The following is a 55,884-nucleotide window of genomic DNA, read 5'->3' on the forward strand; positions in this document are numbered from 1 at the left end:
TTTAATTTTGTTTCTACTTCCTCTACGGCAATCACATCTTTAGTCTCCAGGAATAAACACCTGGATAGAGGATCTGTAATTGAGCTCCTGGAGAAGAAAGCTGTTCAGGCTGCATTCGGCCCAGGCAACAAGGATGAGATGGAATACTCCTACCCAATCCTCATCTCATTCCTGCGCAATCTTACTGATGAGTATGTTAAACGTTTTTCTGTAATGTTCAACATTTATGAAATATTGTGCAGTGGGAACTAAACACTAACTAAAACACTTATTTTACATTTTCTAGGCAGTGGCAAGTGATCTACAAAGGACTAAAAAACCCTGTAAGTTTCCCTACCTGCCTTTGACCTTTGATGTGTCAATGATCTGTTGAATTCAGAGATTAGCCATCAAGTCATATTCTGTTATTCATGTTCTCTGTCAGACTTCATCAAACTTTGAATTCAGTCACAGACAAGAATAACAATGTTGATCAAATGCATTCTGTTCGATCTAGAATACTTTACATCACAGTTCCATTGAAAAGACTGTTTTTGTTCTGTTTGTTCAAAACAGATGACGAAGGAACAGCTTGCCAAATTGTGCAAGACAATTGTAACCTTCATCGCACAGACCACCCTGCAGATCCTGCTGCCAGCCCTGGCCCGCGTACTTGGGGTAAAGGACTTTGCTGACGACGACACTGACTCACCCAAGAGGGGTGGCAGTGCAAGATCCTTTGCTGCCTTTGATCAGGAAAGACTGGAGCTCATCCAGGAAGTTAGATATCTGGCGAAGAAAATGTATAAGGGCGGCACAGGGGCTCAACATCTCAGGTCCCTAACACCCTCTTCTAAGAGGTATGTTCCCCTCAAGGTTTTCATGTATGGATTTCACCGAGATCATCTATCCCAGTGTTAGCCAATGCAATTTACTCTATCTGATGTAGTACAAAATGTAATGTATCAGCCTTTGAGCATATTCAAATGAATGAGCATGTAAAGCGATCAAAAGGACATGTAGATATTTAGAATACTAAAATTACAACGCTTGACCGATTTGCCAAGTTAAGACAGGAATTATCATGCTTTGCTTGTTCGTTTTAAAGTTCCCAGACCTCAGTGAAAGTCCTCCTGGGAATGACAGAGGACAGAATCATCAAAAGTGTCCAGGAGCAACTGTCTGATCATAATATCCTGTCCTCTTGCCCACCTGAGCTGACTGTTGGTCTTATCAAGGTGGTGGTCGAACAGCTTAACTCTGCCCTCTCTGCGACCATCAGCAGAGCCATTTCAGGGCGGTCCTCCCCTATTTCTTCTGGTACCCAGGCCGCTGAACAAATGGTCAACATGGTCCAGAAATGTTTTGATGATCACACCACCCCAGAGGACCAGAGCTCTACCTCTGTATTAGAGTCATGCATTCCACCTGCAACAGAAGAAGTGATGACTGTTATCGCAGAGATGGTGGGTGAATTGGAAAAAGAAGATCCGGAATTGGCTAAGGTTTTTCGAGAAGTGGCTGTGAAAGTTAAAATGTTGGCATCTGGCAGTGACCTTGTAGTGGAGCACCTGGATGTTGAAGACTCTCCTGTTCCAGAGGAGCTGAACATAATATGTACATCTTGCAAAGCAATGATGCAAAATCTTGGCACTCTGTTTAGTGTGAAGTTCAAGACCAAAGCCTCAAAGGCTGTGAGTGAAATTCTTGTGAGAAGGTTAATGAGCGATATCTCTGGTATGGTTCAACCTTCTCATTCGTTTAGTACCACTCCAAGCTTGATGAATGCATCTAGCCCATCTGACAGGATCCTTGATTCTGCGGCCACTGAGCTCATACAGACCAAAGTAGAATCTGAGGCATCACAAATAATTGATAACTTTGTTGAAGATGTCAAGGACATTGTGCAGTATGCTGAATTAGATCAGCCAACAAGCACCCAGAGAGATACCCAAGTGGGACACTGTACGACAAAGCGGAAACCCTTCCATGCAGCTCGTAGACTCTGCGAGAGACTTCAGGCAAAGCTGGAGACATTGTTCCTCAGAATGGGTGGAGCTCCAGTCCAAGGGGAAGAACTTATGGAAAAAGCTGACTCCAGTGCTGTGCTTCTGGAGCATACTGACTCCAGTGATCTGCCTGTTTCAATCCTGAGCTTGCCTTCCCCATGTAGGAGTGAATCCCCTATATCAGAACGTAGTTCATCTTCTTTATCTGATGGATGTGATTCAACTGACTCTGTAGGAGAGAAAACACCAGAGCAACCTGAAACCAGTAAGAGTGAGGCAATACTGCAAGTGGTCAACTCAACAGGACTTGGTTCTCTCCGTAAATGCCAAAGTGAGAACTCTCAACCATTACTGTCTCTCTGTGATTCCAACATGGTGCCCTGCACCAAAGAGGTCTTGTCCCAGATTGTGACCATGTATAGGTCAGAGGTGGCAGATTTGGAATGCACATCATCTGTTGCAGAGGGTTCCTCTTACAACTCCCTTGAAGTCTGTGGCTTTTTGGACAGTGTCATGTCTTATCTAGAAGACATGCCTGTGTCTGGTTCTTCATGGTTGGAAGGATTAAGAGATACTCCAGCCTCAGTCATTGAGAAACTCTCCAGTGAGGAGTTCCAGATGAACGCTACCAACGAAGTGCGAAAAATACTGATCAAATCAGTCAGTAGCTTTCCCAGCAAAGTCAGTTCCAGCCAGACAGATTCTCAGATGTTGCCAGCAAAATCAACAATTTCCTTAAGGCATACAGATATAACTGCTTTTGAAATCGTTGGATCAATTACAAATGACATGAAGAGCCTTTTCCCACCCACAGAGTCTTCTACTACTCTATGGCAGGCAGACTCTATGCTTCAACAGAGTGATGAGAAAACCTCAGAGTACACTGAGGCCACACCCAAAGGCTCACAGTCTGGTTTGGAAGTATCTGAGAAGAAGATCTGGACAACTGCAAAGACTATTTACCACAATGTGAAGACAAAGATGAGGAATTATTTTACATGGCAAAATCAAGTCAAAGCAACAACGGCTCAAGCCAAAAAGACCCTCAGCCATATTCTGGTTTCAATTCAGAAAGAGCTGTCAAAATCTGACCAAACGGTGACTGAGCTTTCACAAATAGAGAATGTGGTTGGAATGATGCTGAAGGATGTTGAAAGGGTAAGCAGTGAATGTGGTGAGGAACTGATCTATGAAGCGCCACAGCGTTCTTCCTCCTCGTTGTCATCCTCATCTGCCAGATCAAAGAAGTCAGAGTGGGAATTTTCACTCCCTGGCACTCCCATCTCTTCTGATTTACCAGAGAGTATTACTCAGCCCATTGTGAGATGCTCAGTCATCGACATGGGCAAATCTACTAAGCCAAAAACATTGGTGTGTGATGCCAGGGAAAGCATGTCTGCAATAGTGGATACCATCATAAAGGAGGTACATCCAGAGGAAGAAGGGGAGGTTGCATTCCACCCTGATCTAACAGCTGCAATAGCAAGACTGGAGGAGCTCATATCTCAGGGTAGGATTGGTGCTCTCTCACGTGATCTTACTCACCAAGTCAACCGCATCATTTCTGAGAGCAACTTGACCCCTCTGGTTCTGACAGTGGCGGCTGGAAAGAGTGCATCCGATACAGTCCTTACTGAGCTGAAGAGGAATGACAAGACGGTGGGGAAGCACACAGCTTACAAGCTGGTTCAGCTTTTTGCAGAGGAGTCTGTGAAGCGCCTCTTGCTTCCTAGCCTTGTGCCCTCTACAGCTTCAATGAGTTTGGCTCAGGGAGTTAGTGTGCCGGCTAGCGTATCTGAAGATAGGATTTCATGTTCTTTTTCTACATCAGCATTTAGTGACACAGTCAGCCTGTTTACCAAAGTAATGGTAAGCCAGGTCATGGACTCTGTGGTTTCTGATGCACAAAGCAGAGGGTCATCTCCAACCGGAACTGTAACTGATATAGGCAGTCTACTGAGTGGTAAGTCCTACCCTCTGCCATCTTTCTCCGCCATCAGCATGACAACAAGTGGGACCTCCAATGCTGCACGAGGCTTTGAGGCCAACATAGATGCTGAGGAAAGGGATACCATCAGTTGTTTCGATGTACCTCAGAGCATTGTTTGTGATCAGAATTCAACCAGCCCGGATGTTGCCTCGCTTTCAACCCCATCCACTGGCAACTTAGTCGGTGATGATGACTTCACCGGCCTCATCAGCATGTTAGTGGTGAGACTTCTGTCAAAAATACAAACCCAAACTGATCTGTACCCAACTGACGTCACACGCACGTCACAAGACCTGATTCCAAAAGTTATAGCTTCCTTCTGTGCATGGTCAGGCTGCTCTGAGACCCAAGCTTATCCCAAGAACCTGAAGAGTCACAAAGTATACAGCACCGTCTACAAACATCTGTTGAAGGAGTTTGGCTCAGAGAAAATACTCCAACTGGCCGTGTCGACTCAGGACTCCACTTTCAATAGGATTCTTGTGAAGTCATTGAGCAAGGAGCTTCTCCACAGTTGTAACGAGGCATCAAGAGCAGCCTCAAGAACATCTTTTGAAGCCACCAGGCCAGAAGCTCTTCTCATGGCTGAAGATGTGAAGGCTACCAGAGGGAAGCTGTCTTTCCTACAAAGGCTTGCCAGACTGAAATTCAACTTAAAGGTACATCACACTTATTTAAGTTAACAATTGTGTCAATGTGAGTAAACAATGTTATTTAGAGAAAATGTAAAACCATCCATTAATTCCAAAACCATTTATAAATCTTGTTGTGCTGGTGTGTAAGATGTGATCGTTATTACCGTGAGATTGTTCTGCTGTGACAGTTGTTTTGACATGTTTTTGTTTTAGCCATTCATGATGGGAAACAAGAAGGATTCCAATAAGAAATCCTGCCATTCTGAATCCAAAGACCAGACTGAAGATATCATGTGTAAGTCCATACAGCAGGACATTTACTGTTTGAGATATTGGTGTACAAAGCTGCTATTGCAAAAATATTAAACCCTATATACAGTACATTATATATTATCGATAGTAATCTCTTATGTAAAATTATTTATAGTTTCCAAATCTCAAGATTCTGGTTCTCATTTATTTGTGAAAGTAATAATGAGTTGAAACTAAGAATACAATATACCATCATTTCTAAATGAAAGTGCATGTCAACTCTCTCTCTTCTGTCGCCCAACATAGTGGCACATCCTGCCACATTTGGACTCCCAGAGGGTCTTCCCTCCACCTCTCAACAGGAGAAGCCTCGCAAACGTCCCCTTCTAATCAGGATGTTTTCCACCATCTCCATAGGCCTATCCAAGCCATTCAAACGGTTTTCAAAGCAAGCTTAATACAACAATTTCCTTTAATACAGTAATATTTGCATTGAATTGATGGCCTTTGTCTTCTTTATTGTTGCCCTGTTAACACATTTGATTAGAAAATACATAGTATATTTAGTTTAGTTTATTATGCAGTCATAGTCACGGTGTAGGCTAAACAAAGTAATGTTGTCCTGAATAATGTATAGAACATGCACCCCACCCACACACACACAGTGTGATTCATTGAGCACACACACATAGTACTTCAGATATGTCCCACTGTCACACCCTGACCATAGTTTGCTTTGTATGTTTCTATGTTTTGGTTGGTCAGGGTGTGATCTGAGTGGGCATTCTATGTTGGATGTCTTGTTTGTCTATTTCTATGTCTGGCCTGATATGGTTCTCAATCAGAGGCAGGTGTTAGTCATTGTCTCTGATTGGGAACCATATTTAGGTAGCCTGGGTTTCACTGTGTGTTTGTGGGTGATTGTTCCTGTCTCTGTGTTTGCACCAGATAGGACTGTTTAGGTTTTCACATTTCATTGTTTTGTAGTTTATTCATGTATAGTTTTCCTTTATTAAACAAACATGAATCATCACCATGCTGCGTTTTGGTCCGCCTCTCCTTCACCGCAAGAGAACCGTTACAGAATCACCCACCACAACAGGACCAAGCGGCGTGGTAACGGGCAACAGCTACAGCAGCGAAAAGAGGAATGGACATGGGAGGAAGAATTGGAAGGTAAAGGACCCTGGGCACAGCCTGGAGAATATCGCCGCCCCAAAGAAGAGCTGGAGGCGGCGAAGTCGGAGAGGCGCTGGTATGAGGAGGCAGCACGGCGGCGTGGATGGAAGCCCGAGAGTCAGCCCCAAACATTTCTTAGGGGGGGGCACACAGGAAGTGTGGCAAAGCCAGGTAGGAGACCTGCGCCAACTTCCTGTGCTTACCGGGGGGCTGGAGAGACCGGGCAGGCACCGTGTTATGCTGTGAAGCGCACGGTGTCCCCAGTGCGGGTGCATAGCCCGGTGCGGTACATTCCAGCTCCGCGTATCGGCCAGGCTAGAGTGGGCATCGAGCCAAGTGCCATGAAGCCGGCTCTACACGTCTGGTCTCCAGTGCGTCTCCTTGGGCCGGCTTACATGGCACCAGCCTTGCGCACGGTGTCCCCGGTTCGCCTGCATAGCCCAGTGCGGGCTATTCCACCTCGCCGCACTGGCAGGGCGACCGGGACCATTCAACCGGGTAAGGTTGGGCAGGCTCGGTGCTCAAGAGCTCCAGTGCGCCTGCACGGTCTGGTCTATCTGTCACCACCTCCACGCACCAGCCCTCCGGTGGCAGCCCCCTGCACCAGGCTGTCTCTCCGGCTCATCCTTACAGGGGCTCCCGCCTGTCCAGCGCTGCCGGAGCCTTCCTCCTCTCCAGCGCTGTCGGAGTCTCCCGCCTCTCCAGCGCTGCCAGAGCCTTCCTCCTCTCCAGCGTTGCCGGAGCCACCCGTCTGCCCAGCACCGCCTGAGCCACCCGTCTGCCCAGCGCCGCCAGTGCCGCCAGTCTGCAAGGGGCCGCCAGTCTGCCAGGGGCCGCCAGTGCCGCCAGTCTGCCCGCCAGTGCCGCCAGTCTGCAAGGGGCCGCCAGTCTGCCAGGGGCCGCCAGTGCCGCCAGTCTGCCAGGGGCCGCCAGTGCCGCCAGTCTGCCAGGGGCCGCCAGTGCCGCCAGTCTGCCAGGGGCCGCCAGTGCCGCCAGTCTGCCAGGGGCCGCCAGTGCCGCCAGTCTGCCAGGGGCCGCCAGTGCCGCCAGTCTGCCAGGGGCCGCCAGTGCCGCCAGTCTGCCAGGGGCCGCCAGTGCCGCCAGTCTGCCAGGGGCCGCCAGTGCCGCCAGTCTGCCAGGGGCCGCCAGTGCCGCCAGTCTGCCAGGGGCCGCCAGTGCCGCCAGTCAGCCAGGGGCCGCCAGTCAGCCAGGGGCCGCCAGAGCCCCTCAGCCCAGAGGCGCCAGAGCCCCTCAGCCCAGAGGCGCCAGAGCCCCTCAGCCCAGAGGCGCCAGTTACACCGTTACACCCACAACCAACATTCAACCAGATATCAATGATTCAGTGTAAAATACATGTACTGTAAAATAAACCGTATTTAATTTACAACCAATAAAATAATACATGATGCAGGACACTCAGTTATAAGGGAATTAACTGGTTTAACTTCTCAAACAGAAACACACACATTTCCATTTTCTGTGGATCGCCCATGTTTACATTTTACTGAATGCCAGTCTGACCTTTGACCTGTAGATGGCAATAAAGGTCTACTTTTGCTGCAGATCCACTTCTAAAGCTCAAACCTCTCTGGACAAGTAGCCAAAACATTTGTCCCTAGTGAGAGAGAGTATGTGTGTGTGGCAAGAAAAGGGAATATTGCACTACACTTTTATGATACAGATACATTTTGCATTCGGTAGCATAGCACAGCTGTAGTTTTTTCAAATGCCAAATGTACATGTAGCATGCTTCTGCCTACAGATGCTTTTCTGAGTGACTTGTGTTGTGAGAGAACCAGAATTCAAACATAAACTCCTGGATTACATTTTATAATATTGTCAGCTCTTTTTAGTAACATATGGTAGCATACATGTTTCACACGGTGGCAAGTCAAGCTAGTTAGTTACATGTAACAACATTACATTATATGGTCAATGTTTGTGTGTATCCTCTTAGCTTTTACCTTCGACATCAACAAGCGACGCACGGGCTGGTCCTGCAGACTCCCACGCCCATGGCCCAGGAGAAGGCTGGGGGCCACCTGCTCACTCACGTCCCAGCCATCTCCTTTGAGACCGACTCTACTGTGGAGTGCACCTCCAAGAGGACTCCGGAAGAGAGGGACCGGGTGAAGGTTAAACTGGCCAACATGGCCTTGATGGGAAGGATCAAAAGTCTTGGCTGTGAAATGCCCATTATGTGTGATTATCGAATTGATCATTTTCCACTTTTGAAACAACAATGGGAAAGACAGGGTTTATAGCAAAGGTTGCTCAGATTGGGCTTTTGGAAAAATTGGGAGAATGAAAGTGCACTCCTGATTCAGAGAGAAAGATCCAGCTTAATCATCCATACCATTGTTTAAATTACAATAAAAAAACATTCAAACTGTTCCTGAGTTTCGAAAGACAGAGAAAGGAAAACATCATTATCTTCAGTCTGTTCACACCTGTTCACACAAGTCCTACTGTCCACAATCTCAGGGTTCTTCAATACAAACACACCTGTTTCAGAAAACCTGATCACTTTCACATTCGAACAATGTTTGTAGGATACTTTTCAATAACTCAATAAATGTAAGTGTTGAAACCATACATAGCTGGTAACTTGAGCTCGGCAGAGTAGTTTTGACCTGTGTCCAGATGCAGTCATTTATGTTGTCTAAAGGCAATTTGTCTCTTATAACAATGTTATTTTTCTGAATAATCTAATTTAATTGACTGGTAGGTAGTCACTAACTATTTGTAGCATGTGTTCCTCTGTTTATTGATATTTACATGGTGTGTATGTGTTAAGATGTTAAGTAATTAATGTTGATATTATCCAAAGGGTTTTTAACTGAAATGTTAAATGTATTTCAAAAATGGCAGAATCAAACAGTATTGGAATAGTGACTTGTATTTTGCATCTAGAAGTGTAAGAATTGTAGAAGAATGCTATTTCATCAGTCAAATGTTGCACTGTTTGATAAGACAGGGTAAAGAAAACCTCCATTTTAATGAGTTTAGTTGTGAGTTTGACATTTTACCACAAGAAGTCACTATAATACTATACGTTATCAAACAGGGTTGTGCTGAAAATCAAATGAACCACAGTCAAATTAATTATTTGCAACTAAGAGTAAAATTAAAAAAGACATGTATAACTTACTTTCTTGATAAAATACATTCTAAAATGTCAATATATGTGATTTCTGAGTATGTAGTGCACATATCTTTTTAAGGCCCAAAGCAGACGTTTTTATATCAATATCAAATCATTTCTGGGTAACAATTAAGTACCTTACTGTAATAGATTACGATGAAAATGGTCAAAAATGTATTTTTTGCAAAAAAAACTAAGCAATAATTTTGCTAGGACTGTCTGGGAGTGGTCAGTGCAGTGTTATTGGCACTCTCTTTGATAAACCAATTTACACATGGTGATGTCGCCATGGAAAGTGTGCAAACCTGCTGATTAGAAGGTGCTGTATAGATGTGAGAAACTGGCACTTCAATATCGAAGTGAATTTTTCGTAGCAGGTTAGGAAACTGAGGTTAAGGTTAGGAAAAGGGTTAGGGTTAGTGAAAATGCTCTCCAAACCTTCTACGAAAATTACTTTGCATTGAAGTGCTGTGAAAAGAATGTGTCCCTGCTCAGGTGTTGCATGCATCAACCAATGGTTGTGTGCCAAGTCATCCATTGTGTCATTGACTGACAGATTGCTATAACATATGATGTGGTTAGCTGACACACAAAATACATATCCAGTCAGTGTAAGATCTGGCAAGTGTCAGCAAGGCCTTGCTCCGTTGAACTAAAACACATTTACAGTGTTAGTTTCATCAGCTGTTGTACAATATGAAATACAATTATTTTGACTTCACAGGGCCTTTAAATGTAGGCAAACCAGTTTTCAGCATTCAAACTAATCTACCCAGCCAGATTCAGCACCATGGACAGTGAAGATCAGAATACCTGCGATCTGACGATTAGAACAACAGTGCTATTTTTTTTTTTTTTCAATTTAAAGTTTTATTAAGTTTTCTTGTTTTTCAATCAACCAACAAAACACATTCCACATTCACAGGCTTTAAAAAAAGAAAAAGTCAAAAAATAATACATATGAAAAAATAAAAATACAATTAAAATGAATGATAAAGTCAAATAAAAGCATTTATTTTCCTTGGTGCACACGTACTCAAAAACGAAATTAAAATAAAAACACACAAAAAAAACATTTAACACTTGCAGCAGCACTATCAAGGTTCTTATCAGCTATTTCAAGCATTCGCTGAGACGACGGGCCAATAATTCGTTTTTAGGTTTTACAGTACCTTACACAACATGTATCTGCGCATTTCCCTAGTCACCCCGTTCACTCTGTCCAGTTTGAAATATAGTTGAATAGTGAAGACCAGAGTCTATCAAACTTGGGCTGTCTCTTGTGGAGGTCATAAGTGAGCTTTTCAAGAGGAAGAAAGTCAATAATCTGGTCAATCCACATTTTAAATGTGAGGCCCACAATAGAAGAATACATTTCTTAGCAAAGTATGTAATAGTCATAAGCAAATGTTCGCTGTCAGGATCAAGAACAAAGTCCTGCTGGGCATTAAGAAGATAGATACACGGGGTCATATCAAACTGTACCTCTAGTATTTTCTGTGCAGCAGTATGCCAGAATCTGGCAATCTCCCTACAGCTCCAAAATACATGCATATAGGTTCCACTTTCAGAGGTACATCTTTTACAGTTAGGAGACATATCTGTTTTCATTCTATGGAGTCTCAAAGGAGTATAATAAAATTTGTACAAAAATTTGTAATTAGATTCTTTCATTTTTACACTGGTAGAGGAGCAGTATACCCTGTCGCAAACCTCCGCCCATAACTCATCACTGATAGTCAGACCAAGGTCCTTTTCCCAGATTATTTTCAAAGGAGTAAAGGAGGAGCTTCCTTTCTCAGAAAGGAGTCTATAGATGTAAGATATTTTGCCTTTAATGGATTGTGCTGTGACAAGAAGGGTTTCAACTTCATTCAACTGAGTTCTAAACCTCCTCTTGGAGGTAAATGAGGAAATTACATGTCTAATTTGAAGATATTTGAAAAAATGGGATCTTGGCACATCAAATTCACTGCAGAGCTCTTGAAAGGATTTCAGTGTAGTGGTTTTCTGATGAAATAGGTCTGAAAAGGTCCTGATTCCTAGAGTATGCCAAAGATTAAAGTTGGCCTCCCTCAGGGCTTTTGGCAAGTCTGGGTTGCCCACTATAGGCGAGTGAGAACATATTTGGGAGGAAATGCCCAGGTATTTCTTACAGTCCCTCCACGCTAGTAGGGTGCTGTAAATCACAAAGGTTTTGGCTATGTTGCCCACTTCACTAAAGTTATTAATGAATATAATTGAGCTTAAGGGCAATGAACCACAGGATTGGGCTTCTATCTGAATCCACGTTGACTCTTGTCTGTTTGTGATCCATGTTAGCATGTTGCGGATTTGGGCAGACCAGTAGTACAATTGAAGGGAGGGAAGGGCAAGACCACCCTTAGATTCAGGTTTCGATAGAGTGGAAAACTTGATCCTAGGTTTTTTATTGCCCCATATAAATTTGGTGATGCTTTGGTTAGTTGTTTTGAAAAAGGAAACTGGGAGATAGCATGGGAGCATCTGAAATAAGTAGTTCAGTCTAGGGAGGACGTTCATACGGATTACATTAATTCTTCCTACTAAGCTAATTGGGAGGGAGATCAAGGTTTGGAGATCGTTCTTGATTCGGTCCAGGAGTGGAAGATAATTTTCCTTAAAAAGGCTATTCAGATCTGGTGTTATGAAGATCCCGAGGTATTGAAACCCCTGTGTTTTCCATTGGAAAGGACAAAGTGTCTTCATAGAGCTGGTGAGTGTAATATTGAGAGGGCAGGCAGTGGATTTGTTAAAATTGATTTTATAACCTGAAAACTTGCCATACTGAGCAATTGTGTCTAAAATGAGAGGGAGGGATTTCTCAGGGTTGGATATGTAGAGCAAGACATCATCCGCGTAAAGCGAAATCTTGTGCTGCAGAAACACCCATAATACTTGGATTGCTCCTTATCAGCTCTGCCAGAGGCTCCGCCCCCAACAAGTAGAGCAGCGGGGACAGCGAGCACCCTTGTCTTGTGCCCCGTTCCAGAGGGAATCTGTCAGAGTTCAGTCCATTAGTAGTCACCATGGCATTTGGATGAGAGTATAGTGATTTGATCCATTTAATAAAATTTGGGCCCATATTGAACTTTTCTAAGACTGAAAACAGAAAGCTCCACTCCATCCTGTCAAACGCCTTCTCAGCATCCAGTGAAGCCAGTAGGACAGGGGTCTTCTGTGCGTTTACTTGATCAATAATATCAAAAAGACGGCGAATGTTATCAGAAGAGTATCTGTCTCTAATAAATCCAGTTTGGTCCGCTTTTATTATTTTGGGAAGAAGAGTGTTAAGTCTTTTGGCGAGCAATTTGGTAATTATTTTATAGTCGAAATCCAACAAGCTTATGGGCCGGAAGGACGAGCAGGATAGGGGGTCCTTGTCTTTTTTTAGCAACACTGTAATGCGAGCTGTGTGCATTGAGTCTGAGAGAACTCCGTTTTTGCAAAAATCCTCCAGCATTGGCATGAAGATAGGGCTGAGCTGGGGCCAAAAAGCTTTGTAGAACTCTCTGGGGAATCCATCTGGGCCTGGGGACTTATTAGGTGGCATGGAGGTAATTGCCTCCAGGATCTCCTCAGGAGTGAAGGGGGAGTTGAGATCTTCTTGGTCGGTCTCTGATAGTTTAGGTAGCGAGATTCCCTCTAGGAAAGAGTGGAGTTCTGCCTCCGTGTGTTTTCTCTCAGAGGTATATAGTTTGCAGTAAAAACCATGAAAAGTTAAATGGATCTTTTTTGGGTCATATGTGACCTCGTCCTCTGCTGTTCGGATAGCCATGATTGTACGCTCTGACTGCTCCTTTTTTAATTGGTAAGCAAGCAATCTACTGGGCCTATTGCTATACTCATGGTATTTCTGTTTAGTAAAGAAAACGTTTTTTTTTATCTCCCGAGTGTAGTCCAAATTCAGTTTGGCTTTGGATGCTTTAAGATGACTCCAGGAGGTGCTGTCTAGGGATTGTTTATGTATTTTTTCACAGCATTCCAGCTCCCTCTCAAGATCTAGCCTGTGTGCTTCCATTGCTTTTTTCTTAGAGGAAGCATATGCAATTAGATGACCTCTTAGTGTGGCTTTAGCAGCGTCCCACATTGTGGCCGGAGAAACAGGAGAATCTTTATTGTCTTGTGTGTAGTTGTCTATCCATGTAGTTACCAATGTATGGAACGCTTCGTTTGATAGCATGGAGGTGTTGAATTTCCAGCTCTTTGACCTCGGGATGTTTTTGCAGAGGTCAAAGCGGAGGTGGACAAAGGCGTGATCTGAAAGTGCTATGGGTCCGATTGTACAAGTGGCTGAATTTATGAAACTCTTTGGGATAAAAATGTAATCTATACGGGAGTAGGTGTTATGGACATTAGAGTAGTATGTATAGTCCATAGATGAGCTATTAGTCTCTCTCCAGATATCTATCAGTCCCATCTCTTTAGTAAGAGAGTTCAACATCTTTGCAGATCTAGGATTTGTGGTGGGGACTTGAGATGATTTGTCTAGGGTTGGGTTAAGGGTACAATTAAAATCTCCGGCCACCACGCCTAGGAGACACAATGCTCATTGAACAGGGTTATAATTTTTGACAATGAAGGCAGGAGTATCTGTGTTAGGGGCGTATATGTTTAATATAGTAATTGGTTGACCATATAGTGACCCAGTTATCAAAATAAATCTCCCCTCCGGATCAGATATGTTTTTGTCAATTATGAATGGAACATTTTTATGGATAAGTATGGCTGTGCCTCTACTGTTTGATTTGAAAGATGAGAAATACACCTGTCCCACCCAAGCTCTGCGGAGTTTGGCATGTTCAGCATCACAGAAGTGTGTCTCTTGTAATAGCGATGTCTGCTTTTTCCTTTTTTAGAGCACATAGTATCTTTTTTCGTTTTATTGCATGCCCTAGACCATGGCAGTTCCATGTCAATAGATTCAAGGTACTAGTCATCGTCATCGAGCAGTAATCGAACTTTAGTGCAAGTCATCGCTGGGTAAAAATGGATAGTAATTACAGCTGCGTTCACATAAAAGGAAAATAAATGGTGTACATAAAATAATAATATCTGAACACCCCAGCCGAGTTCCCAAACAACTCGACACATCCCGTTGGATCTATTACCCCCCGCTCAGTCTCAATTCTGTGTTCCGAATAAAACAAAAACCGGGAACAGTTAGCAACGCACAACGTCTCCCTCTCCCCACCAAAGAAATGCCTCATCCTCTCCACCCCGCATTGAGTAAATAACATAGTTGCCCTCGTCCAGACCACAGTAAAAGAGGGGAGAAAAATAAAATCAATAGCCAAGCCTACATATACCTCCCCCGAGGGACATAGGGAACCCCAAGTAATAATAGCAACAACAACAAAAAAACAGGGAAATAAAAGTAGGCTGAAACATTAGTAGGCCTAGGTTAGGCTATACAGCCCATCCCTCTCAGTTAAAGGAAAATAAATATAAATTGGACGGCTATAATGACCTTTAGGGGGTGGGTCTCTGGATATCGGCTATATGTCGTCTTACCTCCTTTAGTAATGGCATTAATCGCATTTAGTCATTGGTCTGTTTCTCATTGGCCAGGATTGTCTTTCAAAAAACGTTTTGCCTCTTCGGGAGTTTTGAAGTGTCGCAAGGCTCCTTGGTGAAGAATCCTGAGCTCGTTTGGGTATTTGAATCCCCTGAAGATGCCTCGGTCAATGGAGTATTTCTTCACTTCGTCAAATTCTCGGCGCTTTCGGCGTATTCCAGCTGACAGGTCCTGGTGTAAAGCGAGTTTGGCGTTTCCCACTGTGATGGTGTTGTTTTTCGCCGCCTGTAGGACTCGTTCCTTGTCGGTGAATCTCAGGAAACGTATGGTGATTGGGCGCGGTGGTTGTTTCCCTCTTCTTTTTCGCCCAGATTGAATAGAACACAATTATTCCTTCGCCCCCTGTTTTCCAGGTCCTCTGTTTTCTCTTCCAGATGCTCGATTTTCTTTTTAGCATATGCTATTGTTTCCATGGCATCTGTCAATAAGTTTTCCATGGATAGGATTCGCCCCTCTGCCTCGTCCAGGCGCCCCGCGTTTATGGTTATCTTGTTGTTGATGTCAGGCAAAGCGTTTTCCAGGATTGTCACCTTGCCCCCTATCGCACTGAGCTGAGAGTTAATGGCATCTAATTTAGTGTTTAGTTCTGTACGTTGGGATCTCAACTCAGAAAGGATGTCTTCGACAGAGTGCGAGGTTGGCATTCGTTGTGCCTCGTGGGGGAGCGGGTTCTCTTGCTCCTGGCTAATGGCGCTAGTTTTTTCTGAAGCTAGCTTCTTCTTGGAGGCTTTTTCCGTCGCTAATACTCGAGTCCGGGTAAAAATGTCACCTGTAGTGTCGCCGCCATGACTTTTTCTTACTAAAGCTAAATGAGTTTGAACTTGGAGTGGAGGTAAGATTAGGAATTGGAAACTACTTGTGCGGAGCTCTTAGTTCATGCGGCCATCTCGTCCAAGGGTCACGTGATCCCCAACAGTGCTATTTTAAGTGATTTTCAAGACACCCAAAGTCAATTTAAATCCACAACAAAATCTGCAGGATAAAAAGAAATATAATCAAACATTCAAATAAGTAAACAGGCTATATTAAAGTGCACTAAACATAGAGACAGATTAACCATGGAGAACACGAAACATGATGACAGATTAACCAGGGAAGTGAATTTAACAGAGGTTAAAGCTAAAACAACAGAATATGGGTACGTCTGTGTGAAGAGGTGTGGCTTTAGTGTGGATTTGAATAGTACACAAGTAGGCCTACGCTATTTTTGCACTGTAAAACTTTTTTTTAAGTGTTATGTTTTCCCAGATTCATAGTGTTATGCAGCCCAGGCCTATCTAGGAAGGCTGGGCATAAATTGTTTGCTCACAGCATCACATGATGACGTGGGAAACATAAACACTTAAACTCTGTAGATTAAAGTTAATAGTAATCAAAACTAATTTCACCACGAAAGGAAGTGCAATCGAAATGAATGAAGAAGACAAGGTAATTCTAGTGAGTTAATAAAATGACAAGGTGTTGCCTGTGAGCGTTGTAGACTACTGCCTCACAAGCCCGGGCTTTAGTGGCACTGGCATACGCGCTTGCCTCTGCACTGAAGGAGCCACCGAACACGTCCGCGTTGCAGATCTCACTTTCTCCCGCTACAGTATGTCCTACAATGACATATTTGGTGGGGATTGGCAGCCAACAATAGGATTGGATTGGGACTAAATCAAAGAATAAAACGATATTGAAATGAATAGTATTAACAAATATTTCCCAGAAGATTTTGGGTTCAACCTAAGGCTGACTAGGACAGATCAATCAACTTGATCCGACACAGTAAGCCTACATGTCATACGTAAGTAAACCCACAAGAGAGACAATATTGGTAGTATGGGTAGGCAATCGAAAACGTTTGATGGGGAAATTTCTGTCAATATTAGCTAGTCCTACTGAGTGGGCAAGTAACCTTTCCCGCGCTCTTCCTAAAAAATACTATTTGTGATGTCATAAAGTCTAACGTTCCATGACGTAGCATGTAGCCCTAAATTACAGTCCCTGCCTGCAATATTGTCCTCACTCTCGACCTGAACTCAACTTGAATGTAACCAACACAGACAAGGACATGCTTTTTGAGATATAAAATAGCTTGAATGGATGAAGAAAAGGTAAGCTAAATTACTTCATACAATATTGGGGGAAAGTAAAAAAGGGTAAAGCAATATAAGCGGATATTTCTTGTAAAAAGCTATAACATATTGTAAAGCAAATGTACCATTCTTTATAAAGTCACCAGCTTAGCGCTGATATGGCTGTAGCTCTATTTATGATATCCTCTGCACAGATCTACTCTGACATTGACATATTATTACTTATTGGAATGTCTGTCCTTCAGGTAGCACAGAGGGAGGATGGTGATCCTCAGAGGGAAGGAAAGGAAGTTGTTGAGGAAGAACCTTTGGCCACGCCCAAAGAGGAGGCCAAGAAGGGAAGGAAGGTAAGATGGCTGGAGTGACAGAGCACATAATAGGCTACACTCTGGGTTACACTCTGTACCTGATAGCAGTCATACCATAGATATCTATATATCTCAGATAACAACATACGTAGTAGCTGTTTTCAAAACGTGTTTTAAGAGCTGCTTTGACCTGGCCCATAGCCTATTCAGAAATTGTCTCAGAGTAGGAGTGCTTATCTAGGATCAGTTTTGCATTTGAGATCATAATGAATACAATTATTTGGGCAAGGTTGAGCACACACCTTATCTGATGAACTTTATGTATACGGGCCCTGGTGTTACATGTCTGCCATCATTTGAGATCTAGAATCTGTTCTGTTCTATCCTAGGCAAAAAGTAAGAGGAGTGGCAAGAAGTCAAGGAAGCTGGGCACTGACAACGATGCAGGTCAGAGATTTACCTCTGTAGTACTACATTGTTTCTCTATTCTGTCTGTGATGTGCAGGTTGTATTATCCATTTTCAATGAAACTGTAGTCTACTGTAATCAGTAAGAAAGGTCACATAGATATCTTTATTCAAATAGGCCTATTCTAAAACCCTAAAACAATGAAATCAGAGTATTAAGAGATAAAACGTCTGATTTCTCTTTAATTTTGTTTCTACTTCCTCTACGGCAATCACATCTTTAGTCTCCAGGAATAAACACCTGGATAGAGGATCTGTAATTGAGCTCCTGGAGAAGAAAGCTGTTCAGGCTGCATTCGGCCCAGGCAACAAGGATGAGATGGAATACTCCTACCCAATCCTCATCTCATTCCTGCGCAATCTTACTGATGAGTATGTTAAAAGTTTTTCTGTAATGTTCAACATTTATGAAATATTGTGCAGTGGGAACTAAACACTAACTAAAACACTTATTTTAAATTTTCTAGGCAGTGGCAAGTGATCTACAAAGGACTAAAAAACCCTGTAAGTTTCCCTACCTGCCTTTGACCTTTGATGTGTCAATGATCTGTTGAATTCAGAGATTAGCCATCAAGTCATATTCTGTTATTCATGTTCTCTGTCAGACTTCATCAAACTTTGAATTCAGTCACAGACAAGAATAACAATGTTGATCAAATGCATTCTGTTCGATCTAGAATACTTTACATCACAGTTCCATTGAAAAGACTGTTTTTGTTCTGTTTGTTCAAAACAGATGACGAAGGAACAGCTTGCCAAATTGTGCAAGACAATTGTAACCTTCATCGCACAGACCACCCTGCAGATCCTGCTGCCAGCCCTGGCCCGCGTACTTGGGGTAAAGGACTTTGCTGACGACGACACTGACTCACCCAAGAGGGGTGGCAGTGCAAGATCCTTTGCTGCCTTTGATCAGGAAAGACTGGAGCTCATCCAGGAAGTTAGATATCTGGCGAAGAAAATGTATAAGGGCGGCACAGGGGCTCAACATCTCAGGTCCCTAACACCCTCTTCTAAGAGGTATGTTCCCCTCAAGGTTTTCATGTATGGATTTCACCGAGATCATCTATCCCAGTGTTAGCCAATGCAATTTACTCTATCTGATGTAGTACAAAATGTAATGTATCAGCCTTTGAGCATATTCAAATGAATGAGCATGTAAAGCGATCAAAAGGACATGTAGATATTTAGAATACTAAAATTACAACGCTTGACCGATTTGCCAAGTTAAGACAGGAATTATCATGCTTTGCTTGTTCGTTTTAAAGTTCCCAGACCTCAGTGAAAGTCCTCCTGGGAATGACAGAGGACAGAATCATCAAAAGTGTCCAGGAGCAACTGTCTGATCATAATATCCTGTCCTCTTGCCCACCTGAGCTGACTGTTGGTCTTATCAAGGTGGTGGTCGAACAGCTTAACTCTGCCCTCTCTGCGACCATCAGCAGAGCCATTTCAGGGCGGTCCTCCCCTATTTCTTCTGGTACCCAGGCCGCTGAACAAATGGTCAACATGGTCCAGAAATGTTTTGATGATCACACCACCCCAGAGGACCAGAGCTCTACCTCTGTATTAGAGTCATGCATTCCACCTGCAACAGAAGAAGTGATGACTGTTATCGCAGAGATGGTGGGTGAATTGGAAAAAGAAGATCCGGAATTGGCTAAGGTTTTTCGAGAAGTGGCTGTGAAAGTTAAAATGTTGGCATCTGGCAGTGACCTTGTAGTGGAGCACCTGGATGTTGAATACTCTCCTGTTCCAGAGGAGCTGAACATAATATGTACATCTTGCAAAGCAATGATGCAAAATCTTGGCACTCTGTTTAGTGTGAAGTTCAAGACCAAAGCCTCAAAGGCTGTGAGTGAAATTCTTGTGAGAAGGTTAATGAGCGATATCTCTGGTATGGTTCAACCTTCTCATTCGTTTAGTACCACTCCAAGCTTGATGAATGCATCTAGCCCATCTGACAGGATCCTTGATTCTGCGGCCACTGAGCTCATACAGACCAAAGTAGAATCTGAGGCATCACAAATAATTGATAACTTTGTTGAAGATGTCAAGGACATTGTGCAGTATGCTGAATTAGATCAGCCAACAAGCACCCAGAGAGATACCCAAGTGGGACACTGTACGACAAAGCGGAAACCCTTCCATGCAGCTCGTAGACTCTGCGAGAGACTTCAGGCAAAGCTGGAGACATTGTTCCTCAGAATGGGTGGAGCTCCAGTCCAAGGGGAAGAACTTATGGAAAAAGCTGACTCCAGTGCTGTGCTTCTGGAGCATACTGACTCCAGTGATCTGCCTGTTTCAATCCTGAGCTGGCCTTCCCCATGTAGGAGTGAATCCCCTATATCAGAACGTAGTTCATCTTCTTTATCTGATGGATGTGATTCAACTGACTCTGTAGGAGAGAAAACACCAGAGCAACCTGAAACCAGTAAGAGTGAGGCAATACTGCAAGTGGTCAACTCAACAGGACTTGGTTCTCTCCGTAAATGCCAAAGTGAGAACTCTCAACCATTACTGTCTCTCTGTGATTCCAACATGGTGCCCTGCACCAAAGAGGTCTTGTCCCAGATTGTGACCATGTATAGGTCAGAGGTGGCAGATTTGGAATGCACATCATCTGCTGCAGAGGGTTCCTCTTACAACTCCCTTGAAGTCTGTGGCTTTTTGGACAGTGTCATGTCTTATCTAGAAGACATGCCTGTGTCTGGTTCTTCATGGTTGGAAGGATTAAGAGATACTCCAGCCTCAGTCATTGAGAAACTCTCCAGTGAGGAGTTCCAGATGAACGCTACCAACGAAGTGCGAAAAATACTGATCAAATCAGTCAGTAGCTTTCCCAGCAAAGTCAGTTCCAGCCAGACAGATTCTCAAATGTTGCCAGCAAAATCAACAATTTCCTTAAGGCATACAGATATAACTGCTTTTGAAATCGTTGGATCAATTACAAATGACATGAAGAGCCTTTTCCCACCCACAGAGTCTTCTACTACTCTATGGCAGGCAGACTCTATGCTTCAACAGAGTGATGAGAAAACCTCAGAGTACACTGAGGCCACACCCAAAGGCTCACAGTCTGGTTTGGAAGTATCTGAGAAGAAGATCTGGACAACTGCAAAGACTATTTACCACAATGTGAAGACAAAGATGAGGAATTATTTTACATGGCAAAATCAAGTCAAAGCAACAACGGCTCAAGCCAAAAAGACCCTCAGCCATATTCTGGTTTCAATTCAGAAAGAGCTGTCAAAATCTGACCAAACGGTGACTGCGCTTTCACAAATAGAGAATGTGGTTGGAATGATGCTGAAGGATGTTGAAAGGGTAAGCAGTGAATGTGGTGAGGAACTGATCTATGAAGCGCCACAGCGTTCTTCCTCCTCGTTGTCATCCTCATCTGCCAGATCAAAGAAGTCAGAGTGGGAATTTTCACTCCCTGGCACTCCCATCTCTTCTGATTTACCAGAGAGTATTACTCAGCCCATTGTGAGATGCTCAGTCATCGACATGGGCAAATCTACTAAGCCAAAAACATTGGTGTGTGATGCCAGGGAAAGCATGTCTGCAATAGTGGATACCATCATAAAGGAGGTACATCCAGAGGAAGAAGGGGAGGTTGCATTCCACCCTGATCTAACAGCTGCAATAGCAAGACTGGAGGAGCTCATATCTCAGGGTAGGATTGGTGCTCTCTCACGTGATCTTACTCACCAAGTCAACCGCATCATTTCTGAGAGCAACTTGACCCCTCTGGTTCTGACAGTGGCGGCTGGAAAGAGTGCATCCAATACAGCCCTTACTGAGCTGAAGAGGAATGACAAGACGGTGGGGAAGCCCACAACTTACAAGCTGGTTCAGCTTTTTGCAGAGGAGTCTGTGAAGCGTCTCTTGCTTCCTAGCCTTGTGCCCTCTACAGCTTCAATGAGTTTGGCTCAGGGAGTTAGTGTGCCGGCTGGCGTATCTGAAGATAGGATTTCATGTTCTTTTTCTACATCAGCATTTAGTGACACAGTCAGCCTGTTTACCAAAGTAATGGTAAGCCAGGTCATGGACTCTGTGGTTTCTGATGCACAAAGCAGAGGGTCATCTCCAACCGGAACTGTAACTGATATAGGCAGTCTACTGAGTGGTAAGTCCTACCCTCTGCCATCTTTCTCCGCCATCAGCATGACAACAAGTGGGACCTCCAATGCTGCACGAGGCTTTGAGGCCAACATAGATGCTGAGGAAAGGGATACCATCAGTTGTTTCGATGTACCTCAGAGCATTGTTTGTGATCAGAATTCAACCAGCCCGGATGTTGCCTCGCTTTCAACCCCATCCACTGACAACTTAGTCGGTGATGATGACTTCACCGGCCTCATCAGCATGTTAGTGGTGAGACTTCTGTCAAAAATACAAACCCAAACTGATCTGTACCCAACTGACGTCACACGCACGTCACAAGACCTGATTCCAAAAGTTATAGCTTCCTTCTGTGCATGGTCAGGCTGCTCTGAGACCCAAGCTTATCCCAAGAACCTGAAGAGTCACAAAGTATACAGCACCGTCTACAAACATCTGTTGAAGGAGTTTGGCTCAGAGAAAATACTCCAACTGGCCGTGTCGACTCAGGACTCCACTTTCAATAGGATTCTTGTGAAGTCATTGAGCAAGGAGCTTCTCCACAGTTGTAACGAGGCATCAAGAGCAGCCTCAAGAACATCTTTTGAAGCCACCAGGCCAGAAGCTCTTCTCATGGCTGAAGATGTGAAGGCTACCAGAGGGAAGCTGTCTTTCCTACAAAGGCTTGCCAGACTGAAATTCAACTTAAAGGTACATCACACTTATTTAAGTTAACAATTGTGTCAATGTGAGTAAACAATGTTATTTAGAGAAAATGTAAAACCATCCATTAATTCCAAAACCATTTATAAATCTTGTTGTGCTGGTGTGTAAGATGTGATCGTTATTACCGTGAGATTGTTCTGCTGTGACAGTTGTTTTGACATGTTTTTGTTTTAGCCATTCATGATGGGAAACAAGAAGGATTCCAATAAGAAATCCCGCCATTCTGAATCCAAAGACCAGACTACTGCTGAAGATATCATGTGTAAGTCCATACAGCAGGACATTTACTGTTTGAGATATTGGTGTACAAAGCTGCTATTGCAAAAATATTAAACCCTATATACAGTACATTATATATTATCGATAGTAATCTCTTATGTAAAATTATTTATAGTTTCCAAATCTCAAGATTCTGGTTCTCATTTATTTGTGAAAGTAATAATGAGTTGAAACTAAGAATACAATATACCATCATTTCTAAATGAAAGTGCATGTCAACTCTCTCTCTTCTGTCGCCCAACATAGTGGCACATCCTGCCACATTTGGACTCCCAGAGGGTCTTCCCTCCACCTCTCAACAGGAGAAGCCTCGCAAACGTCCCCTTCTAATCAGGATGTTTTCCACCATCTCCATAGGCCTATCCAAGCCATTCAAACGGTTTTCAAAGCAAGCTTAATACAACAATTTCCTTTAATACAGTAATATTTGCATTGAATTGATGGCCTTTGTCTTCTTTATTGTTGCCCTGTTAACACATTTGATTAGAAAATACATAGTATATTTAGTTTAGTTTATTATGCAGTCATAGTCACGGTGTAGGCTTAACAAAGTAATGTTGTCCTGAATAATGTATAGAACATGCACCCTCCCACCCCCCCCACCCACACACACACACACACAGTGTGATTCATTGAACACACACACATAGTACTTCAGATATGTCCCACAACCAACATTCGACCAGATATCAATGATTCAGTGTAAAATACATGTACTGTAAAATAAACCGTATTTAATTTACAACCAATAAAATAATACATGATGCAGGACACTCAGTTATAAGGGAATTAACTGGTTTAACTTCTCAAACAGAAACACACACATTTCCATTTTCTGTGGATCGCCCATGTTTACATTTTACTGAATGCCAGTCTGACCTTTGACCTGTAGATGGCAATAAAGGTCTACTTTTGCTGCAGATCCACTTCTAAAGCTCAAACCTCTCTGGACAAGTAGCCAAAACATTTGTCCCTAGTGAGAGAGAGTATGTGTGTGTGGCAAGAAAAGGGAATATTGCACTACACTTTTATGATACAGATACATTTTGCATTCGGTAGCATAGCACAGCTGTAGTTTTTTCAAATGCCAAATGTACATGTAGCATGCTTACATGCCTACAGATGCTTTTCTGAGTGACTTGTGTTGTGAGAGAACCAGAATTCAAACATAAACTCCTGGATTACATTTTATAATATTGTCAGCTCTTTTTAGTAACATATGGTAGCATACATGTTTCACACGGTGGCAAGTCAAGCTAGTTAGTTACATGTAACAACATTACATTATATGGTCAATGTTTGTGTGTATCCTCTTAGCTTTTACCTTCGACATCAACAAGCGACGCACGGGCTGGTCCTGCAGACTCCCACGCCCATGGCCCAGGAGAAGGCTGGGGGCCACCTGCTCACTCACGTCCCAGCCATCTCCTTTGAGACCGACTCTACTGTGGAGTGCACCTCCAAGAGGACTCCGGAAGAGAGGGACCGGGTGAAGGTTAAACTGGCCAACATGGCCTTGATGGGAAGGATCAAAAGTCTTGGCTGTGAAATGCCCATTATGTGTGATTATCGAATTGATCATTTTCCACTTTTGAAACAACAATGGGAAAGACAGGGTTTATAGCAAAGGTTGCTCAGATTGGGCTTTTGGAAAAATTGGGAGAATGAAAGTGCACTCCTGATTCAGAGAGAAAGATCCAGCTTAATCATCCATACCATTGTTTAAATTACAATAAAAAAACATTCAAACTGTTCCTGAGTTTCGAAAGACAGAGAAAGGAAAACATTATCTTCAGTCTGTTCACACCTGTTCACACAAGTCCTACTGTCCACAATCTCAGGGTTCTTCAATACAAACACACCTGTTTCAGAAAACCTGATCACTTTCACATTCGAACAATGTTTGTAGGATACTTTTCAATAACTCAATAAATGTAAGTGTTGAAACCATACATAGCTGGTAACTTGAGCTCGGCAGAGTAGTTTTGACCTGTGTCCAGATGCAGTCATTTATGTTGTCTAAAGGCAATTTGTCTCTTATAACAATGTTATTTTTCTGAATAATCTAATTTAATTGACTGGTAGGTAGTCACTAACTATTTGTAGCATGTGTTCCTCTGTTTATTGATATTTACATGGTGTGTATGTGTTAAGATGTTAAGTAATTAATGTTGATATTATCCAAAGGGTTTTTAACTGAAATGTTAAATGTATTTCAAAAATGGCAGAATCAAACAGTATTGGAATAGTGACTTGTATTTTGCATCTAGAAGTGTAAGAATTGTAGAAGAATACTATTTCATCAGTCAAATGTTGCACTGTTTGATAAGACAGGGTAAAGAAAACCTCAATTTTAATGAGTTTAGTTGTGAGTTTGACATTTTACCACAAGAAGTCACTATAATACTATACGTTATCAAACAGGGTTGTGCTGAAAATCAAATGAACCACAGCCAAATTAATTATTTGCAACTAAGAGTAAGATTAAAAAAGACATGTATAACTTACTTTCTTGATAAAATACATTCTAAAATGTCAATATATGTGATTTCTGAGTATGTAGTGCACATATCTTTTTAAGGCCCAAAGCAGACGTTTTTATATCAATATCAAATCATTTCTGGGTAACAATTAAGTACCTTACTGTAATAGATTACGATGAAAATGGTCAAAAATGTATTTTTTGCAAAAAAAACTTTCTCAAGCAATAATTTTGCTAGGACTGTCTGGGAGTGGTCAGTGTGGAGGGGAAATTAAAACTAGCTGTTATTGGCACTCTCTTTGTCGTTGGTCTATAAACCAATTTACACATGGTGATGTCGCCATGGAAAGCCAAAACTCTCGCCCATGCAAACCTGCTGATTAGAAGGTGCTGTATAGATGTGAGAAACTCTCTTTTCATGGCACTTCAATATCGAAGTGAATTTTTCGTAGCAGGTTAGGAAACTGAGGTTAAGGTTAGGAAAAGGGTTAGGGTTAGTGAAAATGCTCTCCAAACCTTCTACGAAAATTACTTTGCATTGAAGTGCTGTGAAAAGAATGTGTCCCTGCTCAGGTGTTGCATGCATCAACCAATGGTTGTGTGCCAAGTCATCCATTGTGTCATCGACTGACAGATTGCTATAACATATGATGTGGTTAGCTGACACACAAAATACCTATCCAGGCAGTGTAAGATCTGGCAAGTGTCAGCAAGGCCTGGGCAGAGGAACATGCTCCGTATTTTCAACCAGAACTATCAGGAAGCAACCCCGATCACATTTTTGTAAAACACATTTACAGTGTTAGTTTCATCAGCTGTTGTACAATATGAAATACAATTATTTTGACTTCACAGGGCCTTTAAATGTAGGCAAACCAGTTTTCAGCATTCAAACTAATCTACCCAGCCAGATTCAGCACCATGGACAGTGAAGATCAGAATACCTGCGATCTGACGATTAGAACAACAGTGCTATTTTTTTTTTTTTCAATTTAAAGTTTTATTAAGTTTTCTTGTTTTTCAATCAACCAACAAAACACATTCCACATTCACAGGCTTTAAAAAAAGAAAAAGTCAAAAAATAATACATATGAAAAAATAAAAATACAATTAAAATGAATGATAAAGTCAAATAAAAGCATTTATTTTCCTTGGTGCACACGTACTCAAAAACGAAATTAAAATAAAAACACACAAAAAAAACATTTAACACTTGCAGCAGCACTATCAAGGTTCTTATCAGCTATTTCAAGCATTCGCTGAGACGACGGGCCAATAATTCGTTTTTAGGTTTTACAGTACCTTACACAACATGTATCTGCGCATTTCCCTAGTCACCCCGTTCACTCTGTCCAGTTTGAAATATAGTTGAATAGTGAAGACCAGAGTCTATCAAACTTGGGCTGTCTCTTGTGGAGGTCATAAGTGAGCTTTTCAAGAGGAAGAAAGTCAACAATCTGGTCAATCCACATTTTAAATGTGAGGCCCACAATAGAAGAATACATTTCTTAGCAAAGTATGTAATAGTCATAAGCAAATTTTCTCTGTCAGGATCAAGAACAAAGTCCTGCTGGGCATTAAGAAGATAGATACACGGGGTCATATCAAACTGTACCTCTAGTATTTTCTGTGAAGAATCAGAATCTGGCAATCTCCCTACAGCTCCAAAATACATGCATATAGGTTCCACTTTCAGAGGTACATCTTTTACAGTTAGGAGACATATCTGTTTTCATTCTATGGAGTCTCAAAGGAGTATAATAAAATTTGTACAAAAATTTGTAATTAGATTCTTTCATTTTTACACTGGTAGAGGAGCAGTATACCCTGTCGCAAACCTCCGCCCATAACTCATCACTGATAGTCAGACCAAGGTCCTTTTCCCAGATTATTTTCAAAGGAGTAAAGGAGGAGCTTCCTTTCTCAGAAAGGAGTCTATAGATGTAAGATATTTTGCCTTTATTAATGGATTGTGCTGTGACAAGAAGGGTTTCAACTTCATTCAACTGAGTTCTAAACCTCCTCTTGGAGGTAAATGAGGAAATTACATGTCTAATTTGAAGATATTTGAAAAAATGGGATCTTGGCACATCAAATTCACTGCAGAGCTCTTGAAAGGATTTCAGTGTAGTGGTTTTCTGATGAAATAGGTCTGAAAAGGTCCTGATTCCTAGAGTATGCCAAAGATTAAAGTTGGCCTCCCTCAGGGCTTTTGGCAAGTCTGGGTTGCCCACTATAGGCGAGTGAGAACATATTTGGGAGGAAATGCCCAGGTATTTCTTACAGTCCCTCCACGCTAGTAGGGTGCTGTAAATCACAAAGGTTTTGGCTATGTTGCCCACTTCACTAAAGTTATTAATGAATATAATTGAGCTTAAGGGCAATGAACCACAGGATTGGGCTTCTATCTGAATCCACGTTGACTCTTGTCTGTTTGTGATCCATGTTAGCATGTTGCGGATTTGGGCAGACCAGTAGTACAATTGAAGGGAGGGAAGGGCAAGACCACCCTTAGATTCAGGTTTCGATAGAGTGGAAAACTTGATCCTAGGTTTTTTATTGCCCCATATAAATTTGGTGATGCTTTGGTTAGTTGTTTTGAAAAAGGAAACTGGGAGATAGCATGGGAGCATCTGAAATAAGTAGTTCAGTCTAGGGAGGACGTTCATACGGATTACATTAATTCTTCCTACTAAGCTAATTGGGAGGGAGATCAAGGTTTGGAGATCGTTCTTGATTCGGTCCAGGAGTGGAAGATAATTTTCCTTAAAAAGGCTATTCAGATCTGGTGTTATGAAGATCCCGAGGTATTGAAACCCCTGTGTTTTCCATTGGAAAGGACAAAGTGTCTTCATAGAGCTGGTGAGTGTAATATTGAGAGGGCAGGCAGTGGATTTGTTAAAATTGATTTTATAACCTGAAAACTTTCCATACTGAGCAATTGTGTCTAAAATGAGAGGGAGGGATTTCTCAGGGTTGGATATGTAGAGCAAGACATCATCCGCGTAAAGCGAAATCTTGTGCTGCAGAAACACCCATAATACTTGGATTGCTCCTTATCAGCTCTGCCAGAGGCTCCGCCCCCAACAAGTAGAGCAGCGGGGACAGCGAGCACCCTTGTCTTGTGCCCCGTTCCAGAGGGAATCTGTCAGAGTTCAGTCCATTAGTAGTCACCATGGCATTTGGATGAGAGTATAGTGATTTGATCCATTTAATAAAATTTGGGCCCATATTGAACTTTTCTAAGACTGAAAACAGAAAGCTCCACTCCATCCTGTCAAACGCCTTCTCAGCATCCAGTGAAGCCAGTAGGACAGGGGTCTTCTGTGCGTTTACTTGATCAATAATATCAAAAAGACGGCGAATGTTATCAGAAGAGTATCTGTCTCTAATAAATCCAGTTTGGCCCGCTTTTATTATTTTGGGAAGAAGAGTATTAAGTCTTTTGGCGAGCAATTTGGTAATTATTTTATAGTCGAAATCCAACAAGCTTATGGGCCGGAAGGACGAGCAGGATAGGGGGTCCTTGTCTTTTTTTAGCAACACTGTAATGCGAGCTGTGTGCATTGAGTCTGAGAGAACTCCGTTTTTGCAAAAATCCTCCAGCATTGGCATGAAGATAGGGCTGAGCTGGGGCCAAAAAGCTTTGTAGAACTCTCTGGGGAATCCATCTGGGCCTGGGGACTTATTAGGTGGCATGGAGGTAATTGCCTCCAGGATCTCCTCAGGAGTGAAGGGGGAGTTGAGATCTTCTTGGTCGGTCTCTGATAGTTTAGGTAGCGAGATTCCCGCTAGGAAAGAGTGGAGTTCTGTCTCCGTGTGTTTTCTCTCAGAGGTATATAGTTTGCAGTAAAAATCATGAAAAGTTAAATGGATCTTTTTTGGGTCATATGTGACCTCGTCCTCTGCTGTTCGGATAGCCATGATTGTACGCTCTGACTGCTCCTTTTTTAATTGGTAAGCAAGCAATCTACTGGGCCTATTGCTATACTCATGGTATTTCTGTTTAGTAAAGAAAACGTTTTTTTTTTATCTCCCGAGTGTATTCCAAATTCAGTTTGGCTTTGGATGCTTTAAGATGACTCCAGGAGGTGCTGTCTAGGGATTGTTTATGTATTTTTTCACAGCATTCCAGCTCCCTCTCAAGATCTAGCCTGTGTGCTTCCATTGCTTTTTTCTTAGAGGAAGCATATGCAATTAGATGACCTCTTAGTGTGGCTTTAGCAGCGTCCCACATTGTGGCCGGAGAAACAGGAGAATCTTTATTGTCTTGTGTGTAGTTGTCTATCCATGTAGTTACCAATGTATGGAACGCTTCGTTTGATAGCATGGAGGTGTTGAATTTCCAGCTCTTTGACCTCGGGATGTTTTTGCAGAGGTCAAAGCGGAGGTGGACAAAGGCGTGATCTGAAAGTGCTATGGGTCCGATTGTACAAGTGGCTGAATTTATGAAACTCTTTGGGATAAAAATGTAATCTATACGGGAGTAGGTGTTATGGACATTAGAGTAGTATGTATAGTCCATAGATGAGCTATTAGTCTCTCTCCAGATATCTATCAGTCCCATCTCTTTAGTAAGAGAGTTCAACATCTTTGCAGATCTAGGATTTGTGGTGGGGACTTGAGATGATTTGTCTAGGGTTGGGTTAAGGGTACAATTAAAATCTCCGGCCACCACGCCTAAGGAGACACAATGCTCATTGAACAGGGTTATAATTTTTGACAATGAAGGCAGTGTTAGGGGCGTATATGTTTAATATAGTAATTGGTTGACCATATAGTGACCCAGTTATCAAAATAAATCTCCCCTCCGGATCAGATATGTTTTTGTCAATTATGAATGGAACATTTTTATGGATAAGTATGGCTGTGCCTCTACTGTTTGATTTGAAAGATGAGAAATACATCTGTCCCACCCAAGCTCTGCTGAGTTTGGCATGTTCAGCATCACAGAAGTGTGTCTCTTTTGCTTTTTCCTTTTTTACAGCACATAGTATCTTTTTTCGTTTTATTGCATGCCCTAGACCATGGCAGTTCCATGTCAATAGATTCAAGGTACTAGTCATCATCATCGAGCAGTAATCGAACTTTAGTGCAAGTCATCGCTGGGTAAAAATGGATAGTAATTACAGCTGCGTTCACATAAAAGGAAAATAAATGGTGTACATAAAATAATAATCTCTGAACACCCCAGCCGAGTTCCCAAACAACTCGACACATCCCGTTGGATCTATTACCCCCCCGCTCAGTCTCAATTCTGTGTTCCGAATAAAACAAAAACCGGGAACAGTTAGCAACGCACAACGTCTCCCTCTCCCCACCAAAGAAATGCCTCATCCTCTCCACCCCGCATTGAGTAAATAACATAGTTGCCCTCGTCCAGACCACAGTAAAAGAGGGGAGAAAAATAAAATCAATAGCCAAGCCTACATATACCTCCCCCGAGGGACATAGGGAACCCCAAGTAATAATAGCAACAACAACAAAAAAACAGGGAAATAAAAGTAGGCTGAAACATTAGTAGGCCTAGGTTAGGCTATACAGCCCATCCCTCTCAGTTAAAGGAAAATAAATATAAATTGGACGGCTATAATGACCTTTAGGGGGTGGGTCTCTGGATATCGGCTATATGTCGTCTTACCTCCTTTAGTAATGGCATTAATCGCATTTAGTCATTGGTCTGTTTCTCATTGGCCAGGATTGTCTTTCAAAAAACGTTTTGCCTCTTCGGGAGTTTTGAAGTGTCGCAAGGCTCCTTGGTGAAGAATCCTGAGCTCGTTTGGGTATTTGAATCCCCTGAAGATGCCTCGGTCAATGGAGTATTTCTTCACTTCGTCAAATTCTCGGCGCTTTCGGCGTATTCCAGCTGACAGGTCCTGGTGTAAAGCGAGTTTGGCGTTTCCCACTGTGATGGTGTTGTTTTTCGCCGCCTGTAGGACTCGTTCCTTGTCGGTGAATCTCAGGAAACGTATGGTGATTGGGCGCGGTGGTTGTTTCCCTCTTCTTTTTCGCCCAGATTGAATAGAACACAATTATTCCTTCGCCCCCTGTTTTCCAGGTCCTCTGTTTTCTCTTCCAGATGCTCGATTTTCTTTTTAGCATATGCTATTGTTTCCATGGCATCTGTCAATAAGTTTTCCATGGATAGGATTCGCCCCTCTGCCTCGTCCAGGCGCCCCGCGTTTATGGTTATCTTGTTGTTGATGTCAGGCAAAGCGTTTTCCAGGATTGTCACCTTGCCCCCTATCGCACTGAGCTGAGAGTTAATGGCATCTAATTTAGTGTTTAGTTCTGTACGTTGGGATCTCAACTCAGAAAGGATGTCTTCGACAGAGTGCGAGGTTGGCATTCGTTGTGCCTCGTGGGGGAGCGGGTTCTCTTGCTCCTGGCTAATGGCGCTAGTTTTTTCTGAAGCTAGCTTCTTCTTGGAGGCTTTTTCCGTCGCTAATACTCGAGTCCGGGTAAAAATGTCACCTGTAGTGTCGCCGCCATGACTTTTTCTTACTAAAGCTAAATGAGTTTGAACTTGGAGTGGAGGTAAGATTAGGAATTGGAAACTACTTGTGCGGAGCTCTTAGTTCATGCGGCCATCTCGTCCAAGGGTCAGGTGATCCCCAACAGTGCTATTTTAAGTGATTTTCAAGACACCCAAAGTCAATTTAAATCCACAACAAAATCTGCAGGATAAAAAGAAATATAATCAAACATTCAAATAAGTAAACAGGCTATATTAAAGTGCACTAAACATAGAGACAGATTAACCATGGAGAACACGAAACATGATGACAGATTAACCAGGGAAGTGAATTTAACAGAGGTTAAAGCTAAAACAACAGAATCTGGGTACGTCTGTGTGAAGAGGTGTGGCTTTAGTGTGGATTTGAATAGTACACAAGTAGGCCTACGCTATTTTTGCACTGTAAAACTTTTTTTTAAGTGCTATGTTTTCCCAGATTCATAGTGTTATGCAGCCCAGGCCTATCTAGGAAGGCTGGGCATAAATTGTTTGCTCACAGCATCACATGATGACGTGGGCAACATAAACACTTAAACTCTGTAGATTAAAGTTAATAGTAATCAAAACTAATTTCACCACGAAAGGAAGTGCAATCGAAATGAATGAAGAAGACAAGGTAATTCTAGTGAGTTAATAAAATGACAAGGTGTTGCCTGTCAGCGTTGTAGACTACTGCCTCACAAGCCCGGGCTTTAGTGGCACTGGCATACGCGCTTGCCTCTGCACTGAAGGAGCCACCGAACGCGTCCGCGTTGCAGATCTCACTTTCTCCCGCTACAGTATGTCCTACAATGACATATTTGGTGGGGATTGGCAGCCAACAATAAGATTGGATTGGGACTAAATCAAAGAATAAAACGATATTGAAATGAATAGTATTAACAAATATTTCCCAGAAGATTTTGGGTTCAACCTAAGGCTGACTAGGACAGATCAATCAACTTGATCCGACACAGTAAGCCTACATGTCATACGTAAGTAAACCCACAAGAGAGACAATATTGCAAAGGCAGGACCATGTTCGATGGAAGGCGTAGGGGTAGGCAATCGAAAACGTTTGACGGGGAAATCTCTGTCAATATTAGCTAGTCCTACTGAGTGGGCAAGTAACCTTTCCCGCGCTCTTCCTAAAAATACTATTTGTGATGTCATAAAGGTCTAACGTTCCATGACGTAGCATGTAGCCCTAAATTACAGTCCCTGCCTGCAATATTGTCCTCACTCTCGACCTGAACTCAACTTGAATGTAACCAACACAGACAAGGACATGCTTTTTGAGATATAAAATAGCTTGAATGGATGAAGAAAAGGTAAGCTAAATTACTTCATACAATATTGGGGGAAAGTAAAAAAGGGTAAAGCAATATAAGCGGATATTTCTTGTAAAAAGCTATAACATATTGTAAAGCAAATGTACCATTCTTTATAAAGTCACCAGCTTAGCGCTGATATGGCTGTAGCTCTATTTATGATGTCCTCTGCACAGATCTACTCTGACATTGACATATTATTACTTATTGGAATGTCTGTCCTTCAGGTAGCACAGAGGGAGGATGGTGATCCTCAGAGGGAAGGAAAGGAAGTTGTTGAGGAAGAACCTTTGGCCACGTCCAAAGAGGAGGCCAAGAAGGGAAGGAAGGTAAGATGGCTGGAGTGACAGAGCACATAATAGGCCTACTGGGTTACACTCTGTACCTGATAGCAGTCATACCATAGATATCTATATATCTCAGATAACAACATACGTAGTAGCTGTTTTCAAAACGTGTTTTAAGAGCTGCTTTGACCTGGCCCATAGCCTATTCATAAATTGTCTCAGAGTAGGAGTGCTTATCTAGGATCAGTTTTGCATTTGAGATCATAATGAATACAATTATTTGGGCAAGGTTGAGCACACACCTTATCTGATGAACTTTATGTATACGGGCCCTGGTGTTACATGTCTGCCATCATTTGAGCTCTAGAATCTGTTCTGTTCTATCCTAGGCAAAAAGTAAGAGGAGTGGCAAGAAGTCAAGGAAGCTGGGCACTGACAACGATGCAGGTCAGAGATTTACCTCTGTAGTACTACATTGTTTCTCTATTCTGTCTGTGATGTGCAGGTTGTGCTATCCATTTTCAATGAAACTGTAGTCTACTGTAATCAGTAAGAAAGGTCACATAGATATCTTTATTCAAATAGGCCTATTCTAAAACCCTAAAACAATGAAATCAGAGTATTAAGAGATAAAACGTCTGATTTCTCTTTAATTTTGTTTCTACTTCCTCTACGGCAATCACATCTTTAGTCTCCAGGAATAAACACCTGGATAGAGGATCTGTAATTGAGCTCCTGGAGAAGAAAGCTGTTAAGGCTGCATTCGGCCCAGGCAACAAGGATGAGATGGAATACTCCTACCCAATCCTCATCTCATTCCTGCGCAATCTTACTGATGAGTATGTTAAAAGTTTTTCTGTAATGTTCAACATTTATGAAATATTGTGCAGTGGGAACTAAACACTAACTAAAACACTTATTTTAAATTTTCTAGGCAGTGGCAAGTGATCTACAAAGGACTAAAAAACCCTGTAAGTTTCCCTACCTGCCTTTGACCTTTGATGTGTCAATGATCTGTTGAATTCAGAGATTAGCCATCAAGTCATATTCTGTTATTCATGTTCTCTGTCAGACTTCATCAAACTTTGAATTCAGTCACAGACAAGAATAACAATGTTGATCAAATGCATTCTGTTCGATCTAGAATACTTTACATCACAGTTCCATTGAAAAGACTGTTTTTGTTCTGTTTGTTCAAAACAGATGACGAAGGAACAGCTTGCCAAATTGTGCAAGACAATTTTAACCTTCATCGCACAGACCACCCTGCAGATCCTGCTGCCAGCCCTGGCCCGCGTACTTGGGGTAAAGGACTTTGCTGACGACGACACTGACTCACCCAAGAGGGGTGGCAGTACAAGATCCTTTGCTGCCTTTGATCAGGAAAGACTGGAGCTCATCCAGGAAGTTAGATATCTGGCGAAGAAAATGTATAAGGGCGGCACAGGGGCTCAACATCTCAGGTCCCTAACACCCTCTTCTAAGAGGTATGTTCCCCTCAAGGTTTTCATGTATGGATTTCACCGAGATCATCTATCCCAGTGTTAGCCAATGCAATTTACTCTATCTGATGTAGTACAAAATGTAATGTATCAGCCTTTGAGCATATTCAAATGAATGAGCATGTAAAGCGATCAAAAGGACATGTAGATATTTAGAATACTAAAATTACAACGCTTGACCGATTTGCCAAGTTAAGACAGGAATTATCATGCTTTGCTTGTTCGTTTTAAAGTTCCCAGACCTCAGTGAAAGTCCTCCTGGGAATGACAGAGGACAGAATCATCAAAAGTGTCCAGGAGCAACTGTCTGATCATAATATCCTGTCCTCTTGCCCACCTGAGCTGACTGTTGGTCTTATCAAGGTGGTGGTCGAACAGCTTAACTCTGCCCTCTCTGCGACCATCAGCAGAGCCATTTCAGGGCGGTCCTCCCCTATTTCTTCTGGTACCCAGGCCGCTGAACAAATGGTCAACATGGTCCAGAAATGTTTTGATGATCACACCACCCCAGAGGACCAGAGCTCTACCTCTGTATTAGAGTCATGCATTCCACCTGCAACAGAAGAAGTGATGACTGTTATCGCAGAGATGGTGGGTGAATTGGAAAAAGAAGATCCGGAATTGGCTAAGGTTTTTCGAGAAGTGGCTGTGAAAGTTAAAATGTTGGCATCTGGCAGTGACCTTGTAGTGGAGCACCTGGATGTTGAAGACTCTCCTGTTCCAGAGGAGCTGAACATAATATGTACATCTTGCAAAGCAATGATGCAAAATCTTGGCACTCTGTTTAGTGTGAAGTTCAAGACCAAAGCCTCAAAGGCTGTGAGTGAAATTCTTGTGAGAAGGTTAATGAGCGATATCTCTGGTATGGTTCAACCTTCTCATTCGTTTAGTACCACTCCAAGCTTGATGAATGCATCTAGCCCATCTGACAGGATCCTTGATTCTGCGGCCACTGAGCTCATACAGACCAAAGTAGAATCTGAGGCATCACAAATAATTGATAACTTTGTTGAAGATGTCAAGGACATTGTGCAGTATGCTGAATTAGATCAGCCAACAAGCACCCAGAGAGATACCCAAGTGGGACACTGTACGACAAAGCGGAAACCCTTCCATGCAGCTCGTAGACTCTGCGAGAGACTTCAGGCAAAGCTGGAGACATTGTTCCTCAGAATGGGTGGAGCTCCAGTCCAAGGGGAAGAACTTATGGAAAAAGCTGACTCCAGTGCTGTGCTTCTGGAGCATACTGACTCCAGTGATCTGCCTGTTTCAATCCTGAGCTTGCCTTCCCCATGTAGGAGTGAATCCCCTATATCAGAACGTAGTTCATCTTCTTTATCTGATGGATGTGATTCAACTGACTCTGTAGGAGAGAAAACACCAGAGCAACCTGAAACCAGTAAGAGTGAGGCAATACTGCAAGTGGTCAACTCAACAGGACTTGGTTCTCTCCGTAAATGCCAAAGTGAGAACTCTCAACCATTACTGTCTCTCTGTGATTCCAACATGGTGCCCTGCACCAAAGAGGTCTTGTCCCAGATTGTGACCATGTATAGGTCAGAGGTGGCAGATTTGGAATGCACATCATCTGTTGCAGAGGGTTCCTCTTACAACTCCCTTGAAGTCTGTGGCTTTTTGGACAGTGTCATGTCTTATCTAGAAGACATGCCTGTGTCTGGTTCTTCATGGTTGGAAGGATTAAGAGATACTCCAGCCTCAGTCATTGAGAAACTCTCCAGTGAGGAGTTCCAGATGAACGCTACCAACGAAGTGCGAAAAATACTGATCAAATCAGTCAGTAGCTTTCCCAGCAAAGTCAGTTCCAGCCAGACAGATTCTCAGATGTTGCCAGCAAAATCAACAATTTCCTTAAGGCATACAGATATAACTGCTTTTGAAATCGTTGGATCAATTACAAATGACATGAAGAGCCTTTTCCCACCCACAGAGTCTTCTACTACTCTATGGCAGGCAGACTCTATGCTTCAACAGAGTGATGAGAAAACCTCAGAGTACACTGAGGCCACACCCAAAGGCTCACAGTCTGGTTTGGAAGTATCTGAGAAGAAGATCTGGACAACTGCAAAGACTATTTACCACAATGTGAAGACAAAGATGAGGAATTATTTTACATGGCAAAATCAAGTCAAAGCAACAACGGCTCAAGCCAAAAAGACCCTCAGCCATATTCTGGTTTCAATTCAGAAAGAGCTGTCAAAATCTGACCAAACGGTGACTGAGCTTTCACAAATAGAGAATGTGGTTGGAATGATGCTGAAGGATGTTGAAAGGGTAAGCAGTGAATGTGGTGAGGAACTGATCTATGAAGCGCCACAGCGTTCTTCCTCCTCGTTGTCATCCTCATCTGCCAGATCAAAGAAGTCAGAGTGGGAATTTTCACTCCCTGGCACTCCCATCTCTTCTGATTTACCAGAGAGTATTACTCAGCCCATTGTGAGATGCTCAGTCATCGACATGGGCAAATCTACTAAGCCAAAAACATTGGTGTGTGATGCCAGGGAAAGCATGTCTGCAATAGTGGATACCATCATAAAGGAGGTACATCCAGAGGAAGCAGGGGAGGTTGCATTCCACCCTGATCTAACAGCTGCAATAGCAAGACTGGAGGAGCTCATATCTCAGGGTAGGATTGGTGCTCTCTCACGTGATCTTACTCACCAAGTCAACCGCATCATTTCTGAGAGCAACTTGACCCCTCTGGTTCTGACAGTGGCGGCTGGAAAGAGTGCATCCGATACAGTCCTTACTGAGCTGAAGAGGAATGACAAGACGGTGGGGAAGCACACAGCTTACAAGCTGGTTCAGCTTTTTGCAGAGGAGTCTGTGAAGCGCCTCTTGCTTCCTAGCCTTGTGCCCTCTACAGCTTCAATGAGTTTGGCTCAGGGAGTTAGTGTGCCGGCTAGCGTATCTGAAGATAGGATTTCATGTTCTTTTTCTACATCAGCATTTAGTGACACAGTCAGCCTGTTTACCAAAGTAATGGTAAGCCAGGTCATGGACTCTGTGGTTTCTGATGCACAAAGCAGAGGGTCATCTCCAACCGGAACTGTAACTGATATAGGCAGTCTACTGAGTGGTAAGTCCTACCCTCTGCCATCTTTCTCCGCCATCAGCATGACAACAAGTGGGACCTCCAATGCTGCACGAGGCTTTGAGGCCAACATAGATGCTGAGGAAAGGGATACCATCAGTTGTTTCGATGTACCTCAGAGCATTGTTTGTGATCAGAATTCAACCAGCCCGGATGTTGCCTCGCTTTCAACCCCATCCACTGGCAACTTAGTCGGTGATGATGACTTCACCGGCCTCATCAGCATGTTAGTGGTGAGACTTCTGTCAAAAATACAAACCCAAACTGATCTGTACCCAACTGACGTCACACGCACGTCACAAGACCTGATTCCAAAAGTTATAGCTTCCTTCTGTGCATGGTCAGGCTGCTCTGAGACCCAAGCTTATCCCAAGAACCTGAAGAGTCACAAAGTATACAGCACCGTCTACAAACATCTGTTGAAGGAGTTTGGCTCAGAGAAAATACTCCAACTGGCCGTGTCGACTCAGGACTCCACTTTCAATAGGATTCTTGTGAAGTCATTGAGCAAGGAGCTTCTCCACAGTTGTAACGAGGCATCAAGAGCAGCCTCAAGAACATCTTTTGAAGCCACCAGGCCAGAAGCTCTTCTCATGGCTGAAGATGTGAAGGCTACCAGAGGGAAGCTGTCTTTCCTACAAAGGCTTGCCAGACTGAAATTCAACTTAAAGGTACATCACACTTATTTAAGTTAACAATTGTGTCAATGTGAGTAAACAATGTTATTTAGAGAAAATGTAAAACCATCCATTAATTCCAAAACCATTTATAAATCTTGTTGTGCTGGTGTGTAAGATGTGATCGTTATTACCGTGAGATTGTTCTGCTGTGACAGTTGTTTTGACATGTTTTTGTTTTAGCCATTCATGATGGGAAACAAGAAGGATTCCAATAAGAAATCCTGCCATTCTGAATCCAAAGACCAGACTGAAGATATCATGTGTAAGTCCATACAGCAGGACATTTACTGTTTGAGATATTGGTGTACAAAGCTGCTATTGCAAAAATATTAAACCCTATATACAGTACATTATATATTATCGATAGTAATCTCTTATGTACAATTATTTATAGTTTCCAAATCTCAAGATTCTGGTTCTCATTTATTTGTGAAAGTAATAATGAGTTGAAACTAAGAATACAATATACCATCATTTCTAAATGAAAGTGCATGTCAACTCTCTCTCTTCTGTCGCCCAACATAGTGGCACATCCTGCCACATTTGGACTCCCAGAGGGTCTTCCCTCCACCTCTCAACAGGAGAAGCCTTGCAAACGTCCCCTTCTAATCAGGATGTTTTCCACCATCTCCATAGGCCTATCCAAGCCATTCAAACGGTTTTCAAAGCAAGCTTAATACAACAATTTCCTTTAATACAGTAATATTTGCATTGAATTGATGGCCTTTGTCTTCTTTATTGTTGCCCTGTTAACACATTTGATTAGAAAATACATAGTATATTTAGTTTAGTTTATTATGCAGTCATAGTCACGGTGTAGGCTAAACAAAGTAATGTTGTCCTGAATAATGTATAGAACATGCACCCCACCCACACACACACAGTGTGATTCATTGAGCACACACACATAGTACTTCAGATATGTCCCACTGTCACACCCTGACCATAGTTTGCTTTGTATGTTTCTATGTTTTGGTTGGTCAGGGTGTGATCTGAGTGGGCATTCTATGTTGGATGTCTTGTTTGTCTATTTCTATGTCTGGCCTGATATGGTTCTCAATCAGAGGCAGGTGTTAGTCATTGTCTCTGATTGGGAACCATATTTAGGTAGCCTGGGTTTCACTGTGTGTTTGTGGGTGATTGTTCCTGTCTCTGTGTTTGCACCAGATAGGACTGTTTAGGTTTTCACATTTCATTGTTTTGTAGTTTATTCATGTATAGTTTTCCTTTATTAAACAAACATGAATCATCACCATGCTGCGTTTTGGTCCGCCTCTCCTTCACCGCAAGAGAACCGTTACAGAATCACCCACCACAACAGGACCAAGCGGCATGGTAACGGGCAACAGCTACAGCAGCGAAAAGAGGAATGGACATGGGAGGAAGAATTGGAAGGTAAAGGACCCTGGGCACAGCCTGGAGAATATCGCCGCCCCAAAGAAGAGCTGGAGGCGGCGAAGTCGGAGAGGCGCTGGTATGAGGAGGCAGCACGGCGGCGTGGATGGAAGCCTGAGAGTCAGCCCCAAACATTTCTTAGGGGGGGGCACACAGGAAGTGTGGCAAAGCCAGGTAGGAGACCTGCGCCAACTTCCTGTGCTTACCGGGGGGCTGGAGAGACCGGGCAGGCACCGTGTTATGCTGTGAAGCGCACGGTGTCCCCAGTGCGGGTGCATAGCCCGGTGCGGTACATTCCAGCTCCGCGTATCGGCCAGGCTAGAGTGGGCATCGAGCCAAGTGCCATGAAGCCGGCTCTACACGTCTGGTCTCCAGTGCGTCTCCTTGGGCCGGCTTACATGGCACCAGCCTTGCGCACGGTGTCCCCGGTTCGCCTGCATAGCCCAGTGCGGGCTATTCCACCTCGCCGCACTGGCAGGGCGACCGGGACCATTCAACCGGGTAAGGTTGGGAAGGCTCGGTGCTCAAGAGCTCCAGTGCGCCTGCACGGTCTGGTCTATCTGTCACCACCTCCACGCACCAGCCCTCCGGTGGCAGCCCCCTGCACCAGGCTGTCTCTCCGGCTCATCCTTACAGGGGCTCCCGCCTGTCCAGCGCTGCCGGAGCCTTCCTCCTCTCCAGCGCTGTCGGAGTCTCCCGCCTCTCCAGCGCTGCCAGAGCCTTCCTCCTCTCCAGCGTTGCCGGAGCCACCCGTCTGCCCAGCGCCGCCTGAGCCACCCGTCTGCCCAGCGCCGCCAGTGCCGCCAGTCTGCAAGGGGCCGCCAGTGCCGCCAGTCTGCCAGGGGCCGCCAGTGCCGCCAGTCTGCCAGGGGCCGCCAGTGCCGCCAGTCTGCCAGGGGCCGCCAGTCTGCCAGGGGCCGCCAGTCTGCCAGGGGCCGCCAGTGCCGCCAGTCTGCCAGGGGACGCCAGTGCCGCCAGTCTGCCAGGGGCCGCCAGTCAGCCAGGGGCCGCCAGTCAGCCAGGGGCCGCCAGAGCCCCTCAGCCCAAAGGCGCCAGAGCCCCTCAGCCCAGAGGCGCCAGTTACACCGTTACACCCACAACCAACATTCAACCAGATATCAATGATTCAGTGTAAAATACATGTACTGTAAAATAAACCGTATTTAATTTACAACCAATAAAATAATACATGATGCAGGACACTCAGTTATAAGGGAATTAACTGGTTTAACTTCTCAAACAGAAACACACACATTTCCATTTTCTGTGGATCGCCCATGTTTACATTTTACTGAATGCCAGTCTGACCTTTGACCTGTAGATGGCAATAAAGGTCTACTTTTGCTGCAGATCCACTTCTAAAGCTCAAACCTCTCTGGACAAGTAGCCAAAACATTTGTCCCTAGTGAGAGAGAGTATGTGTGTGGCAAGAAAAGGGAATATTGCACTACACTTTTATGATACAGATACATTTTGCATTCGGTAGCATAGCACAGCTGTAGTTTTTTCAAATGCCAAATGTACATGTAGCATGCTTCTGCCTACAGATGCTTTTCTGAGTGACTTGTGTTGTGAGAGAACCAGAATTCAAACATAAACTCCTGGATCACATTTTATAATATTGTCAGCTCTTTTTAGTAACATATGGTAGCATACATGTTTCACACGGTGGCAAGTCAAGCTAGTTAGTTACATGTAACAACGTTACATTATATGGTCAATGTTTGTGTGTATCCTCTTGGCTTTTACCTTCGACATCAACAAGCGACGCACGGGCTGGTCCTGCAGACTCCCACGCCCATGGCCCAGGAGAAGGCTGGGGGCCACCTGCTCACTCACGTCCCAGCCATCTCCTTTGAGACCGACTCTACTGTGGAGTGCACCTCCAAGAGGACTCCGGAAGAGAGGGACCGGGTGAAGGTTAAACTGGCCAACATGGCCTTGATGGGAAGGATCAAAAGTCTTGGCTGTGAAATGCCCATTATGTGTGATTATCGAATTGATCATTTTCCACTTATAAACAACAATGGGAAAGACAGGGTTTATAGCAAAGATTGCTCAGATTGGGCTTTTGGAAAAATTGGGAGAATGAAAGTGCACTCCTGATTCAGAGAGAAAGATCCAGCTTAATCATCCATACCATTGTTTAAATTACAATAAAAAAAACATTCAAACTGTTCCTGAGTTTCGAAAGACAGAGAAAGGAAAACATCATTATCTTCAGTCTGTTCACACCTGTTCACACAAGTCCTACTGTCCACAATCTCAGGGTTCTTCAATACAAACACACCTGTTTCAGAAAACCTGATCACTTTCACATTCGAACAATGTTTGTAGGATACTTTTCAATAACTCAATAAATGTAAGTGTTGAAACCATACATAGCTGGTAACTTGAGCTCGGCAGAGTAGTTTTGACCTGTGTCCAGATGCAGTCATTTATGTTGTCTAAAGGCAATTTGTCTCTTATAACAATGTTATTTTTCTGAATAATCTAATTTAATTGACTGGTAGGTAGTCACTAACTATTTGTAGCATGTGTTCCTCTGTTTATTGATATTTACATGGTGTGTATGTGTTAAGATGTTAAGTAATTAATGTTGATATTATCCAAAGGGTTTTTAACTGAAATGTTAAATGTATTTCAAAAATGGCAGAATCAAACAGTATTGGAATAGTGACTTGTATTTTGCATCTAGAAGTGTAAGAATTTTAGAAGAATGCTATTTCATCAGTCAAATGTTGCACTGTTTGATAAGACAGGGTAAAGAAAACCTCCATTTTAATGAGTTTAGTTGTGAGTTTGACATTTTACCACAAGAAGTCACTATAATACTATACGTTATCAAACAGGGTTGTGCTGAAAACCAAATGAACCACAGCCAAAATTAATTATTTGCAACTAAGAGTAAGATTAAAGACATGTATAACTTACTTTCTTGATAAAATACATTCTAAAATGTCAATATATGTGATTTCTGAGTATGTAGTGCACATATCTTTTTAAGGCCCAAAGCAGACGTTTTTATATCAATATCAAATCATTTCTGGGTAACAATTAAGTACCTTACTGTAATAGATTACGATGAAAATGGTCAAAAATGTATTTTTTGCAAAAAAAACTTTCTCAAGCAATAATTTTGCTAGGACTGTCTGGGAGTGGTCAGTGTGGAGGGGAAATTAAAACTAGCTGTTATTGGCACTCTCTTTGTCGTTGGTCTATAAACCAATTTACACATGGTGATGTCGCCATGGAAAGCCAAAACTCTCGCCCATGCAAACCTGCTGATTAGAAGGTGCTGTATAGATGTGAGAAACTCTCTTTTCATGGCACTTCAATATCGAAGTGAATTTTTCGTAGCAGGTTAGGAAACTGAGGTTAAGGTTAGGAAAAGGGTTAGGGTTAGTGAAAATGCTCTCCAAACCTTCTACGAAAATTACTTTGCATTGAAGTGCTGTGAAAAGAATGTGTCCCTGCTCAGGTGTTGCATGCATCAACCAATGGTTGTGTGCCAAGTCATCCATTGTGTCATTGACTGACAGATTGCTATAACATATGATGTGGTTAGCTGACACACAAAATACATATCCAGTCAGTGTAAGATCTGGCAAGTGTCAGCAAGGCCTGGGCAGAGGAACATGCTCCGTATTTTCAACCAGAACTATCAGGAAGCAACCCCGATCACATTTTTGTACCCAGCCAGATTCAGCACCATGGACAGTGAAGATCAGAATACCTGCGATCTGACGATTAGAACAACAGTGCTATTTTTTTTTTTTTTCAATTTAAAGTTTTATTAAGTTCTCTTGTTTTTCAATCAACCAACAAAACACATTCCACATTCACAGGCTTTAAAAAAAGAAAAAGTCAAAAAATAATACATATGAAAAAATAAAAATACAATTAAAATGAATGATAAAGTCAAATAAAAGCATTTATTTTCCTTGGTGCACACGTACTCAAAAACGAAATTAAAATAAAAACACACAAAAAAAACATTTAACACTTGCAGCAGCACTATCAAGGTTCTTATCAGCTATTTCAAGCATTCGCTGAGACGACGGGCCAATAATTCGTTTTTAGGTTTTACAGTACCTTACACAACATGTATCTGCGCATTTCCCTAGTCACCCCGTTCACTCTGTCCAGTTTGAAATATAGTTGAATAGTGAAGACCAGAGTCTATCAAACTTGGGCTGTCTCTTGTGGAGGTCATAAGTGAGCTTTTCAAGAGGAAGAAAGTCAACAATCTGGTCAATCCACATTTTAAATGTAGGAGGGGTATTTGAGGCCCACAATAGAAGAATACATTTCTTAGCAAAGTATGTAATAGTCATAAGCAAATGTTCGCTGTCAGGATCAAGAACAAAGTCCTGCTGGGCATTAAGAAGATAGATACACGGGGTCATATCAAACTGTACCTCTAGTATTTTCTGTGCAGCAGTATGTACAGATTGCCAGAATCTGGCAATCTTCCTACAGCTCCAAAATACATGCATATAGGTTCCACTTTCAGAGGTACATCTTTTACAGTTAGGAGACATATCTGTTTTCATTCTATGGAGTCTCAAAGGAGTATAATAAAATTTGTACAAAAATTTGTAATTAGATTCTTTCATTTTTACACTGGTAGAGGAGCAGTATACCCTGTCGCAAACCTCCGCCCATAACTCATCACTGATAGTCAGACCAAGGTCCTTTTCCCAGATTATTTTCAAAGGAGTAAAGGAGGAGCTTCCTTTCTCAGAAAGGAGTCTATAGATGTAAGATATTTTGCCTTTAATGGATTGTGCTGTGACAAGAAGGGTTTCAACTTCATTCAACTGAGTTCTAAACCTCCTCTTGGAGGTAAATGAGGAAATTACATGTCTAATTTGAAGATATTTGAAAAAATGGGATCTTGGCACATCGAATTCACTGCAGAGCTCTTGAAAGGATTTCAGTGTAGTGGTTTTCTGATGAAATAGGTCTGAAAAGGTCCTGATTCCTAGAGTATGCCAAAGATTAAAGTTGGCCTCCCTCAGGGCTTTTGGCAAGTCTGGGTTGCCCACTATAGGCGAGTGAGAACATATTTGGGAGGAAATGCCCAGGTATTTCTTACAGTCCCTCCACGCTAGTAGGGTGCTGTAAATCACAAAGGTTTTGGCTATGTTGCCCACTTCACTAAAGTTATTAATGAATATAATTGAGCTTAAGGGCAATGAACCACAGGATTGGGCTTCTATCTGAATCCACGTTGACTCTTGTCTGTTTGTGATCCATGTTAGCATGTTGCGGATTTGGGCAGACCAGTAGTACAATTGAAGGGAGGGAAGGGCAAGACCACCCTTAGATTCAGGTTTCGATAGAGTGGAAAACTTGATCCTAGGTTTTTTATTGCCCCATATAAATTTGGTGATGCTTTGGTTAGTTGTTTTGAAAAAGGAAACTGGGAGATAGCATGGGAGCATCTGAAATAAGTAGTTCAGTCTAGGGAGGACGTTCATACGGATTACATTAATTCTTCCTACTAAGCTAATTGGGAGGGAGATCAAGGTTTGGAGATCGTTCTTGATTCGGTCCAGGAGTGGAAGATAATTTTCCTTAAAAAGGCTATTCAGATCTGGTGTTATGAAGATCCCGAGGTATTGAAACCCCTGTGTTTTCCATTGGAAAGGACAAAGTGTCTTCATAGAGCTGGTGAGTGTAATATTGAGAGGGCAGGCAGTGGATTTGTTAAAATTGATTTTATAACCTGAAAACTTGCCATACTGAGCAATTGTGTCTAAAATGAGAGGGAGGGATTTCTCAGGGTTGGATATGTAGAGCAAGACATCATCCGCGTAAAGCGAAATCTTGTGCTGCAGAAACACCCATAATACTTGGATTGCTCCTTATCAGCTCTGCCAGAGGCTCCGCCCCCAACAAGTAGAGCAGCGGGGACAGCGAGCACCCTTGTCTTGTGCCCCGTTCCAGAGGGAATCTGTCAGAGTTCAGTCCATTAGTAGTCACCATGGCATTTGGATGAGAGTATAGTGATTTGATCCATTTAATAAAATTTGGGCCCATATTGAACTTTTCTAAGACTGAAAACAGAAAGCTCCACTCCATCCTGTCAAACGCCTTCTCAGCATCCAGTGAAGCCAGTAGGACAGGGGTCTTCTGTGCGTTTACTTGATCAATAATATCAAAAAGACGGCGAATGTTATCAGAAGAGTATCTGTCTCTAATAAATCCAGTTTGGTCCGCTTTTATTATTTTGTGAAGAAGAGTGTTAAGTCTTTTGGCGAGCAATTTGGTAATTATTTTATAGTCGAAATCCAACAAGCTTATGGGCCGGAAGGACGAGCAGGATAGGGGGTCCTTGTCTTTTTTTAGCAACACTGTAATGCGAGCTGTGTGCATTGAGTCTGAGAGAACTCCGTTTTTGCAAAAATCCTCCAGCATTGGCATGAAGATAGGGCTGAGCTGGGGCCAAAAAGCTTTGTAGAACTCTCTGGGGAATCCATCTGGGCCTGGGGACTTATTAGGTGGCATGGAGGTAATTGCCTCCAGGATCTCCTCAGGAGTGAAGGGGGAGTTGAGATCTTCTTGGTCGGTCTCTGATAGTTTAGGTAGCGAGATTCCCTCTAGGAAAGAGTGGAGTTCTGCCTCCGTGTGTTTTCTCTCAGAGGTATATAGTTTGCAGTAAAAACCATGAAAAGTTAAATGGATCTTTTTTGGGTCATATGTGACCTCGTCCTCTGCTGTTCGGATAGCCATGATTGTACGCTCTGACTGCTCCTTTTTTAATTGGTAAGCAAGCAATCTACTGGGCCTATTGCTATACTCATGGTATTTCTGTTTAGTAAAGAAAACGTTTTTTTTTATCTCCCGAGTGTAGTCCAAATTCAGTTTGGCTTTGGATGCTTTAAGATGACTCCAGGAGGTGCTGTCTAGGGATTGTTTATGTATTTTTTCACAGCATTCCAGCTCCCTCTCAAGATCTAGCCTGTGTGCTTCCATTGCTTTTTTCTTAGAGGAAGCATATGCAATTAGATGACCTCTTAGTGTGGCTTTAGCAGCGTCCCACATTGTGGCCGGAGAAACAGGAGAATCTTTATTGTCTTGTGTGTAGTTGTCTATCCATGTAGTTACCAATGTATGGAACGCTTCGTTTGATAGCATGGAGGTGTTGAATTTCCAGCTCTTTGACCTCGGGATGTTTTTGCAGAGGTCAAAGCGGAGGTGGACAAAGGCGTGATCTGAAAGTGCTATGGGTCCGATTGTACAAGTGGCTGAATTTATGAAACTCTTTGGGATAAAAATGTAATCTATACGGGAGTAGGTGTTATGGACATTAGAGTAGTATGTATAGTCCATAGATGAGCTATTAGTCTCTCTCCAGATATCTATCAGTCCCATCTCTTTAGTAAGAGAGTTCAACATCTTTGCAGATCTAGGATTTGTGGTGGGGACTTGAGATGATTTGTCTAGGGTTGGGTTAAGGGTACAATTAAAATCTCCGGCCACCACGCCTAGGAGACACAATGCTCATTGAACAGGGTTATAATTTTTGACAATGAAGGCAGGAGTATCTGTGTTAGGGGCGTATATGTTTAATATAGTAATTGGTTGACCATATAGTGACCCAGTTATCAAAATAAATCTCCCCTCCGGATCAGATATGTTTTTGTCAATTATGAATGGAACATTTTTATGGATAAGTATGGCTGTGCCTCTACTGTTTGATTTGAAAGATGAGAAATACACCTGTCCCACCCAAGCTCTGCGGAGTTTGGCATGTTCAGCATCACAGAAGTGTGTCTCTTGTAATAGCGATGTCTGCTTTTTCCTTTTTTAGAGCACATAGTATCTTTTTTCGTTTTATTGCATGCCCTAGACCATGGCAGTTCCATGTCAATAGATTCAAGGTACTAGTCATCGTCATCGAGCAGTAATCGAACTTTAGTGCAAGTCATCGCTGGGTAAAAATGGATAGTAATTACAGCTGCGTTCACATAAAAGGAAAATAAATGGTGTACATAAAATAATAATATCTGAACACCCCGGCCGAGTTCCCAAACAACTCGACACATCCCGTTGGATCTATTACCCCCCCGCTCAGTCTCAATTCTGTGTTCCGAATAAAACAAAAACCGGGAACAGTTAGCAACGCACAACGTCTCCCTCTCCCCACCAAAGAAATGCCTCATCCTCTCCACCCCGCATTGAGTAAATAACATAGTTGCCCTCGTCCAGACCACAGTAAAAGAGGGGAGAAAAATAAAATCAATAGCCAAGCCTACATATACCTCCCCCGAGGGACATAGGGAACCCCAAGTAATAATAGCAACAACAACAAAAAAACAGGGAAATAAAAGTAGGCTGAAACATTAGTAGGCCTAGGTTAGGCTATACAGCCCATCCCTCTCAGTTAAAGGAAAATAAATATAAATTGGACGGCTATAATGACCTTTAGGGGGTGGGTCTCTGGATATCGGCTATATGTCGTCTTACCTCCTTTAGTAATGGCATTAATCGCATTTAGTCATTGGTCTGTTTCTCATTGGCCAGGATTGTCTTTCAAAAAACGTTTTGCCTCTTCGGGAGTTTTGAAGTGTCGCAAGGCTCCTTGGTGAAGAATCCTGAGCTCGTTTGGGTATTTGAATCCCCTGAAGATGCCTCGGTCAATGGAGTATTTCTTCACTTCGTCAAATTCTCGGCGCTTTCGGCGTATTCCAGCTGACAGGTCCTGGTGTAAAGCGAGTTTGGCGTTTCCCACTGTGATGGTGTTGTTTTTCGCCGCCTGTAGGACTCGTTCCTTGTCGGTGAATCTCAGGAAACGTATGGTGATTGGGCGCGGTGGTTGTTTCCCTCTTCTTTTTCGCCCAGATTGAATAGAACACAATTATTCCTTCGCCCCCTGTTTTCCAGGTCCTCTGTTTTCTCTTCCAGATGCTCGATTTTCTTTTTAGCATATGCTATTGTTTCCATGGCATCTGTCAATAAGTTTTCCATGGATAGGATTCGCCCCTCTGCCTCGTCCAGGCGCCCCGCGTTTATGGTTCTTGTTGTTGATGTCAGGCAAAGCGTTTTCCAGGATTGTCACCTTGCCCCCTATCGCACTGAGCTGAGAGTTAATGGCATCTAATTTAGTGTTTAGTTCTGTACGTTGGGATCTCAACTCAGAAAGGATGTCTTCGACAGAGTGCGAGGTTGGCATTCGTTGTGCCTCGTGGGGGAGCGGGTTCTCTTGCTCCTGGCTAATGGCGCTAGTTTTTTCTGAAGCTAGCTTCTTCTTGGAGGCTTTTTCCGTCGCTAATACTCGAGTCCGGGTAAAAATGTCACCTGTAGTGTCGCCGCCATGACTTTTTCTTACTAAAGCTAAATGAGTTTGAACTTGGAGTGGAGGTAAGATTAGGAATTGGAAACTACTTGTGCGGAGCTCTTAGTTCATGCGGCCATCTCGTCCAAGGGTCACGTGATCCCCAACAGTGCTATTTTAAGTGATTTTCAAGACACCCAAAGTCAATTTAAATCCACAACAAAATCTGCAGGATAAAAATAAATATAATCAAACATTCAAATAAGTAAACAGGCTATATTAAAGTGCACTAAACATAGAGACAGATTAACCATGGAGAACACGAAACATGATGACAGATTAACCAGGGAAGTGAATTTAACAGAGGTTAAAGCTAAAACAACAGAATATGGGTACGTCTGTGTGAAGAGGTGTGGCTTTAGTGTGGATTTGAATAGTACACAAGTAGGCCTACGCTATTTTTGCACTGTAAAACTTTTTTTTAAGTGTTATGTTTTCCCAGATTCATAGTGTTATGCAGCCCAGGCCTATCTAGGAAGGCTGGGCATAAATTGTTTGCTCACAGCATCACATGATGACGTGGGAAACATAAACACTTAAACTCTGTAGATTAAAGTTAATAGTAATCAAAACTAATTTCACCACGAAAGGAAGTGCAATCGAAATGAATGAAGAAGACAAGGTAATTCTAGTGAGTTAATAAAATGACAAGGTGTTGCCTGTCAGCGTTGTAGACTACTGCCTCACAAGCCCGGGCTTTAGTGGCACTGGCATACGCGCTTGCCTCTGCACTGAAGGAGCCACCGAACGCGTCCGCGTTGCAGATCTCACTTTCTCCCGCTACAGTATGTCCTACAATGACATATTTGGTGGGGATTGGCAGCCAACAATAGGATTGGATTGGGACTAAATCAAAGAATAAAACGATATTGAAATGAATAGTATTAACAAATATTTCCCAGACGATTTTGGGTTCAACCTAAGGCTGACTAGGACAGATCAATCAACTTGATCCGACACAGTAAGCCTACATGTCATACGTAAGTAAATCCACAAGAGAGACAATATTGCAAAGGCAGGACCATGTTCGATGGAAGGCGTAGGGGTAGGCAATCGAAAACGTTTGAGGGGGAAATTTCTGTCAATATTAGCTAGTCCTACTGAGTGGGCAAGTAACCTTTCCCGCGCTCTTCCTAAAAATACTATTTGTGATGTCATAAAGGTCTAACGTTCCATGACGTAGCATGTAGCCCTAAATTACAGTCCCTGCCTGCAATATTGTCCTCACTCTCGACCTGAACTCAACTTGAATGTAACCAACACAGACAAGGACATGCTTTTTGAGATATAAAATAGCTTGAATGGATGAAGAAAAGGTAAGCTAAATTACTTCATACAATATTGGGGGAAAGTAAAAAAGGGTAAAGCAATATAAGCAGATATTTCTTGTAAAAAGCTATAACATATTGTAAAGCAAATGTACCATTCTTTATAAAGTCACCAGCTTAGCGCTGATATGGCTGTAGCTCTATTTATGATGTCCTCTGCACAGATCTACTCTGACATTGACATATTATTACTTATTGGAATGTCTGTCCTTCAGGTAGCACAGAGGGAGGATGGTGATCCTCAGAGGGAAGGAAAGGAAGTTGTTGAGGAAGAACCGGTGGCCACGCCCAAAGAGGAGGCCAAGAAGGGAAGGAAGGTAAGATGGCAGGAGTGACAGAGCACATAATAGGCCTACTGGGTTACACTCTGTACCTGATAGCAGTCATACCATAGATATCTATATATCTCAGATAACAACATACGTAGTAGCTGTTTTCAAAACGTGTTTTAAGAGCTGCTTTGACCTGGCCCATAGCCTATTCATAAATTGTCTCAGAGTAGGAGTGCTTATCTAGGATCAGTTTTGCATTTGAGATCATAATGAATACAATTATTTGGGCAAGGTTGAGCACACACCTTATCTGATGAACTTTATGTATACGGGCCCTGGTGTTACATGTCTGCCATCATTTGAGCTCTGGAATCTGTTCTGTTCTATCCTAGGCAAAAAGTAAGAGGAGTGGCAAGAAGTCAACGAAGCTGAGCACTGACAACGATGCAGGTCAGAGATTTACCTCTGTAGTACTACATTGTTTCTCTATTCTGTCTGTGATGTGCAGGTTGTGCTATCCATTTTCAATGAAACTGTAGTCTACTGTAATCAGTAAGAAAGGTCACATAGATATCTTTATTCAAATAGGCCTATTCTAAAACCCTAAAACAATGAAATCAGAGTATTAAGAGATAAAACGTCTGATTTCTCTTTAATTTTGTTTCTACTTCCTCTACGGCAATCACATCTTTAGTCTCCAGGAATAAACACCTGGATAGAGGATCTGTAATTGAGCTCCTGGAGAAGAAAGCTGTTCAGGCTGCATTCGGCCCAGGCAACAAGGATGAGATGGAATACTCCTACCCAATCCTCATCTCATTCCTGCGCAATCTTACTGATGAGTATGTTAAACGTTTTTCTGTAATGTTCAACATTTATGAAATATTGTGCAGTGGGAACTAAACACTAACTAAAACACTTATTTTACATTTTCTAGGCAGTGGCAAGTGATCTACAAAGGACTAAAAAACCCTGTAAGTTTCCCTACCTGCCTTTGACCTTTGATGTGTCAATGATCTGTTGAATTCAGAGATTAGCCATCAAGTCATATTCTGTTATTCATGTTCTCTGTCAGACTTCATCAAACTTTGAATTCAGTCACAGACAAGAATAACAATGTTGATCAAATGCATTCTGTTCGATCTAGAATACTTTACATCACAGTTCCATTGAAAAGACTGTTTTTGTTCTGTTTGTTCAAAACAGATGACGAAGGAACAGCTTGCCAAATTGTGCAAGACAATTGTAACCTTCATCGCACAGACCACCCTGCAGATCCTGCTGCCAGCCCTGGCCCGCGTACTTGGGGTAAAGGACTTTGCTGACGACGACACTGACTCACCCAAGAGGGGTGGCAGTGCAAGATCCTTTGCTGCCTTTGATCAGGAAAGACTGGAGCTCATCCAGGAAGTTAGATATCTGGCGAAGAAAATGTATAAGGGCGGCACAGGGGCTCAACATCTCAGGTCCCTAACACCCTCTTCTAAGAGGTATGTTCCCCTCAAGGTTTTCATGTATGGATTTCACCGAGATCATCTATCCCAGTGTTAGCCAATGCAATTTACTCTATCTGATGTAGTACAAAATGTAATGTATCAGCCTTTGAGCATATTCAAATGAATGAGCATGTAAAGCGATCAAAAGGACATGTAGATATTTAGAATACTAAAATTACAACGCTTGACCGATTTGCCAAGTTAAGACAGGAATTATCATGCTTTGCTTGTTCGTTTTAAAGTTCCCAGACCTCAGTGAAAGTCCTCATGGGAATGACAGAGGACAGAATCATCAAAAGTGTCCAGGAGCAACTGTCTGATCATAATATCCTGTCCTCTTGCCCACCTGAGCTGACTGTTGGTCTTATCAAGGTGGTGGTCGAACAGCTTAACTCTGCCCTCTCTGCGACCATCAGCAGAGCCATTTCAGGGCGGTCCTCCCCTATTTCTTCTGGTACCCAGGCCGCTGAACAAATGGTCAACATGGTCCAGAAATGTTTTGATGATCACACCACCCCAGAGGACCAGAGCTCTACCTCTGTATTAGAGTCATGCATTCCACCTGCAACAGAAGAAGTGATGACTGTTATCGCAGAGATGGTGGGTGAATTGGAAAAAGAAGATCCGGAATTGGCTAAGGTTTTTCGAGAAGTGGCTGTGAAAGTTAAAATGTTGGCATCTGGCAGTGACCTTGTAGTGGAGCACCTGGATGTTGAAGACTCTCCTGTTCCAGAGGAGCTGAACATAATATGTACATCTTGCAAAGCAATGATGCAAAATCTTGGCACTCTGTTTAGTGTGAAGTTCAAGACCAAAGCCTCAAAGGCTGTGAGTGAAATTCTTGTGAGAAGGTTAATGAGCGATATCTCTGGTATGGTTCAACCTTCTCATTCGTTTAGTACCACTCCAAGCTTGATGAATGCATCTAGCCCATCTGACAGGATCCTTGATTCTGCGGCCACTGAGCTCATACAGACCAAAGTAGAATCTGAGGCATCACAAATAATTGATAACTTTGTTGAAGATGTCAAGGACATTGTGCAGTATGCTGAATTAGATCAGCCAACAAGCACCCAGAGAGATACCCAAGTGGGACACTGTACGACAAAGCGGAAACCCTTCCATGCAGCTCGTAGACTCTGCGAGAGACTTCAGGCAAAGCTGGAGACATTGTTCCTCAGAATGGGTGGAGCTCCAGTCCAAGGGGAAGAACTTATGGAAAAAGCTGACTCCAGTGCTGTGCTTCTGGAGCATACTGACTCCAGTGATCTGCCTGTTTCAATCCTGAGCTTGCCTTCCCCATGTAGGAGTGAATCCCCTATATCAGAACGTAGTTCATCTTCTTTATCTGATGGATGTGATTCAACTGACTCTGTAGGAGAGAAAACACCAGAGCAACCTGAAACCAGTAAGAGTGAGGCAATACTGCAAGTGGTCAACTCAACAGGACTTGGTTCTCTCCGTAAATGCCAAAGTGAGAACTCTCAACCATTACTGTCTCTCTGTGATTCCAACATGGTGCCCTGCACCAAAGAGGTCTTGTCCCAGATTGTGACCATGTATAGGTCAGAGGTGGCAGATTTGGAATGCACATCATCTGTTGCAGAGGGTTCCTCTTACAACTCCCTTGAAGTCTGTGGCTTTTTGGACAGTGTCATGTCTTATCTAGAAGACATGCCTGTGTCTGGTTCTTCATGGTTGGAAGGATTAAGAGATACTCCAGCCTCAGTCATTGAGAAACTCTCCAGTGAGGAGTTCCAGATGAACGCTACCAACGAAGTGCGAAAAATACTGATCAAATCAGTCAGTAGCTTTCCCAGCAAAGTCAGTTCCAGCCAGACAGATTCTCAGATGTTGCCAGCAAAATCAACAATTTCCTTAAGGCATACAGATATAACTGCTTTTGAAATCGTTGGATCAATTACAAATGACATGAAGAGCCTTTTCCCACCCACAGAGTCTTCTACTACTCTATGGCAGGCAGACTCTATGCTTCAACAGAGTGATGAGAAAACCTCAGAGTACACTGAGGCCACACCCAAAGGCTCACAGTCTGGTTTGGAAGTATCTGAGAAGAAGATCTGGACAACTGCAAAGACTATTTACCACAATGTGAAGACAAAGATGAGGAATTATTTTACATGGCAAAATCAAGTCAAAGCAACAACGGCTCAAGCCAAAAAGACCCTCAGCCATATTCTGGTTTCAATTCAGAAAGAGCTGTCAAAATCTGACCAAACGGTGACTGAGCTTTCACAAATAGAGAATGTGGTTGGAATGATGCTGAAGGATGTTGAAAGGGTAAGCAGTGAATGTGGTGAGGAACTGATCTATGAAGCGCCACAGCGTTCTTCCTCCTCGTTGTCATCCTCATCTGCCAGATCAAAGAAGTCAGAGTGGGAATTTTCACTCCCTGGCACTCCCATCTCTTCTGATTTACCAGAGAGTATTACTCAGCCCATTGTGAGATGCTCAGTCATCGACATGGGCAAATCTACTAAGCCAAAAACATTGGTGTGTGATGCCAGGGAAAGCATGTCTGCAATAGTGGATACCATCATAAAGGAGGTACATCCAGAGGAAGAAGGGGAGGTTGCATTCCACCCTGATCTAACAGCTGCAATAGCAAGACTGGAGGAGCTCATATCTCAGGGTAGGATTGGTGCTCTCTCACGTGATCTTACTCACCAAGTCAACCGCATCATTTCTGAGAGCAACTTGACCCCTCTGGTTCTGACAGTGGCGGCTGGAAAGAGTGCATCCGATACAGTCCTTACTGAGCTGAAGAGGAATGACAAGACGGTGGGGAAGCACACAGCTTACAAGCTGGTTCAGCTTTTTGCAGAGGAGTCTGTGAAGCGCCTCTTGCTTCCTAGCCTTGTGCCCTCTACAGCTTCAATGAGTTTGGCTCAGGGAGTTAGTGTGCCGGCTAGCGTATCTGAAGATAGGATTTCATGTTCTTTTTCTACATCAGCATTTAGTGACACAGTCAGCCTGTTTACCAAAGTAATGGTAAGCCAGGTCATGGACTCTGTGGTTTCTGATGCACAAAGCAGAGGGTCATCTCCAACCGGAACTGTAACTGATATAGGCAGTCTACTGAGTGGTAAGTCCTACCCTCTGCCATCTTTCTCCGCCATCAGCATGACAACAAGTGGGACCTCCAATGCTGCACGAGGCTTTGAGGCCAACATAGATGCTGAGGAAAGGGATACCATCAGTTGTTTCGATGTACCTCAGAGCATTGTTTGTGATCAGAATTCAACCAGCCCGGATGTTGCCTCGCTTTCAACCCCATCCACTGGCAACTTAGTCGGTGATGATGACTTCACCGGCCTCATCAGCATGTTAGTGGTGAGACTTCTGTCAAAAATCCAAACCCAAACTGATCTGTACCCAACTGACGT

General features: G+C 42.9%; 3 protein-coding genes and 1 long non-coding RNA gene across 4 annotated transcripts in view; all 4 read left to right on the forward strand.

Moving 5' to 3' along the window:
- The window catches only part of LOC139386407 (serine-rich adhesin for platelets-like), an 8,947-nt gene extending 3,046 nt beyond the window's left edge, over positions 1-5,901 (forward strand). Inside the window, exons 3-8 of the mRNA XM_071131981.1 lie at positions 44-191; positions 287-323; positions 556-839; positions 1,088-4,637; positions 4,827-4,908; positions 5,172-5,901. Coding sequence (XP_070988082.1) covers positions 44-191; positions 287-323; positions 556-839; positions 1,088-4,637; positions 4,827-4,908; positions 5,172-5,323 — 4,253 coding nt within the window. The 3' untranslated portion in view covers positions 5,324-5,901. The remainder of the gene's footprint in view (positions 1-43; positions 192-286; positions 324-555; positions 840-1,087; positions 4,638-4,826; positions 4,909-5,171) is intronic.
- A 2,158-nt stretch (positions 5,902-8,059) lies between these two features.
- Positions 8,060-23,187, forward strand: LOC139385748 (uncharacterized). The gene is made up of 10 exons (XM_071131015.1): positions 8,060-8,179; positions 17,109-17,210; positions 17,561-17,618; positions 17,863-18,010; positions 18,106-18,142; positions 18,375-18,658; positions 18,907-19,492; positions 20,645-22,456; positions 22,646-22,733; positions 22,997-23,187. The coding sequence occupies exons 1-10, from the start codon at positions 8,060-8,062 to the stop codon at positions 23,146-23,148; spliced, it is 3,387 nt and encodes a 1,128-aa protein (XP_070987116.1). The 3' UTR covers positions 23,149-23,187.
- Positions 23,188-24,125: 938 nt separating this feature from the next.
- LOC139385749 (serine-rich adhesin for platelets-like) lies at positions 24,126-39,317 on the forward strand. Its single transcript, XM_071131016.1, has 8 exons — positions 24,126-24,245; positions 33,287-33,388; positions 33,736-33,793; positions 34,038-34,204; positions 34,550-34,833; positions 35,082-38,631; positions 38,821-38,902; positions 39,166-39,317. Exons 1-8 carry the CDS (start codon positions 24,126-24,128, stop codon positions 39,315-39,317), a joined length of 4,515 nt encoding a protein of 1,504 aa, XP_070987117.1.
- A 12,135-nt stretch (positions 39,318-51,452) lies between these two features.
- LOC139386266 (uncharacterized) lies at positions 51,453-52,465 on the forward strand. Its single transcript, XR_011629024.1, has 3 exons — positions 51,453-51,823; positions 51,919-51,955; positions 52,188-52,465. It is a non-coding gene; the product is annotated as an uncharacterized lncRNA (long non-coding RNA).
- Positions 52,466-55,884: the final 3,419 nt, after the last annotated feature.

This window comes from Oncorhynchus clarkii, chromosome 27 (genome assembly GCF_045791955.1).
Source record: "Oncorhynchus clarkii lewisi isolate Uvic-CL-2024 chromosome 27, UVic_Ocla_1.0, whole genome shotgun sequence".
NCBI classification, from domain to species: Eukaryota; Metazoa; Chordata; class Actinopteri; order Salmoniformes; family Salmonidae; genus Oncorhynchus; species Oncorhynchus clarkii.

Bases quoted from the DNA above. Each gene is read 5' to 3' on its own strand.
- LOC139385748 (XM_071131015.1), top strand. From the start codon at position 8,060: ATGGCCCAGGAGAAGGCTGGGGGCCACCTGCTCACTCACGTCCCAGCC. The intron at 17,619-17,862 runs GTCAGAGATTTA...TCACATCTTTAG, and splicing joins GGGCACTGACAACGATGCAG to TCTCCAGGAATAAACACCTG. The intron at 18,659-18,906 runs GTATGTTCCCCT...TTCGTTTTAAAG, and splicing joins CTAACACCCTCTTCTAAGAG to TTCCCAGACCTCAGTGAAAG.
- LOC139385749 (XM_071131016.1), top strand. From the start codon at position 24,126: ATGGCCCAGGAGAAGGCTGGGGGCCACCTGCTCACTCACGTCCCAGCC. The intron at 34,205-34,549 runs GTAATGTTCAAC...TGTTCAAAACAG, and splicing joins AGTATGTTAAAAGTTTTTCT to ATGACGAAGGAACAGCTTGC. The intron at 38,632-38,820 runs GTACATCACACT...TTTTTGTTTTAG, and splicing joins GACTGAAATTCAACTTAAAG to CCATTCATGATGGGAAACAA.